Genomic DNA, 72,089 nt, shown 5'->3' with positions numbered 1-72,089 from the left:
AAGCACCTGGATCTGCACACGAAGTGCAGGGTGTAGTATGAGTACAACTAACTCAGCAGGTAACAATAATAAATAAGGAATTGAAGATAGTGACGAGCTACACAGTTATACTTCATTTTCAGTAATTCCAACAAAGAATAGACATGCTTTCAAATCCAGCAGTTTAAGTCAAATCAATTTATACAGTTCAAGTTAATGTAATCCGGATATAAAATCTTTCAGAGAATTTCACAACAATGACAAATAGCAACTAAGTGCAACAACAATTGAAAAGCAAGTACAGCCTCTCAGGGCAACAATCACTCCACTCGTCACAACAACTCAACCACTCGGCTCTCAGCCCTCAGCACTCACACTCAATGGGTACCCGCACTCACTAGGGGTGTACAGACTCCAGAGGGGCTCCTACAGTCCAAGCGCTATAATCTGCACGGACAACTCACGTGCTATAGTATAATATCTGGATCTGCACGGAAAACTCCCGTGTTGCACGGACAACTCACGTGTTGTACGGACAACTCACGTGCCATAATAATATCTCACAATCAGGCCCTTGGCCTCACTCAGTTATAAATCATTCCAGTCTCTCGGGCACTCAGAAATCATGAAATCAACCAAAACAACAATGATATGATGCATCAATAATGAACGATAGAGACTGAGAGAAAATAAACAAGTAAACTGTGACTGAGTACAAAACAACAATTAAGCAGATAGTTCAGCATGTACACGATCTCTGTGGGTTCCTATAGTGCCAACATATAATCTAAACATGGTTTCTAATATGACTTATAGTCAAATTTTCACAACACATAGAGAGCACATAGTTATCAACAAGTTATTCAACTTTACAGTTTCCACGGGACGGACCAAGTCACAATCCCCTCGGTGCACGCCCACACGCCCGTCACCTAGCATTTGTGTCACCTCCAAAATAATCACATGACACAAAATCTGGGGTTTCATACCCTCAGGACCAGATTTATAACTGTTACTTACCTCAAGCCGTGAAATTCTTTATTCTGCTAGGTCTTTGCCTCGTGAATTGGCCTCCAAACGCCTCGAATCTAGCCACAAATAATTCGATTCAGTCAATAAAATTTATTGGAATTAATTCCATAAGAAAATACTAATTTCCCATAAAAATTCGAAATTTAGCTCAAAATTCGTCTGTGGGGGCCACGTCTCGGAACTCGACAAAAGTTATAAAATTCGAAAGCCAATTCAACCACGAGTCTAACCATACCAATTTTACCAAAATCCGACCTCAACTCGACCTCCAAATCTTCAAATCTTATTTTGAAATCCCTAAGTTCAAACCCCCGATTTACACCTCAAAAACATGTAATCTAGTCGGATTATTCGATGCTAATTCAATATTATGGAGTAAAAATGATCACAAGGGACTTACCTCAAGTTTTCCCGTGAAAACGTTGCTCAAAAATCGCCCAACCCGAGCTTGAAATACCCAAAAATGGCAAAAGCTCGAAACCCCTCTGTTTTTGTACTGCCCAGGGGTTTTCGCACCCGCGGTGATTTCTTCGCACCTGCGGTCTTCGCACCTGTGGCAAAACTCTCGCGCCTGCGATGTCCGCACCCGCGATGATTTCTTCGCACCTGCGGTCTTCGCACGCGCAGAAAAACTCTTGCGCCTGTGATGTCTGCACCCGCGGTGATTTCTTCGTGCCTGCGGTCTTCGCACCCACGGCAAAATGTTTTGCACCCACGGTGCCTGGCCAGCCCATGCATTTCCACTTCTGCGACTAATGCCTCGCATCCGTGAGCTCGCACCTGAGGCCCTTTTTCGCACAGGTGTGATCACACCAGATGCCCAGCTACTTCAACTCCTCCTCCAAATCCAAATTCGATTCGTTAAACATCTGAAACTCAGTCGAGGCCTCCCTGGACCTCAACCAAATATACAAACAAGTCCTAAAATATTATACGAACTTAATCGAGCCTTAAAATCACATCCAACAACACTAAAACCATGAATCATACCCTAATTCAAGCCTAATGAGCTTTGAAATTTCAAGTTTCTACAAACGACTCCGGAACCTATCAAATCACGTCCGATTGTCCTCAAATTTTGCACACAAGTCACAATTGACATAACGGAGGTATTCTAATTTTCAAAATTGGATTCCGACCCCGATATCAAAAAGGCAACCCCCCGGTCAAACTTCCCGAAAATTCGACTTTCGCCATTTCAAGCCTAATTCCACTACAGACCTCCAAAATATTTTCCGGACACGCTTCTAAGTCCAAAATCACCATACGGAGCTATTGAAATTATCAAAATTCGAATCCGAGGTCATTTACACATAAGTCCACATTCGGTCAACTTTTCCAACTTAAGTTCTCAATTATGAGACTAAGTGTCTCATTTCACTCCGAAATCCTTCCGGACCCGAACCAACTAACCCGATAAGTCATAAATCAACTGTAAGGCATAAATGGAGCAGTAACTTAGGGAACGGGGTTATAATACTCAAAACGACTGGCCCGGTCATTACATTTTCCCCCACATAAATATACGTTCGTCCTCGAACGTGCCAGGAGTTATTTCCAAATCACCACATCACTATTCCATCTGACCACTCATGTACCTGGGGTGATCCCACGTCACCCTATTCTACATAGGCCTGACAACACAATACAACTGGAAATCCTTAATTTAGCCTTAGCCCAAAAACTTAGAGCCCAATTTCTAACACCCATAATTCTTTCCAAGATCTAAATCTCACATCTACACTGTATAAGTCTGAACAAGCTGTATCAAGACATAGCGCCAGATATAATCACATTACATACTACACAACTCACATGCTCGCAGTACCATTCCCGATCACAATCACAATAATTACTCCAAACCAACCAAGTACAAGTATTAAACCTCATATCAAGTCAAACCTCGTTCCAAAACCTTCGTACACTGCTGATAATAAAAGAAACATGCAGAAATCTCATGACCCCTTATCAGATCCACCAGTTGTGGAGCTCCCTCTACTTCGACAAGAACCATAGCAAATTTCTAAGCCAATTTTTAATATTATCCTTCCGAATATACTGTAATCAAACATGATAGTACCCATTCTAGGTCCGATGAACTTATATTATTAAACACAACTATCCCACAGACACGCCACATCAATATAACTCCAGCCACCACTGCGAAATTTGTGTACCCAAATATCGGAGATGTCTCAAGGAAGAAAACCATATTGCAAGTTCAACAAGCACCACCACAACCACAATATTACAACCAACTCCTCAAATTTCGTAAAGAGGATAAACATAGGCGCATGTGCACAATTGTAGAGGAAGGAAATTAATAAATCAGATAAATTATTATAGAAATAGAATTCCCACACACGGCACGGACAACTCGCGTGCCAATAATATGAATCGCCCGACATGGTCATAGGACTCCAGTCCCAGCATATCATACATGAGCAATTAAACAAGTACACATGTATATGATAATGAAATAAGATTTTCAGGCTCCTCGACTGGTATAAATAACACGCCATAGCGTAAGTATGTGCAAAGTCTTCTATCACACTTCAAATCGGCAAGTTAATGCAGAAATAGTAACTACCCCGTTTATTCAGGGGAATTAGCCTCTTTGTAACCTCAAATGTAGCCCAGATAGTTCTCAACAAAGGTACGAACACGAGAAATATTATAACTTTACGCTTAACGGTCAACTCTAGGCATATAATAGCCTAGGCATTCTTTTGAGCATGAATACTTGCCCTGATGCCCGCACATTGGCTCAAACCTCACATATATGCACACTTATAGCGCGTATCTATCACAAATAATTAACGTAACTAGTGCCTCCACTGAGTTAAAATAAAATACTCACCTCAAACATGCCGCAACCCGAAACAATATACTTCCGAGAACTCCCAATCTCCAAATTCATCAAACACATGAATCACCGTAACTGATCCCAACTCCAGCACTAGAATGACTAACACATCTTCTATTCACGATCTTCCCATAACGAATACTTTCATAATTCTTCCGTGACACATAACAATAATTTGAGTATCAGCAGTCTATCAACCAGGTGAGTACTACAATACCAATGAGCATCCGCAAGTCAAAACACAAAGCATCTTCTGAAATGTGCACCCTTCTCAGGAATTACCGAACAGTTGTAACATTCATCTACTTATCTGAAATTGACCATTCTATCCAAAATTCGTGATCTTCCTTTCAAGAATGAACTGCCACCTTGTACATGTAAATCTTAATACCGCTCCACACACCACATCTATCATGTCATCATGTGACAAGCACGAGAATCTCATTATCAACTTTGGGTAACCAGCAAATTACATACCCGGTCATTCAGTAACCTTTATCTTGCTTCCTTCCAGGAGGAATTCATAATACACAACACGTTCCCTACACCGGTAAAATATATCTAGTTCAACCCAGGGTAAAAACCATTAAGAACACTTTGAAATCTATTTGCACATAACCAAGCTATCATAACTGAATCCCTCTAACTCAGCCAAGCCACGCAAGTTACCAAACCCAAGAATATTGCCACCAAAATTGCTGTAAAGTCTCACAACATCATAATTACCCCATAAATACCACAACCGTAACACTCACTCTGAAAATACCTTATGTGAATTTAAAATTGTTCTTCTTTCCTTTCTTATACTGAAATATAGAATCCATAGTCATACAAAATTACCGCAAGTCCCGACACTTTCAAATGCAAATCTCATATTTTATCCATACACAAGTCCGGGAACATTCTCAATTGCTATACAAAATTCTCAAACCCACTAGAATTTTCTCGGGAGTCACCCACTTTGCTCAAATCTAAATTGCACCACCCAAACGGACCGAAAGGCACAAGCCCCATTAGCACAACAACACCCAAAGAAGTAACCATGCCTTAACACCACCAATCAAATCCATACTTCGTGCGCACTACGTTCTACAAAATAATAATTTAATCATTCCATGATTTCCGTATTTCTATAAAGTGCCATATAACCCGTATTCAGGAACTTCCTTACTCGAGTCATCCTCGATCTCCATCTCTGCAAGTCATAACTGATCCACAAGTATGTTTTCGACTAACTAAAATTTTAACACATAACCATGAAATCAAATTGTCAATAGTAGGCTCCCCCATTTAGCTTTAAGCTACAATTATATAAACTTAGAACCCGCAAGGATTTCTCCTTCTCAATTACCATGATCTCTCACCGTTAACCCGCCAAACTTCTCGAAGTCTTTTGTTAAGCTTTTCATGAATATTCTGAATTACCAGCTACAGTCACACACCTGACCTCTTACCGGGTAGCAAGTAATAATCCTCACAGAAGATTCATCAACATCATACCACCGCTAACTGCTCACAGGAAATAACCCACCTGTGGAATTCCTTACCGACATCTTCCAAAGACGCTGCACTGGGTGCAACGTCCACGTAATCAGTAAATTCTCCCGAGTTCATGCTCGCCCACCATTTGTATAAGTCTGCAGTTTCCCTTTTGACATCAATTGAAAGTTCAACAATACCTTCCGAACTCAAGTCATATTGCGCCTGAAACGATAATCAGATCTTCACATCCCTCTTCATTTCAAACAAACTTCTTTCCGCCATATTCAATCTTTCTTTGTACAGTAACCATCACTCCAAATACAGTCCGTAGGCCAAATCACATTCTATCACGATTCCAAACCGTTCAACACTTTCTCAAGGCGCGTGACTAATATAGATACAAGTTAAAAGAAACCGGTCTATAATAGTTTAAGACCAAATACAGTAAACAAGGAGATAGGGAAGGAGAGACAAGGTCTGCGAAATATGGAAGCTACCTCTAAATCTCCGGATAATCAACTGTGCGAGAAAAATCAACACCTGCTATGTCCAAAAGCACCTGGATCTGCACACGAAGTGCATGGTATAGTATGAGTACAACCAACTCAGCAAGTAACAATAATAAATAAGGAATTGAAGATAGTAACAAGCTACACAGTTATAGTTCATTTTCAGTAATTCCAACAGAGAATAGACATGCTTTAAAATCCAGTAGTTTAAGTCAAATCAATTTATACAGTTCAAGTTCATGTAATCCGGATATAAAATCTGTCATAGAATTTCACAACAATGACAAATAGAAACTAAGTACAACAACAATTGAAAAGCAAGTACAGCCTCTTAGGGCAACAATCACTCCACTCATCACAACAACTCAACCACTCAGCTCTCAGCCCTCAGCACTCACACTCAATGGGTACCCGCGCTCACTGGGGGTGTACAAACTCCGGAGGGGCTCCTACAGCCCAAGCGCTATAATCTGTACGGACAAATCACGTGCTGTACACACAACTCACGTGCTATAGTATCAATATCTGGATCCACACGGACAACTCACGTGTTGCACGGACAACTCACGTGCTATAGTATAATATCTGGATCCGCATAGACAACTCACGTGTTGCACGGACAATTCACGTGCCATAATAATATCTCACAATCAGTCCCTCGGCCTCACTCAGTTATAAATCTCTCCAGTCTCTCGGGCACTCAGAAATCATGAAATCAGTCCAAACAACAATGATATGAGATATCAATAATGAACGATAGAGACTGAGAGAAAATAAACAAGTAAACTGTGACTGAGTACAAAACAACAATTAAGCAGATAGTTCAGCATGTACACGATCTCTGTGGGTTCCTATAGTGCCAACATATAATCTAAATATGGTTTCTAATATGACTTATAGTCAAATTTTCACAACACATAGAGAGCACATAGTTATCAATAAGTTATTCAACTTTACAGTTTCCACGGGACAGACCAAGTCACAATCCCCTCGGTGCACGCCCACACGCCTGTCACCTAGCATTTGTGTCACCTCCAAAATAATCACATGACACAAAATCTGGGGTTTCATACCCTCAGGACCAGATTTATAACTGTTACTTACCTCAAGTCGTGAAATTCTTTATTCTGCTAGTTCTTTGCCTCGTGAATTGGCCTCCAAATGCCTCGAATCTAGCCATACATAATTCGATTCAGTCAATAAAATTTATTGGAATTAATTCCATAAGAAAATACTAATTTCCCATAAAAATCCGAAATTTAGCTCAAAATTCGTCCGTGGGGGCCACGTCTCGGAACCCGACAAAAGTTATAAAATTCGAAAGCCAATTCAACCACGAGTCTAACCATACCAATTTTACCAAAATCCGACCTCAACTCGACCTCCAAATCTTCAAATCTTATTTTGAAATCCCTAAGTTCAAACCCCCGATTTACACCTCAAAAATATGTAATCTAGTCGGATTATTCGATGCTAATTCAATATTATGGAGTAAAAATGATCACAAGGGACTTACCTCAAGTTTTCCCATAAAAACGTTGCTCAAAAATCGCCCAACCCGAGCTTGAAATACCCAAAAATGGCAAAAGCTTAGAACCCCTCTGTTTTTGTACTACCCAGGGGTTTTCGCACCCGCGGTGATTTATTCGCACCTGCGGTCTTCGCACCCGCGGCAAAACTCTCGCGCCTGCGATATCCGCACCCACGGTGATTTCTTCGCACCTGCGGTCTTCGCACCCGCGGAAAAACTCTGCACCCGCGGTGATTTCTTCGCGCATGCTGTCTTCGCACCCGCGGTGTCTGGCCAGCCCATGCATTTCCGCTTCTGCGACTAATCCCTCGCACCTGCGGCCCTTTTTCGCGCATGTGCGATCACACCAGATGCCCAGCTGCTTCAGCTCCTCCTCCAAATCCAAATTCGATCCGTTAAGTATCTGAAACTCACCCAAGACCCCCCGAGACCTCAACCAAATATACCAACAAGTCCTAAAATATTATATGAACTTAATCGAGCCTTAAAATCACATCCAATAACATTAAAACCATGAATCATACCCCAATTCAAGCCTAATGAGCTTTGATATTTCAAGTTTCTACAAACGACTCCGGAACCTATCAAATCACGTCCGATTGATCTCAAATTTTGCACACAAGTTACAATTGACATAACGGTGGTATTCTAATTTTCATAATCGGATTCCGACCCCGATATCAAAAGGGCAACCCCCGGTCAAACTTTCTGAAAATTCGACTTTCGCCATTTCAAGCCTAATTCCACTACGGACCTCCTAAACATTTTCCGTACACGCTCCCAAGTACAAAATTACCATACGGAGCTATTGAAATTATCAAAATTCGAATCCGAGGTCGTTTACACATAAGTCCACATTCGGTCAACTTTTCCAACTTAAGTTTTCAATTATGAGACTAAGTGTCTCATTTCACTCCGAAATCCTTCCGGACCCGAACCAACTAACTCGATAAATCATAAATCAATTATAAGGTATAAATGGAGCAGTAAACTGGGAAACGGGGCTATAATACTCAAAACGACCGGCCGGGTCGTTACAATGAAATCGTTTTCTTAACCTAACCAGCCCATCTGCTGCACTTCTACACTAGAACCCTCACATATCTCTTATGATTTTATCCATATACTTTCATTCATAGTCTCCTCATTATCACTAATCTCTTCACTTAATACAATCATTGCTCCAGCTTCTTCAGTCAAACCAACAAGAGTGGGTGAAGGAGATCTAGCCACTCTTTCTTCTTCCTTTTCCCTCACATCTACTTCAACACCCTCACTCTCTTCAAAACCTATTTTCAAGATTCTCAGCAATTTTAGAAGCAACATCAGAAATTTCTAACCCAGAAGTTACCTGTTCAGTTTCACATGAAACTTATTTTTCCCCCTCAGTCACAGACGAGATAATCAGAATTTTGTGGTTCTTTTGCTTGACTTTCTTATAGCTTCTCATTCAATTTCTTGCTTGCTACTGTTTTTCGTGAAATTATTTTGATATGCCTTTTCTTGGGGGTTTGGGTGGTTGAAAGTGTGGGTGAAGATTCTTTGGGAAGTGAGAAAGGGTTTTCAGAATTTTTGGGATTCTCATGGGTGTTGCCATTTGATCACTTCAGAAACTTGAGATAAATGGAGAGCGTTTTGACATTTTGGAGATTTTGATCTTTCAAAAATAAAATTGAGATGAGAGGGTAAGGTTAGATCAATTTAAAGATGAAAAGGTTGAGTGTGTAACAACAACATTTTGGAGGTTAGAAGTCTTTTCATCTTGGGAGTTTCAGTTTGAAGAGGCGTCGGACTCTTCCCCATAAATTTTGGTAATTATGGCATGTAAGGCTCTTGGTGAAACTGGTTCGTTTGTAATTGATTGGTTCAAAAGTAGTTTGGGATAAAGTGGGATCTTTTCAGTTCATGATCCATAATGCAGTTATTTCAAATTATGCGGAGTGTAGAATACATACCTTATAAGCTCGATGAACCAGGTTCTTCACTGAAAGTTCTCTCATGTAAGACTGATTTTTTTCAAGAAAATAAGGATAATATCATTAGACATCAGTGAGACATTTTAGCACATGGCACAAGAGTATACTCATAAAAGCATGAGACTGAGCAATATCTAATCTAATTATTCACAAAATTCACAAATTATCTAACCAATAATTGAGTTAGAATCGGTTATTTTTAGGTGATATCATCCCTAATTCTAACATGTTCCTTTTAAAGTGATCCATACTCAAAGCTTTTATGACGATGTCAGCAATTTCCTTATCAGTAGCACAAAATTCCACTGTGATCAATACCTCTCAAAAGTATCCCTTTGAAAACGATGCCCAACATCTATGTGCTTAGTTCTTTTGTGATGGATTGGGTTCTGGTCATACTAATTACACTGGTGTTATCATAAAATATGGGGATACAACCTTTGAATACCATAGACAGAGGTCAGTGGTGCCTTTTAGGTATCTCAAGATCCTTTGACAGCAGTCAAGTGCGACTCCTTTGGATTTGCGTGAAATCTAGCACAAAGTCCTACACTGAAAATACTGTCAGGTCTGCTAGCAGTAAGATATAACAAGGAGCCAACCATTCCCCTATACAACTTCTAATAAACAGATGAACCAGGTTCATCCACATCCAATTTTGTGGTTGTTACTATAGGAGTGTCAATTTCTTTGGAATCTTCTATTTTAAACTTTTTAAAGAAACTCTTTTACATATTTCTGTTGATGGATCATAGTTACATTTGAATTTTATTTAATTTGTAAGCCAAAAAATAAATTAAGCTCACCCATCATACTCATTTCAAATTCACTCCCCATTAGTTTAGCAAATTCCTTACTTAACTTATCAGTAGTTGCTCCAAAGATTATATCATCATTATATATCTGAACTACCAAGAGATCTTTACCTTTTTCTTTTAAGAACAAAGTATTGTCAATTTTACCTCTCTTGTAGCCATGCTCAAGCAAGAATTTTAATAATGTTTCATACCATGCTCTTGGAGCCTTTTTGAGACCATAAAGTGCTTTGTCAAGTTTGTACACATGATCAAGATATTCTTTGCTTTCAAAGCCACGAGATTGCTTGACCAACACTTCTTCCTTTAGATTGCCATCGAGGAAGGCACTCTTGACATTCATCTGATAGAGAGTGAATTCCATGTAAGCAGTAAAGGCTATAAGAAGTCTAATTGCTTCTAATCTTGTAATTGGGGCAAAAATCTCATCATAGTTTATGCCTTCCCCTTGACTATATCTTTGAACCACCAATCTTGCCTTGTTCCTTATAATTGTTCGATCTTCGTCAAGTTTATTTCTGAACACTCATTTTGTGCCAATTATTGATCCATCCTTGGGTCTTGGTACTAGATGCCAAACTTGGTTGAGTTCATCTTGCATTGTATTCACCTAGCCTGCATCCTGCAAAGTCTCGGCAACATTTTTAGGTTTAATAAGAGATAAAAAAGCATCAAAGGCACAAAGATTCTTCAAAGAAGATCTGCTTTTGATTCCAGATGTTGGATCAGTAATTATATTCTCAATAGGATGAGAACTTTGATACTTGTAAGGTTTCACAACCAGCTGGCTTCCCCTAGATGTTCCTTCAATGTGTTTTTGTTGAGAAACATGTTCATGGACAGGTTCCCTAGAGGTTTGAGAATCAAATCCTCTTAGTTCAGTTCCCCCAGTCAAGTTGCCCTGGGTGGAAGGACTTATTCCTTCCTCTGGTGTAGCTTCAGTCTGGGTTGTGGTTTCATTTGAGTTTCTTACCAACCCAATTGCTTCATTATCATGTTCCTGCCTCTCAGAAAGAATGTTAGTTTTATCAAAACCAAATATACACTTTTTTCTATACACATAGTTCTTTTATATATATATAAATATTATAAGCTTTACTATATGAAGAATGTCCCAAGAATACTCCCTCATCACTTCTGGGATCAAACTTACCTAGGGAGTCTTTACCATTATTGTGCACAAATCACTTGCATCCAAATGCCCTAAGATGGGATATATTTGGCTTTCTCCCTTTAAGTAACTCATAGAGAGACTTCTCAACAAGTGGTCTAGTCATGCACCTATTTATGATGTAACATGCAGTGTTCAAAGCTTCTGCCCAGAAACTATGGGGCAATTTACTAGAAAGAAGCATAGTCCTAGCCATTTCTTCCAATGTCCTATTCTTTCTTTCAACTACTCCATTTTGTTGTGGAGTCCTAGGAGCAGAAAAATTATGATTTATGCCATGCTCATCACAAAATTCAGCAAATTTAGCATTCTCAAATTTAGTACCATGATCAGACCTAATTGATGCAAGTTGATTACCTAGTTGTTTCTGAGTTTTTCTAACAAAAGAAGTAAACATGTCAAATGCTTCATCCTTAGATGTTAAAAATAATGTCCAAGTAAACCTAGAGTAATCATCAATAAGCACCATCACATATCTCTTATCATATCTGCTCAATGTTCTCATTGGTCCACAAAAATCCATATGGACCAGTTCCATCGTCCTGATGGTACTTACCACTTTCTTGCTTTTAAAAGAGGATCTTACCTGCTTCCCCCTTGCACAAGCCTCACAAACTTTATCTTCCTTGAACTTAATGTTAGGCAGTCCTATCACCAAATCCTTGGAGACTAGTTTGTTTAGTTGACTTAGACTGCCATGTCCAAGTCTCTTGTGCCAAAGGAGGGGATCATTATCCAACACAGTTAAGCAAGTGAGTTCATTTTCTGAAAGTGTGGACAGATCTACAACATATATGTTGTTCACTCTTTTTTCCTGCAAAATTATCTTGTCAGTGATAAGATTAATCACAAAGCATTTGGTAGATGTGAATGATACTATGTTACCTGTATCATATAATTGTGATACACATATTAGACTGTACTTCAGTCCATCTATCAAGTCAGTCTTACCTACCTTTCCAACCCCAATGATCTCACCTTTTTTCCCATTTCCAAAGGAGATATTACCTCCTTTAAGGTCCTCAAGTAAAAGTAACTAGTTCTTGCTTCCTGTCATATGCTTTGAACAGCCACTATCCATGTATCATATTTGGCTGCTCCCCTTCACTTGGACCTGCAAAAGGAAATCAGGAGTTAGTCTTAGGAACTCAAACTAGTTTGGGTCCCTTTCTATAGGCAAAACCATGAATCAAATTCCTTTTAGCCCAACTTGGCAGCCTAGTTTTCCCTAGAATAATTTTTTTGTTCTTTTGATCTGCCTTTTCTTTCGCAGTACAATCACTCTTGTAGTGACCAGTGTTTTCACAGTGTGTGCAAATTTTATTCTTAGGGAGTGTTAGGTACTTATTTTTAGGATCCCATTTAGGGGGCAGAGTTCCCAAAGCTAAGTCCCTTTCTGTTGCTACTATGGTGTTCTTGTAGCTATGAAAGTGCATTGGAGGACCTGTTCCATTTACATATTCTATCAAACTCATGTTTAACCTTTGTTAAGTCCTCTTTCAAAACTCTTACATTTTCTTCCTTTTTGTATAGCTCATCTTTAACCTTCCTTAAGTCATCCTCTAGGTTGAGTTGTGTATCACTTGCTATCTCTTTTCCTGTCCCTAACTTTAACTTTATATTATCAGATCTAAGTTCTAAGACAGCTGTATCAAGTGCATGAACCTGGTTCTTCAAAGCAGTATTTTCCTTTTCAGTTTTACAAACGTTCATTTCCAGATTTTTGCATTATACTTTTAAAAAGTTACACTCTTTTGACAACTGTTTTTTTTTCCGAACTTATATTCTTAGATTCATCAATTAAAGTTAGCAACAATTCTTATAGTCTATCTTTAAAAAGGAGTTTAATTTTATCCTTAAGGTCCAGAAAACTTATCTCAGTTTCTTCATCAGGTTCATCTTCAGATTCTCGAATTGCTATGAGAGCTTGTTCAACATTATCATCAGTGTCTTCGTCTAAACTATCTTTGCAAGTAGTAACCATTGCTTTGGATGACCTTTTGTTGTAGTTCTTCTTGTCATGAACCTATTCCTTCTTTCTGTTCCTTCTTTCAGATTTCTCCTTTTTCCACTCGACTTCCTACATAGGACAGTTCTTGATCATGTGGTTCTTTTTACCATATTTGAAGCGCCCATCAGTCATCTGCAAGTGATCTCTTCTCCTCTCCTTCCACAAAGAATATCAGTGATCATTGAATAGTGGAGGCCTAGTGGTGGATTGCTCTTTACAGTTTTCAGGTAGTGCACTCATTTTGATCTTTTCTTAAGGTGTTAGCCTCTTCAAGGATAACCCGCTCTAATACCAATTGATATTTTATATGTCAATGCCACACGAGGGGGTGATTTGTGTGGTGTCCAATTTTCGCGTGCATTGATTATAGTACGTGTTTCTTATACTAGAGTTGCGGAATAATAAATACAGAAAGAAAAGAACACAAGTATTTTTACGTGGAAAACACCCGGCTTAAAAGGTGAAAAAACCACGACCTATTACCCAGTAGGATTTTCTCCAAATACTTCACTACAACTCTGAGCCAACAATAAAGTTTACAAACTCTTGCAAACCTAAGGATTAACCCTAACATTTATAGCAACCAGCCACATGCTATTGCGGCTACTTCAAGTTAACTCTAACTTGAACAATACAACTCGAGTTTACAACCTCTTGCAAACCTAAGGATTAACTCTAAACCTTATAGCAACACGCCACAGGCTGTTGCGACTACTTCAAGTTAACTCTAACTTGAATGATACAACTCAGGTACCTAGTACAATTTGCTTCTAAGAAAGCTGAAAGATACAACTCAAAACGCCTACTATACTTTAAATTAGAAATAAAGAAAGATACATAAAACTCTTTATAGAGCTGGTTGTTCAATCTGGTTTGTGCAGTTTCAGGATCACACTCTTAAATAAAGAAAGACACGTCTCTGGTTTGCTCTCAATTCGTGCTTAACTTCAGTATGTGTGCATCGCCTGTAAAAGAGAATACAACTTCTAACTCTTTCCTTATCTTGGATAGAGTTCTCTTCAAGTAAGGAGTCATGCTTCTTATCAAATATGCAACCTTTTCGTTTAGGGATTATCAGAAATAACCACTTATACTTATCCGTTTCACGTGCATGCCTTTTGCTTGATTCTGCCTGTCATCTGTGTACACTGTCCATGAACCTGGTTCATACATCTGTTACTTTGTCAATCATCAAAACCAAAACCGCTCAGGTCAACACCACTAAACAATATTAATTTTTGAAAATTACTCATTTTGAAACCATGGACAACTCGAACACACGTAACAAAAGATAAAAATTTGGTTTTAGTCGCTTGCCAATTCTTGGTTTTGGATTTGACTTTAGGTATCTACGTTTTTTATGTTTCCCAAAGTCAAAGACGTGTTATATGTACCAACTTTTATTTTATTGTTGTTTATATAACTCTATAGTTTAATGGCCGTGTCTACTTGATTAAATATCTTATTTAATTGTAATTAGTCAATCACTTTTTTTTTTTAAAATGAAACTAAAAATGCCCAAACTAGCTTTGCACATTAACTTTGGTTGCACAGACTTTTTCAAATTTAAGGACGTGTGTGTATATATAGTTACTGTTGACATTATATCAGTAAAGTTATTGTACGAGAATATCAGAAGAGCAAGTAAAAAGACGAGACATAGATATATCAAACGTAAAAGTAACCAAAACTTTTGTATAAATTGTTATAAATCTGTATTGCTGTAATAAACAATTAAATCATTAAATTTTTTAAAATATATAAACAAAACAGAAAGTTAGTAATATTTGTTACTGAATACACAGTGTGTCCTTAAGGAAATTATTCCCCTCAAGTACTCGAGGTACTGGAATATATCCTCCCAGGATAGAACGATTTAACTCACCGGAGTGTTGGTACCAAAAAACGCCGGTAAACAGCGAGCCACTTGAAAGCTGTAAAACACACTGGAATTTTTGTGCAAAAGAAGAAGAAGACGGGCCTGACCCCAAATTCGAATTCGAAGCCAAAGCCGAGGCCGAGCGAGCGACGACCACTACGGCGCGAGGCTTGCCTTTTTCTTAACTCTTTAAAAGCTAAAAGAAGAGCAATTATATATATACACATCAAAAGTCTTTTCTTCCTCCAATATGGGATAATGTCCCTTTACCAAGGAGGAAAACTCAAATATTTTATTTTTTCTCCATTTCTCATTCACCCTCTATAAACTACACAAGCTTAAAATCCCAACATAAATTTAGATACTATCACCACATCTCCACATAGTGTTTATCCTTTAAATGAGTAGATATCATCTTACCTGAAAAGTTGAACAACTAAACTTAATTAGATAGGTATGATGTGTAATGAACTAATTTTTGCGTTATTAGGAAATCTTCTGCGGTGAAACCTCTCTATAATAGCCGGATTTATTCCGATATTTTTTTAATACTATAGTGAATGCTGTTATAGAGGATATACATATTAGAATATAACATAAAAGATCAGTTCTGAGAAAAACTTGACTTTTATAATGAATGACTGTTAAATAGGGATATTGTAATAGTGAAGTCTGAAACCAGAAATTTTGCAGCAATCCTTTTTTTTTTCCCTACAATCTTTACGACTTTCTTAATAAATTTCTAATAGCTATCCTTATAATAAAGTCCGAATTTTTAAAAAAAATAATAGTAATCCAAATGGAATTCATGTACAAATTCCGGAATTAAAAAAAGTAAAGATTATTTATTTAGCTTTTTGCACTCAGAATTCGTACGTGAATTCCACTCATCTTGTTTTACTAAATCAACAATGCAATACAGTAATAATTGTACTCGTTTAGGAATACATTATTATTTTCTATAGTTCCAAAATTGAAAGTGTCTAGTACGCATATATATGTTCAGAATATAACATAAACCACAAAAAGGAGACTTTTCAAAATTAATTAAATAAAATAGCAGAAGATTTCGAGTGCATAAGTAGATCCAATATAAAAATCAAAAAGCAACAAACAACTTTCCAAGAGTAAATTCAAAAATTAAAAAGCAACAACAAAAATATCAAGAGTAAATTTGCGACAAAACATAAATACAGTGAAGAGTGAGTTGAGCTGATTTCAGTCACAACTCATCCTCCATTAATTGAAGCCCAAACGAGTAAGTTGAGTTTGAGAGAAGAAGATGAACATTAGAGAGAGAATAGTTAGTGAGGAACTTTCTAGTATATTGAAAATGTAATTACAAAATCTGATATACATAACATATTTACACGATCACCCTACTAACTTAATCCCCAATTAACCAATGCCAACTACTTTAACTAACTAGTGACAACTGGCTAACTGTTCACTGACATACTTGCCCACTAACTTGTCCACTAACTTGTCCAGCTGTCATACTCTCTCATATTCTCACCCCCAAGCTGGAGGGTGTAGAATGTTAAGCACTCCAAGCTTGCTCAACAAATATTCATGTTGTATTCTTCCAAGTTCTTTAGTCAATAGATTTGCCTGCTGCTCCTTTGTCCCTATGTGATGAGTCTTAATCTTGCCATCTTTGATCTTATATCTCACAAAGTGACAATCAATCTCTATATGCTTGGTCTTTTTGTAACGATCAGACCGGTCATTTTGAGAATTTAAATCCCGTCCGGCGGCATAAGGCCCTGAGCAGCGTCATATTATGTGTATTGACTTGCATGCGTGGTTGAATTCGATTACCGGATGTTTCAGAGTGATTTGGGACACTTAGTCCCTAAAACGGAAGTTTAAGTCTTAGGATTCCGACCGTAGTCGGAACTATGTGAAGACGACTCCAGAATGGAGTTCCGTCGGCTCCATTAGCTCTGTTGGATGATTTTGAACTTAGGAGCGTGTCCGGACTGTAAATCCGAGGTCTATAGCTGATTTAGATTTGAATTGGCGAAAGTCGAATTTTTGGAGATTTGGACCAGAAGTGGACTTTTTGATATCGAGGTCGGAATGCGATTTCGAGAGTTGGAACAGCTCTGTTATGTTATTTGGGACTTGCCTGCAAAATTTGACGTCATTCCGGGTTGATTTGATAGGTTTCGGCACGGGTTTTAGAAGTTGAAAGATTTAAAAATTTATAAGTTCGATTCATGATGCGATTCGTAGTTTCAACGTTGTTTGATGTGATTTGAGACCTCGAGTGGGTCCGTGTTAGGTTATAGAACTTGTTGGTATATTTGGACGGGGTCCCGAGGGCCTCGGGTATTTTTCGGACGAGTTGCGGATGATTTTCATGGTTTTGGGGAGGTCTGAGTTCTGGTGTAATCGCACTTGCGGACGTTGGGCGCAGGTGCAATGGTCGCAGGTGCGAAGATGAAGGCGCAAGTGTGAGAAGAGCTGGACTTGGCAGTCTCCGCAGGTACGGAGAATTTGTGCGCATCAGCGGACTCGCACGTGCTGAGATGGAAGCACAAATGCAAGAATTGAGAGTTGGCCTGGGGTAGCAGGTGCGAGGAAGTTCTGTATCTGCGATGCCCGCGGATGCGCAGAAGGCTTGCAGGTATGGAGGCTGTGGGAGTTAGTGACTTCTGCAAGTGCGACTGGTTAGACCGCAGGTACAGTAGGCGCAGGTGCGAGGATCGCTGGGCAGAAAGGGGTTGGAATCGAGGGTTAGTTCATTTTTCACTCCATTTTTTTATTTTTAGCTCGGGAGAAGGCGATTCTTTGAGGGATTTTCAGAGGAATCTTGTGGGTAACGATTTCTTACTCGAATTTGGTTTTATTGCATTAATCTATAGTTGTTTCTCCATTTAATTTCGGATTTTTGGGGTTGAAATGGGAAAAAATTGGAAGAACTTCTTCAATAAAGATTTTGGATTTTGAAGAGGGATTTGTGGTCGGATTTGAGTAATTCTTATATGGTTGGACTCGTGAGTGAATGGGTGTTCGTATTTTATGATTTTTACCCAATTCCGAGATGTGGGCCCGGATCGACTTTTTAGGGCGAATTTCAAAATTTTTGTTAAAATATTAATTTCATTGATTAGAGGAGTCTATTATTGTTGTATTCATGTTATGCAGTTGTGTTTGGCTAGATTTGGGCCATTCAGAGTCGGATATTCGTGAAAAAGGCATTGTGGCCGATTGTTTGAGCTTGGTTTGAGGTAAGTATCTTGCCTAACCTTGTGTGGGAGACTTCCCCTTAGGATTTGAGTCTTCTATGTTGATTGTAATCCGCGTACACGAGGTGACGAGTGCGTGCACAGACTTATTTGTGGGAAGTTGGCCTTTTAGGGTTCTTAGGTCCTTGTATTTATTGAATATGCAGTTGTTCTTGTTATGATTATATATCTTAATTACTAGATTCACATCTACCTGCTTAATTAGAATCAATTGCTTCATGATCCACTGTTATTGTTACTTGATTTATACGTGCCTTAACTGAAACTGTTAACTCTTCTATAGCCATGCTATCTTTTCATAACTGTTTATCTTTATTTGGAATTTATATTATTTTATCCTATAATTGTTCAGTCTTAATTGAGGTTATGATTATTTTTTCGCTGCTTATCCTTAATTGAATTGTTGAATATCCTTCGTAATTTTCTCAACCTTAAAAGAAGTTTAGATATCCTATATCTTAGTCGACTTATTTTATTTGGCATTATTTGATTCGTGTTAGCTTCCCTGTTGTTGAAGTGTATATTGTGGGATCGTTGCTACACATTAGTTTTCCCTCTGTTGAGCTGTTCTCTTTTCGCCTAGCATTCTTTACTGTCGTTATTCCTTATGAATTGATTCTACCGTTTCTTTGTGAATTAAAGTTCTTGAATTGATTTACTTGTCGTACTTTGTATTATTGTCATTATTGCTGTTGTACTTGTTATTGTTGTGATGCACGAGGTTTCTGCCATGCGGTTGTTATTATGGGATTGCACGAGGTTTCTGCCGTGCTATTGTTACCATTGATATTTGTAGATGTGGCATGACAAGGCGGGATATATATATATATATATATATATATATATATATATATATATATATATATATATATATATATATATATATATATATGTGTGTGTGTGTGTGTGTGTGTGTGTGTGTGTGTGTGTGTGTGTGTGTGTGTGTGTGTGTGTGTGTGTTGGAGGGGGGGTTGCGCATGTGGCGAGACAAGGTGGGAATATTATTATGCACGTGTGACGAGACAAGGCGGGCATTTATGTTACTATTGCACACGTGGCGAGACAAGGTGGGTTGTGTGAGGGATTGATTTGTGATGATTTGTGGCCTGGGGGCATTCTTGTTGTTGATATTTGTGATGTGGTATACATACCTGTGTGAGCTTTATCTTGTGAAAGCTGTGAGAAAATATTCTACGTGATGTCCGTTCTTTTTTTCTTATGCTTATTTGCTGATATGGACTAGGTAGGACACTTGCACAAGCATACACGTAGTTAAGCACTCTTATCGGATAAGAGGTGTTCTTGATATTGTTGAGCATAGATGCTCACCCTTGTTTACTTGCCTTCTATGTGAGAATGGCTCTATTGGCACGTGAGTCGTCAGTGCGGTTATGAGGTGTTATGAGGGCACATGATGCCAAGTGTTAGGGTTCAGGTATTGAGACCCGTGACTTGTAAATTGTCTGAGGTTCGGTACCTCGTGAAGTTGTTGGCTAAAACCTGATGTAAAAGCGGTTGTAGTTGCTGCGTTATTACTTGTCCTTGGTGTATTTGTGATTCTGGATTTAGGTTGAGTTCCATTCATTTTTCTATGTCATTTTCATGATATTTCGCTGACAGTGGTTGTTTTCTTCCTTATTACCATTACTGTACTGTGAGCCATATTGCATAGTCTTTATGTAGACATCATACTTCTGCTGCTCATATACTTGTACCTGTTTAGTTTATTAGACCAGTGAGTGTCTTAACTGTTCCTCGTCACTATCCCACCGAGGTTAGTCTTGATACTTACTGGGCACCGCTGTGGTATGCTCATGCTACTCTTCTGCACATTTTATTTTGTGCAGATCCAGGTAATTGTTCGTTAGCTAGCTGCGTGGACTGTTGCTGCGGAGACTTAAGGTAAACCTGCCGCTGCGTTCGCAGGCTTCGGAGTCACCTTCAACTTTTCGTTTTGCACTGTTTATTCTTATTTCTAGACAGTTATATTTAAAAGTTTTCTAGCAAACACTCTGTAGAACTTATGACTTGTACTACCGGTTTTGGAAATTTTAAGAGATTCTATTTAATAATGTTGTTTTAATTATTGTTAGGCTTACCTAGTCCCTAAGACTAGGTGCCATCACGATACCTAAATGGAGGAAAAATTGGGTCGTGACACCTTTCATGAAATATAGGATTGGCTGCAATCTGTAGGGCTGCCTTACTGTTACAAAATACACTCACAAGTTGTTCAATTGAAATGCCAAGCTCTGTAAACAACCCAAGTAGCCAAACTACTTCAGCAGTAGCCGTTGCAAGACTTCTATATTCTGCTTATGCTGAGCTTTTAGACACTATCTGATGCTTCTTAGATTTCCATGACACCAATGATTCCCCAAACTTCACAAGGAAATCAGTTACTGACCTTCTGGTATTAGGACATGCAGCCCAGTCTGCATCACAAAAGCAAGTCAGACTGTTTGCACTTTTACTGCTCAGTAGAATGCCCATTACTGGATTCAATTTGATATATCTTACAACTCTTATTGTTGCTTCCCTGTGAGATTGCTTGGGTGAATGCATAAATTGACTAAGTGTTTGCACATCAAATATTATATATGGCCTTGTGATAGTCAGATATATTAATCTTCCAATCAATCTTTGATAAATTGCAGCATCCTTTATCAATTCTTCTCCAGATACCCCAACATATGCATCAAATTCTGCTGAAGTGAACTTTTGATTCATATCTATTGGAGTGGCCACATGTTTAGTAGCTCCTAAGCCCATATCAAAAATCAATTGCAAGGCATACTTCCTTTGGTTTAGTAAGATCCCTTTGTTGGATCTCATAACTTCAATTCCCAAGAAATACTTCAGTTCTCCCAAATCCTTTACTTTGAATTTGTGATTTAAAACATCTTTAGTTTCCTGAATGAACTGCTCATTGTTTCCTGTGATGAGCAGATCATCCACATACATAAGAATAGCCACAAAATCTGCTCCTTTCTTCTTGGTAAACAGTGAATAGTCATATAGACTTTGCTTATACCCTGTTTCAAGAAGTGCCTTTCTAAGTTTGATGTTCCATTGTCTTGAAGCTTGCTTTAGTCCATATAAGTACTTCACTAGCTTGCATACCTTGGTCTCCCCATGTCTTCTAAAACCTTGAGGCATTTCCATATATACTTCTTTGTATAAGTCTCCCTGCAAAAATGCATTATACACATCCATTTGATACATAGTCCACCCTTTTGATGTTGCTACTGTAATGACTGACCTCACAGTTACCATTTTGGCAACTGGTGAAAAGGTCTCATGGTAGTCTAACCGCTCTTTTTGGTTGTATACTTTTGCTACTAGCCTGGACTTGAATCTTTCAACATCTCCATTAGCTTTATACTTTATTTTATACACCCATTTTGATCCAATTGTGTTCTTTTCCTTGGGCAAGTCTACTATTTCCCATGTCCTGTTGTCCTCCAATGCCTTGATTTCCTTCTTCATTGCCTCAGCCCATCTCTTGTCTCTTGATGCTTCTGTGGTTCTGTGAATGCTGAGACCTTTGCCACAAAGCTTTTGCAGGCCTGTGAAAGCTGATCATAACACAGATAGTCTGAAATAGGATATAGTGCCACATTATGTGCTTTGTTCTTGGTAACATAATCTTGTAACCATATAGGTTCTTTGGTGCTTTTGCCAGAACTTCTTCGTTCTTGACCTCTGATTTCTGAGGGTACATATTCAGGTACAACATCTATGCATTCAACATCTAGAGATTGGCCTGGTGCAGGATCATTTTCTGTATGCTCATCATGTGTAGCTTGTTGAGGTTCAGATGTTTGTTCAGATACTACAGCATCAACAACATTGCCTTCTTCAACATGAGAAATGGGGGCATTTTCACAAACTGCATCAACCTCATCATCTTCATGAGCTTCATGGACTGCATCATAGTCATCAGCTGTATCAGCTTCACCTTCAGATGCATGATCTGCAGCAGGTGTCTGCAATGGTTCAAGTGTATGATCTGCAGCATGTCCCTGTAATGGTTCATGCTCAAATGATACACTCCCCCTAACATGAACATTAACAAGATGTAATGAGGAAGACTTAGCAAATGGGAATAGATGTTCTTTGAATACAACATCCCTGATGTCACGACCCGAAATTCCCACCTTCGGGACCGTGATGGCGCCTAACATTTCACTTGCTAGGCAAGCCAACGTTAGAATAATATTAGCCATTTTAAAATAATTTAAGTTAATTAATAACAAAAAAATAAATGCGGAAGTAAGGTCTGAAATGTAGTGAATAATCAATATTAATAGCAATGTCTAAATACCATCCCAGAACTGGAGTCACAAGTGCACGAGCTTCTAGAATAATAAAAATAAAGGTCTGAATAAATTTCAAGCTGTTTGAAATATAATACACAGCTGAGACAATATAGAAAGGGACTTCAGAACTGCGAACGTTGTGCAGTTATACCTCAAGTCTCTGCTGGTAGCTGTAACCGGGCAAATCTACAGTACGCCGCTGGGACCAACTCCGAAATCTGCACAAGAAGTGCAAAGTGCAGTATCAGTACAACCGATCCCATGTACCGGTAAGTATCGAGCCTAACCTCGACGAAGTAGTGACGAGGCTATGACAAGATACGTACATAAACAACATGTACAAATATATACAAATACGAAGTAATAATAATACAATAAATAATAATTTATAAATTGGGCGGGAACATGCGAAGGGGAAGGATATAATAATTTCAGCAGGAGAAGTGTCACTTAGCAGCCAATTAATGTATCAACAATAAAATGAGCAATTGATAATATAAAAATGGCATGGCACTACCCTTCGTGCTTTTACACTCACAATTAGCACGGCAACACCCTTCGTGCTTTTACACTCATAAATGGCACGGCAACACTCTTCATGCTTTTACACTCACAATTGGCACGGAAACACCCTTCGTGCTTTTACACTCTTCCTTACCATGAAAATATAATATAAATTCGGAAGAGTATTTAAGTGCGGGGATATATACTTATCAATCAATTCAATACCAAAATACCGACTTCACCTTCCAAAATATTCATCAATAATTAAATGAATAATAATTTCACGAATAATGATCAAATGAGCATGTGACAATTATTGCAGGAATTCAAGAATTAATATTTGATAAGGGATATGAGTGAAACAATTAATACAATAATTAATTTATGTTTTAAAATGATTTATGATTTTTTAAGTAATTATGCAAATAATTAATTTGACGACGTATAGATACTCAAAACCTTGCCTATACGTCATACACATGCATTTCACATAACAAATAATTTAAGGGTTCTATTCCCTCAAGTCAAGGTTAACCACGACACTTACCTCGCTTGCAGCCAAATTCAAGAATCCAATAAACCTTTGCCTCGCGAATTCGTATTCGAAATCCTCAAATCTAGTCATAAACAATTCAATATACTCAATACAAATCGTAGGAATTAATTTCATATGAATTTGCTAATTTTTCGGATAAAAATCCGAAATTCATCTCAAAAATCAACAGTCGGGCCCATGTCTCGAATCTTAGAAATACTTATGAAATCCGAACACCCGTTCCGAGACGAGTCCAACCATACAAAAATTACCAAATTCTGACATCGGATTGGCTTTCAAATCTTCATTTTATATTTTTGGAAGATTTTATAAAAATCTGATTTTTCTTCCATAAATTCACGGATTCATGATGTAAATGAGTATGGAATCATGAAATATAATCAATATAGGATAAGGAACACTTACCCAAATTTTTTTCCCATGAAAATTGCCCAAACATTTGCCTTACCCGAGCTCAAAAAGACCAAAATGAGAAAAAATCTCGAAAGCCTTCGTTTTAACACTGCCCAGGCATTTTCGCACCTGCGGTGCCTGGGCTCGCACCTGCGAGCTCGCATCTGCGAAATGGCTTGCCCAGCGTGTGTCCGCATCTACGGAGCTTGAGCCACATTTGCGGCTGCACAGATGCGCATGAAGGAGCCGCAGAAGCGGTGCTTTCCGCATTTGCGATGGCTGAGCCACAGAAGCGACCTCGCACCTGCGTCCAAAATTGCGCAGGTGCGACACACCAGAACCAGACCTACAATTTTTACAAAAATGGTCTGAAACTCATCTGAAACTCACCTGAGCCCCTCGGGACCTCGTCCATTTATACCAATCAGTCCCGTAACATAACACGGACTTACTCGGGGTCTCAAATAACATCAAAATTATAATTTATACCTCGATTCAAACTTTTGAGTTTCAAACTTTTCAATTTACAAAACTTGTGCCGAAATATGTTAAATGAATCCGAATGACTTCAAATTTGGCACACAAGTCATAAATAATATAATGGGGCTATTTCAATTTTCGAAATCGGATTCCGACCCTGATATCAAAAAGTCAAATTCGTGGTCAAACTTTTGGAAATCTTTAGCCTTTAAATTACTAGTTTCCGTTAAATAGTCATAACTTGAGCTAGGCACCTCCAAATTATATTTCGGGCATACGTCCAAGTCCCAAATTATGATCCGGACCTACCAAAACTGTCAAAATATTGATCTGGGTCCGTTTGCTCAAAATATTGACCAAAATCAACTCAGTTGAGTTTTAAGGCTCTATTTCACATTTTAATCTATTTTTTACATAAAAAATTTTCAAAAATTGTACGGACTGCGCACACAAGTCTGGAGTGATAAATAGTACTTTTTGAGGTCTTAGAATATAGAATTAATTATTAAATTTAAAGATGACCTTTTGGGTCATCACACCTGCACACAAAAAAATGATTAGATGGAAGGTCCAAGAGCTTGTAGCCCTTTTGTGTGTCTGAATAGCCCAGGTGCATAGCAGGTTTGGCTCTTGCTGAGAACTTGTTGCCATGTATCATAGTGGTGGCATAGCACAAGCAACCAAAAACTCTTAAGTGCTCAAGAGAAGGCTTCTGATGATGTAGGAGTTCATATGGTGATTTGCCTTGCAGAATGATAGAACGCAGCCTGTTTATAATGTAAACAGCAGTAGTAATACATTCTCCCCAGTACTTAGTTGGTACATTTGCCTGCAATTTAGGGCCATTGTTGTATCTAATATATGTCTATATTTTCTCTCAACTACCCCATTTTGTTGGGGAATATGCACAGCTACTTTGATGTATAATACCATAGTGTTCAAGTAATTCAATGCACTGTTTACTAAAAAACTCTCCTACATTATCAGTTCTAACAGTCTTAATTGCTACACCAAATTGTGTTCTTAGCATAGAGAGAAACTTTTGTAACACAACAATTACATCACTTTTCAACGATAGTAAATGTACCCAAGTATACCTAGAATGATCATCCACAACTGTTAGAAAGTAATGTTTTCTATCATGTGTGGGAAACTTGTATGGTCCCCAAATATCCATGTGTAAAAGCATTAAAGGATTACTACTTCTTGTAACACTACTAGAAAAACTAGTCTACTTTGCTTATTTAAGGGACAGACAGAAAATTTTTTATTCACATCAAGATCTTTAAGTTGTAAGGAGTCTATATTTTTCATTGTACTAACAGAGGTGTGACCTAATCTTTTATGCCAAAGAATGCCATCTACTTCTAGTTTCTGGACTGCTGCAACCGATGCTTGCCTCAAACTTCTAGCAATGTGCTCATCCTTCACCACATACAGGCTTCCACTTTCCTTACCAATTCCCCTCACCCTGCCACTCCAAAGGTCCTAAAATACACAGAAGTCAGGATAGAGGTGAACATAGCAACTGGTTCTTTTGAACTTTGACACAAATAAAAAATTGAATTTGAAGTCAGGAACATATAAAATATTCTTAATCTCCATGTCCTTAAGAAATATTGCACTACCAATGTGAGATATATTTGTCTTCTCACCAGTAGGTAAATGAACTTGATCTCTACCAGTTTTCAACTCAGTCTTAGAGTGTAGTATATCTAGGGAAGCAGCTATGTGATGAGTCGCACCAGAATTAACTATCCATTCTTTACTAGGTTTATCAGTCATTAGTGCATTAGTAATACCTGCCATATTGACTTGTGGAACTGTGATATCTTTATTCAGCATATCCAGGATTTGTCTATATTGATTCTCAGTGAAGAAGTGCCCTCCTGCAGGACCATCATTATGTGCTCTTCCTCCAGCCATGTGTGCATGTTCCTCATGCCCAGCATTACCAGTTGCACAATTGGCCACAACCTTCCTTTTAGCATTAAAATCTATAGGGTAGCCTATCAACTTGTAGCAATTTTCTTTCAAGTGTCCATTCATCTTACAGTAGTCACATTTCATGAATGGCTTCTTCTCTTTGTAGCCTTGTCCTCGTCTAACTTGCATAGCAATAGGATCTTTTCTAGCTCCTAAGGCTGGATATGGACTTGATCTTTGGTTTCATCCTTAATTATCAACGCATAAGCTTGGTTCAAGGTTGGTTAAAAGGTTTTCATCAGAATCTGCCTCCTTGCCTGCTCATAGGTCTCATTCAGACCACTGAGAAATTGAAGCAGCCTTTGACGATGAAGGTGTTCAATGTAGTCCTTTGATTTAGCATAATCACAACCTGGCGTGGGAACTAAAGCATCATACGCCAACCGCATTTCCTTCAGTCTCATGAAATATGAATCAACATAATCAGTTCCTTGAGAAATCGTTGCGATTTCCCTATGCAATTGAAAAATTCGAACTCGATTGCCCTTATCAAATCTCTCCTTCAAGTCTTCCCAAACTAGGTGCACATCTGATGCATAAGCTATTCCACTGACGAGGTTTGTTGATACAGTGTTCAGGATCCATGAGAGCACAATCACATTGCATGTCTCTCATTCCTCATGTAATTCCTTCTTAAAGGTCTCCTTCTTGCATGTACCAGTTACAAACCCTAGCTTTCGCTTAACTTGAAGAGCAATTCGTATCGTCCTACGCCATAATCCATAGTTTTCAGACCCAGTGAGTTGAATTGGAATCAAAACTGAGCTTGGTGTATCAGAAGGGTGCAGAAACAGAGGATGAGTATGGTCAATTTTCTCGTCTACCATTACTGAACTTGAGCGAGAATTTGTATCACACAAACACAAATTTACTCAGCTAAGAAACAACCAGTATCGATCGCTCTGATACCAAGTGAGTTGAGCTGATTTCAGTCACAGCTCATCCTCCATTAATGGAGGCCCAAACGAGTAAGTTGAGTTTGAGAGAAGAAGATGAACACCAAAGAGAGAATAGTTAGTGAGGAACTTTCTAGTATATTGAAAATGTAATTATAAAATCTGATATACATCACATATATGTTGTGACACTCTACTAACTTAATCCCCAATTAACTAATGCCAACTACTTTAACTACTCTAACTAACTGGTGACAGCTAGCTAACTGCCCACTGTCATACTTGCCCACTAACTTGTCCAGCTGTCGTACTCCCTCATATTCTCACAGAAAGAAGCGTCACAACTTTAATCAATCAGTAGTTAAACTTACCTGTTTTATTAAAATAACTTATTGGATCTATATCTACTCTTACAAGGAGTACAAAAGTAGGCAACGGTACCGGTCATCAAAACTATGACTCTGTCAAATTAGCGATGCATCGAGTATCTATCTATCTATACTATATTAAAAATACAAAGTCCATTAATGAAATACCCTTTTTTACCTTTTAAAAATAAGGTTCATATTGGACAAAATCGTAATTCAATTCTCCTAATATTTAGTAATTTAAACACAACTAAAATTTTGATTATAAAATCTTTCCTTATTTGTATAATTTAGGAAGTCCTAATATTTAGGACAAGGAGTAAACTAAGATCTTACCTTCGGAATGGAAATTACAATTAATTTTTAATAATTTTGTTATTATAGTAAAAGAAAAAAGAAAAAAATCGTTATTAATTTTTGATAATTTCGTTGTCCACATCTTATACGGAAACTTTGAGATTACATCAAAGTTTAGACGTGTGACATGCATCCAAAGGTATGGCCATCGACTTGAAAGGGAACTTGTGCGTACTGCTTCTCTCAATGTATCATCATCTACATTCGAGCTCAATATTTTCGATCCGAAACATATATAAATATATACATATGTAAAAATCCATTAGAATTTGAATGATTATTAGGTCTATATTTATTTTTAAAAGTACAAATGAATTTAACGCTAAAGAATTTTAGAGGTCGAATTCATCAAATTTAAATCCTAGATACATCACTGAGTGTTACGACAGGTACACTTGAATTATTGTTCTACCTCCTTCCTTCTGCAGCTTTCTCAATCAAGAGGAAAGAGTATCAGTTACCTTGCCTCTGCTTATATTATTTATTCTGCTTTACCTGGAATAATTAATGCGAAACTAGTTGAAGGTAATTTAACATTAATTAAGGTTAATAAAATATACTAGCTGGAGAAAGGTGGTGAGTTTACCAGCACTACTAAGGACAGATGTGGAGCTAGGATTGTTCTGAGTTTTAGGACATGAATTTAATTATTGGTAATTGTGTTTTAAATTTAATTTTTATACATATTTAATGATTTAGATTTTTTAATATAAATACATGGTTTGGCCTAAACTGCTATATTTTGCAAACATTCGAGAACTAAGCGACGCAAGTGCAATCTGAGTAAGCATAACAGGATGAATTTAGAAGTAGAGAAAGAAAGACATAGTGCACCAACGTACAAGTGAGTGGAATGTGAAATATTAAAAGACATAGTCCTTTCATCAAAAAGTAAAATAAATTTTCCATTAAATCAGTTAATTAGCTCTTAACTGGAAAAAAAAAATAAGGATGATAAAATACCGAGATATTAGTAGGATTGTGCGTAAATATCGAATTACCATAATGAAACCTAAAATATTTGGTATTTGATATAATTCAGTATTTTAGTATTTGGTATGGATTTTGTTTAAGTTTTAAAAGATATTAGTATTAGGTATTTAAAAATAAAATATTAAAATATCGATATCGTACCAAAATATATACTAAATTAGACAATACACATAGTATTGATTATAATATAAATATAAAAATTCTAAAATTCTACTTTCCCTATTCTTAGGATTTTTTTAACCTTTCCCGCCTTTTTTTAAAAATACTATACTTACATTTCCCCCCTTGTTTGGTTACCCACTTATCGACCTTTCCCCCTTTTAGGTTTAACAATTTTTTTTTTTCAATTTTTTTTCACTGTACTATAACATTTTTATTTTTTGAGTTTTTGAGTACCTTACTTAAGAATATTACAATCTATGATTCTATGCATTAGTTAGTACTAAAGCCAAACAAAGTGAAGTTAATTACCAGACTGACTAAAAAGAAATCGAAGGGAGAAAAATCGAGTCATAGCGAATTTAATTAGGTATGTTATTGATATGTTATTTTAAGAAATCAAATATCGAAAATACCGGACCGAAATATTTAAATAACCTACCGTACCAACCGACGAAGATCAACCTTTCCCCCTCTTAGGTTTAGCATTTTTTTGTTGCAATTTATTTTTTCACTGTATTATAACATTTTCTTTTTTTGAATTTGTGAGTATCTTACTTAAAAATATTACAGTCTATGGCTTTATGCACTAGTTAGTACTAGAGCCAAACAAACTGAAATTAATTATGAGACCGACTAAAAAGAAACCGATAGGAGAAAAATCGAACCATACCGAATTTAATTAGGTATAGTATTGATATGTCATTTTAAGAAATCAAATACCAAACCGAATATGTAAATAACCTACCGTACCGACCCACGAACCCGTAGATACTAAAAACTAAAATAGCAAACTAACTTTAATAAACGAAAATTAAATTAGGAAAGCAATCATGAGTCGGTTTATGGTTTTAGGGGGTTTCCCACTTCATTAAGGATTCTAATTCCCAATTAAGAGGCTTTTATCTCTCTATATATACGCCTAATTCTTCTCCTAAATTCTCACATCAAAACACATACTTCCTCCTCCTTCTCCTTCATCAATGGCAATTCTCTCAGATTACACAGAAGAAAATCAAGAACAGCCTATGAAGCCTATAGAGAAAAAACAAGAAAATTCTTCTCCTTCAACCCCAAAAGAAGAAGAAAATTCTTTTTCAACCCCAAAAGAAGAAGAAAACAAGAAGTTAAAGCCAAACAAGTCCAATGGCCTAGACATGGAGAATTATTCATGGGGTCAATCTCTTCAAGAAGTTACGATCAACGTCCCAATTCCTTTTGGCACAAAATCAAGATTCATAATTGTTGAAATCAAGAACACTACCCTCAAAGTTGGACTAAAAGGTCAACCATTAATAATAAATGGTGAATTTTTTAAAGCAGTGAAAGTTGATGAATGTTATTGGAGTTTAGAAGATCAGAAAGAAATTTCCATTCTTTTAACTAAGCAAAATAAATCTGATTGGTGGAAGTGTTTGTTAAAAGGTGGACTAGAAATTGACACACAAAAAGTTGAGCCAGAGCCAAGTAAATTGTCAGATTTGGACACTGAAACAAGGGCAGCAGTTGAAAAAATGATGTTTGATCAAAGACAAAAACAGATGGGACTTCCAACAAGTGAGGAGATTACAAATCAAGATATGCTTAAGAAATTTATGGAACAAAATCCTGATATGGCTAAGAACTTTGCTAATGCTAAGATGATGCCTAACTCTAAGATGATGGGAATGGGCTAATTGCATTGAAGTTTTATTTTGCTGATCTTTTTTTAATCTATAGTAGATTTAGTTTTTTTTTTTCATGCTAGTATGAGAGATTGGAATTATTGTTGGATTTTTTTTGATTTCGTGGGGCTTTATTGTTTGGTTAATGCATAATCAATTAATCTTAATTTTTTCTATTGGAAAAAAGTTTGTTTAGCCGAATATTTACGTCATTTTTGCCCTTTTAATGTAGAGTTTAACTTATATACACGAATAGTGTAAGGCCAAACAAAAAATATCAAGTAACTCACCATAAAAAGTAGAATCCATAATATTGAAAATGCGGTAAAATACCAACTACCACATGTAAAGGTGACCAGACGGTATAAATTCTTTTTACACTGTCAGTGATATTAATTAAACTCTTAATGAATTCGTTCCTATACTATTCAGTTCTTGTTTATTTTATATCGTGTACAACTTCATAAAATAGAAAACCTTAGCTTTATACATAAATAGCACTTACATGTACAACTTAGGAGCAAGTCTTGATACAATATTGAAGTATAAAAGTAAAGTTCAAAAAACGATTTTTGTTATAAAAAAAAAAAATTAAGGATCAAACACGTACTTGAACACTATCTCGATCCTATTTTATGTGGTAGACAGGTAGCCCCAAAATTACTAACATGAACACTATCTCGAATTATCGATCCTTCCAAAATGCATTAAATTAATCAAAATTTAGTATTAAAAATGAGTGAGAAAAAATAATAATTTTCTGTCCATACATATGTAGTACAACATGAGAGGTACGTAATTAAAATTTAAAGAGCATTATTATGCATGGAATTCAGTTAACAAATTTTCTTCTCTTACCTCCTCATAATTCCGTCCATTTCTCTCTTCCACCCCAAATCAACTACCCTTTCCCTAATCTCCCATATACTCCATATTCACCAAACAAACAGAAAAAAATAAAAAATAAAAAAAGAAGTTCTAATCAGATTTCTGGGGTTTTACTTCCATTTTAGCCTCTAGAGATCTGATCTATTATAACATATCATTCTCGTCTTTTTTTTTATCATCAAAAAACCAAACAATAAAAATGGTTCGGTGCAGCAATTGTTTTATGACAATGCTTAATTTTTTCACGTTGGTAGCTTCATTAATTCTCATATTAATTGCCATATCAGTTAATATGAACTCAAATGCTACCGTTTGCCAAAAAACTCTTCAAAAACCTCTGTTGATATTAGGGTTATTCCTTTTGGTACTTTCTTTAATGGGAATTATAGGGGCATCTTGTCATGTCTCGTTTTTGTTGTGGATATATTTGTTTTTGTTGTTTTTGCTCCTCGTAGGGATGATTATTTACCAGCTTTTCTGCATCGTTATCGCGTTGAAACATTTAGATAGTAATCCAGAACCTAAAGGTGAATGGGAAGATCAATTTCAAGAATACTCCCATTGGTTTAAGAAGCAGTTGCCTGATGATCGAGACTGGGAAAAGATTAAGAGTTGTTTGATTGATGTCAAATACTGTAATTACCTTTCCAAGGACAGAACTGCTGAATTTTATAAAGAGAAGTTGTCCTCGACTCAGGTTCTTCACCTTTTCTCTTAATTTAACACTATTGTTTTAAGAAAGAAATCAAGACTTTTAAATTATATTTATATGTAGAAATGTAACATTCTTTAATTTTTGAGACCGACTAAAAATGAGAGTATGCCAAATGGTATGAGGTATCTCTGTAATATGTGTATATATTTGCATACCAAGTATAACATCACGGTTGGTTCTGAGAAGATAGTCAAAATAAAAAGGTCGAGATGAAGTCATGTAATCAATGTCTAATGATTTCATTCGCAATTTAAGTAAATTTTGCATTGAAATGTTATCCCGTTTGATTAAAACAGAAATGAGTCAAAATTAGCAATATTTGTCACCCTACTATTGTATTTTTATTTTCTTTTAGAAGGAAAAACTGTTAAATCTCAATATTACCATAAATGAGAGTGCATGCATGGGACACACCAATCAATATCGCCGGAGGCGGAGCCGGGATTTGAAAGTTATGAATTCATGAGTGTAATTCTTTTAACTTATTGGTTTCTAAATAAATAATTCATACATGTTCAATGAACTTTTTAAAATAGATACATTGTTTGAATCAACGTTACTGAATTCGGCAGAACCCGTAATCAATACTCTGGCTCTGCCCCTGAATACCGCTATTGCAATGTGGTTTAATTTACTATCTTGCTTGTTGAATTAGAGACAAAGGTTTCAATCGGGAAATAGTTCAATCTTGTTAATCTCAATATTATCATAAAGAATTTATTACATACTAGGAAACTTCAATTTATGTTTCAATCTTGAGAGAAAATTGGGTTGGAATAAGCTGTTAAACCCTTTGTCTGCCAGTGGTTCGTGAAGAAGGAAGTCCTAGCTATTTGAGTTTTATATGAAGTTATATATATGCACTAGCACTACAAATATATATACAATTAGGTCACATGTAACGTAATTACATGCAAACTAATTTTGTGATAAGTCCGGTGCACTAAGCTCTCGCTATGCGTGGGATCTGGGGAAGGGTCGGACCACAAGAGTCTATTCTGCGCAGTCTTACCCTGCATTTCTGCAAGAGGCTGTTTCCACGGCTTGAACTCGTGACCTCCTAGTCACATGGTATCAACTTTACCGGTTACGTCAAAGCCCCTTCAATTCTATGATAAGCATTAAATATAATCAGATAAATAATAATAGTACTAACTAACATACTTGAAACTTTATCATGAACATAGTAATTATTTCCTTTTGATACAGTCGGGTTGCTGCAAACCACCCACATACTGCAACTTTGAGTTCCAAAATGCAACAACATGGATCGTGCCTAAAACAGGTGCAAAAGTGCCAGACGACGCAGACTGTAAAGCTTGGAACAATGAACAGAAACAGATGTGTTACAACTGCAATTCATGCAAAAAAGCTGTTCTTGACAATATCAAGAAATATTACAAGCATTCCTCTCTCATAAGCTTTTGCATCTTCGTTATTATATCTATTGTTTACTCTATTGGTTGCTGTGCTCTTACTAATAACAGTTACAGACATAGGGCTCATGTCTACCATGGCTACAGACCCTACGGTCCTGGCCCTTATGGTTACCCGTGATAAGAACTAGCCACAATTGTTTTTGATTAATACCAGGCTTTTGTCTGTGGTAGAGTTCGTGCTGCATTATTGGTCTAGTACTATATATGGACTCACCGTTTTGAATAACTTCTTATTGTAATATATGTGTATGACTTTACTAGATTGAAACATATACACACTTTTTTGAGTCATGATCAGCTGTTGGGCTAGCTGCTTGATTCTCTTGCTATGTCAAATTTTTGATATTTTTGTATAGTTTGTAATATTAAAGGTGGAAATAATGATACTTCAAGTGTAGTACTCTCACATTGGAAGTGTGATTATTGTAAATGTAACTTTTGACGTTTAATTTTCTTGAGAGACTTCATCTCTAGAGTCCCACATTGAAAATGAAATTGGAAAAATAACTCTCTAGATGCTCATTCATCCTTTTCCTATCCATTTTATATGATGTTTATTGGAATGATACTCCCATATGGTATTAGAAAGTACTTGTTCGTTATATATATACTTCCTCCATCCCAATTTATGTGAATCTATTTGACTGGATATGAAGTTTAAGAAGAAAAAAAAGACTTTTGAACTTGTGGCAAAAAAAAATTGTATGGCTATAAATCATTGCATAAAGGTAAATTGTTTTCAAATATGGAAAATGATCATCTTTTTGGCATGGACTAAAAAGGAAATAGGTTCACGTAGATTTAAACGGGAGAGAATTGACTTTGACTTGGATTGGGACTTGCAAAATAAATAATAGGTTGATCATACACAGTGTCATACCTAACAATTAAATCTCTCTGTAAACATGGTTCAGTACTAATCACATTTTTAATTTTTAATTTTTTTTGGTTTATCATGTCATCTAAAACTTGTCATTACCATGAAGTTTATATCTCATAAATTCCCGTTCATCAAATATGAAAAGGGGTACGTTAACCTTGGACCTTGGTTTAACCTTATAGTCAAAATCCTAAAATCTACTAATTGAATTTTTATTAAGTGCTTACAAAGTTAATTTCAAAAGCAATTTCTCTTATCTTTCGCATCATTGTATCCAGACTCCAATTTTCTCACCCAATGATCGAACATTACAATAACTTCGAGCTGTCCATGTTTGATGCAATGAAGAAACATGCGTAAAATAGGCAATTCTACTTTTTATAACTCTTTTGTTTTTTCAATTCACTAAACACATTTTCCTTTGTGTCTGTCCCGATTAATAATTTCATTTTCCTGCATAGAAAAAATATTGTTAGTATTTTGTATTCAAAACTAGAAAATCTGAAGATGTTAGTTTAAGAAAACAAAAAAATAGAAAATTTCGAGCCCACAAGTTTCTTGTGTGTCCTTAAGAAATTTAATCCTCTCACAGTTGCTCAAGGTTTCGGATTAATTCCTTTCAGGTAGAACGGAACAACTATTCTGTGATAGCGGCGGTTCAAATCACAAAACTTCGGCGAACTCAAATGGTGGAGTAAATCACACAAAATGCTTACGTTTTTCTTTGAAAATTAATGTAGAATGCAGAAGAGAACGAGGGGAGAAATTTTCAGATTCGGTGGTGAAAAATAAGGCTGAGACTCTCTATTTATAGCAAATAAAGTTGAGTCACAACAGGTGCAAATGTGTTTGTTCGTCTGATAAGGTATCTATTCAGCAAAAAATTTGAATTTTTGTTAACCGGAATATTTGGTCGCGAATTTGATCGTTGGAAAATAATGCTGCGAATTTCCAAGTTAATTTTTTTCCACCCAAAAATATTAGAAAAAAAATATTAAATGACAGAAAAGGAAAATAAATTTGGACCAAACAATTATCAATTAATTGACCAAATCAAAATCAAAATCAAAATCTGAAGCCGAAGCCGGTTTTCAAGTTAATTTTTCATCCTTCCCGAACGCAACATACAACTCTCTGTTGTACTGCGCTCTCCAAGTGTGCTTGCTCCCCCCTTCTTCCTTACCCTGGCAAGTCTTTGTGAAATAACTCTGATGAGAAGGAAAAAGAAGGTGTTAAGAGACCCTCCTGGCCCAACCCTAGACACTCTAAGATCCTTTTTCAAACATGCTCCCATTTCGAGTCAAGAAAAAAATGGCTCGAATGGTACGATCCCTCTGTCACCCCAGAATGAAAGGGGTGATCTCGTAGTTCTTGGTCTGTGAAGATGCGTTGTTAGGTGCTCTATTTTATTTTCCCATTGAGGCCAAACCTAAACCTGTGCTCGAGAGATAGTTGTCCATACACTGATAAGGGATGTATGGATTCTCGAAAAGAGAGGAGCCTTTATTTTACCTTATTTTTCAGCAGGTCGCCTACTATGCACTCTCTATATCTTTGGATAAAGAACAATCCATCCCACCAAAGAGGGTAATTTTCGAACAAAAATATTAGAAAAAAAAATATTAAATGACGAAAAAGGAAAATAAATTTGGTCCAAAATATTATCAATCAATTGATCGAATCCGCATACGAATCCAAAGCCGAAGCCGAGCCGAGCGACGACGACGACGATTGCGCGAGGTTGGCTTTCTTCTCGACTCTTTAAGGGCTAGAAGAAGTGCTTCATCCTCTTCCTATCCAACGAGGGACAAAGTTCTTTTGTAAAAGAGACTAATTCAAAATTTTATTTTCCTCCATTTCTTTTCCCACTATTTTCTATTCATATCTCTTTTGTTTTAATTAATAAATCCCAACAATCCCCCACATGAATGGGGAATGGCTATCCGAAAAAATATGCATGAAAAAATTGTGTGATTCGCAAGAAAGGATTAATCGCATCTAGATAAGTAGGCTTCCCTTTGAACTTTCTGTAGTGAACATATGTCGAATATACTCGATCAATCGGTAGATTAGATATCTGTGAATCGTCGAACTTTGGTGTATACCTACTCAACCATAAGTCACACAATCAACCCTTAACCGTCTTTGGTTCTTATTGTTGTGTTCGTTTCATCCATGAATACCGCCTGGTTTCATAAGTACCTAGAGAACTGGCCTTGCAAAATTCTCCTTGAAGTGCCTATCACTTCACACTTACATAGATGATTCCTAAACGTGTTATCCCGTAGATACACTCTTTGATATACCCCGTATCAAATTTAGAAACTATTAAAAAGCCTTAACGCTTTATCCTTGTTATTGAACATTGTCTTCATCGTGAGAATGGACCAAAATTTTATTTGACAATGTTGAACTGTCACTAATAACTTTTTTTGATCTCCTTGAACCTAGATCTTGGGATTTCTAGTCTTCTAGGTAGAGTTACCTCCACAGTGACTTGTCCTCAGCCATAGTCTCATTCCCTTTGATGACTTCTCAACCGCCTCTCTAGTTAGGCCTTTTGTGAGCAGATCCGATACATTATCTTTTGACTTTACATAATAAATAGTAATAATTCCACTATAGAGTAGTTGTCTAACGGTATTGTGTCTTCGTCGTATGTGACGAGATTTTTCGTTATACATAATGCTCCCAGCCCTTCCTATTGCCTCTTGATTGTCGCAATGTATGCATATAGGTGCCAAAGATTTGGGTCAAAATGGAATATCTTCCAAGAAATTTCGGAACCATTCAACTTCTTCATCGGCCTTGTCTAAAGCTATAAACTCAGACTCCATTGTAGAGCGGGAGATACATGTCTGTGTGAACGAATTCTAAGACGCTGCTCCTCCACCAATGGTAAAAACGTATCCACTTGTGAATTTTTATTCTGTTGATCGGTGATCTAATTTGCATCACTATATCCCTCAATAATTGCGGGATAATTATTGTAATGCAATGCATAGTCTTGGGTATATTTCAAATAACTCAAAACTCATTTCGTTGCTATCTAATGAGCTTGGTCGGGATTACTGGTATATCGACTAAGCTTACTTATAGCACAAGCTATATCAGGTCGTGTACTCGGAGCATATTCTAATTGAGACTTGCTTTGACCTTTATTCTTTACAAAAGTATGGTTTAAATCAATTGACGTTTTTGCAACTTTAAAGTCAAAATATTTGACCTTTTCAAGTACCATTTTAATATAATGAGAATGAGACGAGGCTACACCTTGAGGAGTCTTAAGGATCTTAATTCTCAAAAGTAAATCGGCAACTCTAAGTCCTTCATATCAAACTTACTAGTAAGCATGCGCTTAGTAGCATTTATGTTAGCAATGTCGTTACTCATTATCAACATATCATCCACATAATTGACAATTTGATTTGGAGTATTCTTAATGTAAACACATTTGTCACACTCATTGATCTTGAAACCATTTGACAATATTTTTTGGTCAAATTTCGCATGCCATTATTTTCGTACTTGTTTTAGTCCGTAAAGTAGCTTAACAAGCCGACACACCTTTTTTTCTTTTACGGGAACTACAAACCCTTCAGGTTGTTCCATATAAATTTCTTCTTCCAAATCTTTATTTAAGAAGGTTGTCTTCATATCCATCTGATGGATTTAAAGGCCATACACGGCAGCTAACGTTATTAACACCTGGATAGATATAATCGTCGTTACCGGCGAGTATGTGTCAAAGTAGTCAAGGCTTTCTCGTTGTCTAAACCCTTTAACAATTAATCTTGCCTTATATTTGTCAATAATACCATCAGCTTTCATTTTCCTTTTGAAAATTCACTTAGAACCCAAAGGTTTATTTCCCGGAGGAAGATCAATCAATTTCCAAGTATGATTACTTAATATGGATTTTATCTCACTATTGACTGCCTTTTTCCAATATTGTGCTTCCGAGGAAGACATTGCTTCTTTGAACGTTTGAGACTCATTTTCCAACAAGAATGTCGGAAAATCTGGTCCAAAGGAAGTAGTTGTCCTATGATGTTTACTACGTTTGGGATTTTCTTCAGTAAAGGTACTTTCATTTGCTTCTTCTCGAGGTCGCTTAAATTTTTCACTAGACGACTCACATTCCTTTTTATATGAATAAATATTCTCAAAGAATTTAGCATTATCTGATTCGATTACCGTATTAATATGAATGTCGGGATTTTCTAATTTATGAACCAGATAGCGATATACCTTGTTATTTGTTGCATATCCTATGAAAACGCAATCAATTATTTTTTGTCTAATCTTTACCCTTTTGGGTTTAGGGACTTGCACTTTAGCCAAACACCCCCATACTTCAAAATATTTTAAGTTGGGTTTCCTTCCTTTTCATTTTTCGTATGGAATGGATTGAGTTTTGCTATGGGGAACTCGATTGAGTATTCGGTTAGCTGTAAGAATAGCTTCCCCCCACAAGTTATGAAGTAAACCAGAACTTATTAATAAGGCATTCATCATCTCCTTTAACGTTTTATTCTTTCTTTCTGCAATTCAATTTGATTGCGGTGAGTAAGGGGCAGTCGTTTGGTGAATAATGTCATATTCCAAACATATTTCTTCAAAAGTAGATTCATATTCGCCACCCATATCACTTCTTATCAGTTTGATCTTTTTGTTTAGTTGCGTTTCAACTTCACTTTTGTATTGCTTGAATGCATCAATTGCTTCATCTTTACTATTAAGTAAGTAAATATAGCAATATCTAGTACTATCGTCAATAAAAGTTATAAAATACTTTTTCCCACCACGAGATAGTATTGACTTCATGTTGCAAATATCTGTGTGAATTAAGACTAAAGTATTTGAATTCCTTTTAACTAAGGATGTTTAACATACTTTGACTCCGCACATATTTGATATTTCGAGTTATTGCATTCAAACTTAGGAAATACTTCCAAATTAATTATTTTTCGCAAAGTTTTAAAGTTGACGTTTCCATAAATTATTTAACTCAAGCAAGTAAAAAGAAGCTGAAATTTTATTCATATCAATGGCAATTACATTGAGTTTGAAAAGGCCCTCAGTAAGGTAATATTTTTTCTACATACATTTCATTCTTACTAACTACAACCTTGTCAGAAATAAAAACTCACTTAAAGTCGTTATTGACTAGAAGTGATGTCAAGACTAAATTCTTCCGCATTTCAGGAACATGAAGGACATTGTTTGGAGTCACAATCTTGCGACAAGTCGTCTTCAAAGTTATCTTGCTTGTTCCTTCAATTTTTGCAGTAGCGAAATTTGCCATAAAAATTGTCTCGTCGGGTCAAGAGGGAGCATACGAAGTAAATAATTCCTTATTAGCACAAACATGACGAGTTGCCCCAGAATCAATCCACCATTCTCTAGGATTTCCGACTAGGTTGCATCCAGAAAGCATGGTACACAAATCGTCTATTTCATCATTCTTTCCAATCATGTTTGCTTGGCTTTTCTTTTTGTCCTTCTTTGGTGCACGGCAGTCAGCAACCGTGTGTCCAATCTTTCCACAATTGTGGCAATTACCTTTGAACTTCTTTTTACTTGGGTAATTCTTTGGTCCGGAAGGTTCTTTCTCTTTTTGCTCGTTGAATCTTCCTCTACAATATTTGCTCCCATTATTATTGAGTTTTCACGAGACTTATTTTCTGCAGCCTTGTTTCCCTCTTCAACCCTTAGGCGAACAATAAGGTCTTCCAACGTCATCTCCTTGCGCTTATATTTCAAGTAGTTTTTAAAGTCCTTTCGCATTGGAGGCAACTTTTCAATAAATGTCGTAACTTGAAACGCTCATTTATGACCATATCTACAATCAGAAATTTAGAATCAATAATATAATTAATATCTTTAATAAATATATTGATTCGATTTATACCTTCGGCAAGGAGGTCATGAACGATGACTTGCACTTCTTGAACTTGAGTTATGATAGACTTATTGTCAACCATTTTAAAATTCAAGAACTTTGCGGCAACAAACTTCTTAAGTCGATCATCTTCCGTCGTGTACTTCTTTTCAAGAGCGTTCCACAACTCTTTCAAAGTTTCCATGATACTGTAAACGTTGTACAAGTCATGCTCCAAACAACTCAAGATATAATTTTTGCACAAGAAGTCAGAATGCTTCCATGCCTCCGTGACCACAAACTGCTCACTATCCGGAGTTTCTTCTCCCAAAACTAGAACGTCCTTACTGATAAAGCGCTGCAAACTGAGTGTGGTCAGGTAGAAAAATATTTTCTACTGCCAGCGCTTGAAGCCCACGCCGAAAAATTTTTCGGGCTTTTCTGCCGGTGCCATCACCGGTGTAGGCACCGTGCGACTTGAAGACGCGGTAGCCATAGCAGCAGTAGTAGTCCCAACAGAACCATTTGTTGTTCCGTACTTGTGTCATTTTTCTGTAAAAGAAATTAACACAACCAGAGTTAGTAAGTCGGTCAAGTTTTTATATCTTCAAACCGAATACAAATAACCGAGTAGAAAATCACAAGGATTTTAATCTCGGATTGAGTATAAAGACACAAAGACTTTAATCTCAAACTGGAGTAGAAAATTCGAAGATTTTAATCTCCAAAACGGGAGTAGAAAATCGCTAGGATTTTAGTCTCCCAAACCAGAATGTAAGATGAACACAGAAATATATAATAAATTCCTTAAGCTTATTAGTATTCTGTATTCAAAACCAGAAAATCAAAATACGTTAGTTTAAGAAAACAAAAAAAACATTAAATTTCGAGCCCACAAATTTCTTGTTTGTCCTTAAGGAATTTAATCCCCTCACAATTGCCCAAGGTTTCAGATTAATTCCTCCCTGGATAGAACGGAATAACAATTCTGTGATAGCGGCACTTCAAATCACAGAATTTCGGTGAACTCAAATGGCGAAGCAAATCACACAAAATGCTTACGTTTTGCTTTGAAAATCAATGCAGAATGCAGAAGAGAGGGAATAGATTTTCAGATTCGGTGGTGAAAAATAAGGCTGAACCTCTCTATTTATAGGCAATAAAGTTGAGTCCCAACAGGTGCAAAGGTGCTTGTTCATTTGATAAGGTTTTTATTCAGCAAAAAATTTGAATTTCTAATATTTGGTCGCGAATTGGACCGTTGGATGCCGCGAAGCCAAAGCCGAGTGAGCGACAACGACGGCGCGAGGCATGCTTTCTTCTCAACTCTTTAAAAGTTTGAAGAAGTGCTTCCATATACAAGCACAAGAAATTTCCTCATACGCAAGTTTTATAGTGTTAGCAAACTTGTATAAGTTGGCAGAATAGATTGAATTTGACCAAAATCCAAGTAAAGCTAAATCAACTAATAGCAACTTGTTTGTGAGTACAATTTCTTTATATGTTATTATGTATATTCAAATTAAAAACGATATTGGACATAAACAAGTCTTTATAGTGTTACTGTGGATAAGGAATTAGAAGAATTAATCCGTCAAAACTGCAAAATAAGTTGATATTACAATTTAGAAGACAATATAGCTCATTATCTGAAACAAGTTGCTAATAATAGTGAAATTTGCACCAGTTTAAACTGAATTTAATCACCGTTATAATTGAGACACACACTTAAAAAAGGATCCCTCTTCACTGTATATAAAATATCAGAATAATAGTAATAACTAATGCATAACGGGATACATCCAAATATTTCATCACCAAAGCTGCATCACTGCTCAACCATAACATAAATGTCTTTCATATTCCTGTCAATATCCAGCAACATAATTGTTTTCCTGCCCAGCAATGCTCGGGGTAGCTGTAGAATCAATATAGAGGTACTAAAGTACGCAACAGCCTAACCAACAAATTGCAATTGAACAACTATAGAACTATATCGAAGAGGTCATTGTAGATCTTTGAAAGGTAGAGCTGCTATTGAACAACAATTAGGAGGTAACTTCAAGTGGAAAAATTATTTGAGGTTTTAATGCTGCACCCAATCTTTAAGTATTTTAGTTAATCTATGAAACTTCAATAAGACTGGTTTATATAGAGCTTTTTAGCTCAAACATCAAGCAAAAGACATGGAAAGAGTATCAGAAAGATCATGTCGATTGATAATCTAAGCCAGGATATATATCATAAGCAGCTCTTGTTCACAACTTTACGTCTTAGAATACTTTTGTAAAGCTTGTATATCAACCTCAGGTCCTCTCTGCCAAGAAGATTAAATGAAAGAAAGCTAATGCATAAATAATAGAGGTTTTAACTGAGAAATATATCACAAGTACACCAGTGTATGCTAAACACATTCCATTAACACTATCCACAACAATTCATCCTACCTATATATGGAGTAGATTGTTGAGACAGCTCATCCAACCATGGTACGCTTTCTACCTCTTTGTCGCACTAAAAGTTGTAATTTAAAAAGACAAGAAGTCAGTATAGCATAAATGTAAACATCAAACTATTGCCAACTCTAGAAGATCCAAGGGAACTTAACTACCAAATTGTAGAGTACACACCTTGGGCAAGCTTATTCAATGTTGAGCACCACTGTTTGGAGGATTTCCTGTATGCAGCAAGTATCTTATCCATCTACAAAATGCAGATCATTACAAGATTACATCCACCTGCATAAGACACTGATTATGGGTGGAAAACTATTTCGATATTTCTTGTGTGTGCATGTGGGGCGGGGCGGGTTCGGGAGTAGGGAGGGTCATGTTTATCAGCCATGAGAAAGAAAAAGGAAAGCAAAACAAACACTCTTTTTTTTGATGACCGAGAAATCCGTCTGGGGTCGATCCTTTGGACCAACCGCAGCCTTCGAAACTCGGTGGATAATAGGCCCGCCCCTCTACCCTTCTCCACTTAAATATCAGGCTTTGCTTTGCATGGTGTGAGGGCTTGAACCTGTGACCTAAGACACAAATCCACCACCCTTTGCCACTTGAGCTAGGCCCTGGGGGCAAAGCAAAACGAACACTTAATGCCTCGGTTCGGTGAAAAAGTAAGAACTACTGACTGTACTTACCACATTTCCGCATGAAGAGTGCATAGAAAGCAACGCTCGTTCAAGTACATATAAATCTACTGCTTTATCTTCTGGAAGGGTTGATGTAAAGCTCAGACCAAAATCAATCAATACCTGTTGAAACACAGTGCTACTGATTACCACTGGTTTAGCAATATACAGGTTAAGAACCAACCAATCAATGAATAATCAATATGTGAACTAAGTCTCAATTCCAAACTGTTTAGAGCACGCTATATGAATACTTCTTATCTATTCTACTCTGTATTCAGACACATGTGATTCCAAGAAATATAGGGGGGAAAAAAAAATGAAAGGGAAACAAACTGTAACAGAGCTTCCCATGTAGTATACACTACCCAATAGACCCACAAAGACTCAGATTCGACCTTTAAAAACACCTACCAATCGATTGGTATCCCTGCGGATTAACATGTTTGATGTGGTCAAATCGCCATGAACAAGGCCACCATCATGGAGCTTGCCAATTGCACGACCAATCTGAATCGCAATGTCATTCATTCTTTCTTCAACTATACCATGTAATCCAAAATCGAGAAGTACGTCCTTGACCGAAGGGCCTTCCACATATTCAAATGTCAGAGAATGCGATATAGCATCAACAGCATAAAGAACTGGAGTTAAAACCCCTAGCTTCCTAGCTTTAGTCATGCATCGGGCCTCCTGCTCCAGCATTAACACATCTTAAAGTCATCCAACTATACTGGTCAAAATTCATGAAATAAGGAATTGACAATTTCTGGCTCAACTAACCGCATTTAATCGTTTGAGAGTGAGCTTTGTGTCCAAAATTGGATGCCTATATTTTTTTGAGAACCGTTCCTTAACTATACACCTCTTTCCCACAAAAGATGTCTCAAAGACTCTCTGAAGAAAAAGAGCGAAAAGCAGAAAAGATGCATAAGATATTTAGAAGATTCACATAGTAAACAACAAAAATAAACAGCTCAAATCGGTGCCTCCAGACTACTATATTCTATTATTGATGCGCCTCATGACAATCGCTAAGTGGTGAAAGCACAACCCATGATGTGTAGGTTAGGCACACTTCACTTCAACGGTTCGAACTCTTGTGGCAGACAAAAGCTTGGTATTTAAGTGGGGAAGGTAAAGGGGCAGGTATGGTATCCACTCAGTTCCGAACCGTGCGCCGCTATCTTAGGGGATTTCTCAGTCGTAAAAATAATTCTGCTCTTGATGCTACTCAAAATCCAATAACCAAAATAACTATTGTTTCAGCAATTAAATGATAAATTAGCTCGTAGGAAACCAAATAGAACAGCAACAGGTAACTTACAGCCTCGGCACCTTGCTTAATCAAAATTAAGGAGCTTTCTTTTACTTCTGAATTGATTTCCATCATAATTTCCTCTAACAAGATAAGCTTCCTAACAGAATTATCTGCATTACCAACACTAAAACCACTTTAGGAAATCTCAAGCAAGAAATTTAGACACTCAAATTGCTAAATTAATTGCAACTACAAAACTACACCCACACACTAATATCAGAACAATAATATGAGAAATTACATATCAGCACATAATAAGCTAAAAGTGGTGAACTTTTTTACAATTATCTAAAGAAAATTCAAAACTTGGAAATGAAATTATACAATTACGTAGAAGTTTTAGGGTTTCGTACTGACAACTTCAGAGAATACTGTGAGAGGGAAAGCAGAGGGACAGTTCTTTACCAGTTCAAAACTAACAACTGTAAGTCTGATTTGGGCGCTTCCGTTGCTAATTAGGGCTACACCTGTAGTTGTTGTAGGGAAACAATTTATATATATATACAGGAAAAGAAAAGAAAATATTTCTATGCCCCAAAGTGGTATTTTAGATATTGATTCCTGAATTCATTGCTTGATTTTAAATATTTTAAAAACTATGTAGAAGAGTACTTATATCACAATTTTTATTATGAAAGAATACGTAAAAATGTTCGAAGATAACGTCACTAATCTTGATTTATGGATAGTACTTAATTAGTAATCTAGTCGCCCCGAGTTATACAACACTTTTACTTTTTGAGATTCAAACTTATTAATTTTGATTGTGTATTGGCAGATAGAATATTTTAATTTTTTAAAATAAAACTTGCATATTTAAAAACCAGTATTATAATTAAGTCATAATTATTAATAATTCAAAATATTTAAAATACATATAAAAAAGTTACGATTTAAAAACAATTATTTGATTCTTGAAGTTTGAACACCATCGCGGGATGGAGGGTTAGTAAGTAATAGGAAAAATGACATTATATAGTCACTTTCAAGATAATAGCCGAAAAAATATATATTATAAGCTTAAACTATAGTGAAGCTGAAAACCTTTATAGGAAAAAGTCCCTTAAAAATATGTGTATATATTAGGAAATGAATTTATCAGTTGGAGTTGGTTGGGTTGTTTTCTTAACGATAATACTTTATAGGGAAAAGGGCCAAAAATGACCTTGTGATATTCGAAATGGATCAATTATAACATTCGTTTAAACTTGAGTCCAAAAATGACCTTGTCGTTATAGAATGGGTCTAATAATGCCCTTGTGTTATTCGAAATGGATCAATTATAACCTCGTTTAAATTTGAGCCCACCAATGACCATGTCATTAAAGAATGGGTCTAATACTGCTATTTCTCTCAGCTAGTAATGATTAGGGGGTATAAAATGGATATTTAAAAACCAACAGAACCGTGTCGAACCAATTTTTAGGTTTCTTTTAATAAACCGTAGGTTTTTATATAAATCTATAACCGTACCGATAATTAGGGTAGGTTTTTTATTTTATAAAAATAAACCGAAAAAATATCGAAGCGTACCGAATAAATTTACATTTGAAACATATATTTATATATTAAGTTTAAAAATAATAATGTATTAAAATGTGTACATTATTTATATTAATACATTATTATTTACAAATATAAATATTAGACTCATTCTTTAACGGCATGATCATTAATGGGATCAAATTTAAACGAGGGTTATAATTGATCCATTTCGAATAACACAAGAACATTATTAGACACACTTAATATATAAATATCGAACCGTACCGAATAAATTTACATGTAAAACATATATTTATACTTGGTCTAATAACAGGTCTGATATATTTACATGTGAAACATATATTCACATGTAAATTTATTCGGTACGGTTCGAATATATTTACATGTGAATCATATATTCACATGTAAATTTATTCGGTACGGTTCAATATTTTTTCGGTTTATTTTTATAAAATCTTTAATGGCAAGGTCATTGGTGAGCTCAAATTTAAACGAGGGTTATAATTGATCCATTCCGAATAACACAAGGGCATTATTAGACCTATTCTATAACGACAAAGTCATTTTTGGACTCAAGTTTAAACGGAGGTTATAATTGATCCATTTTGAATACCAGAAAGGTTATTTTTGGGCCTTTTCCCTACTTTATATATACATGGAAGGGTGATAAATTATTGTAAGAATTTTAGGGCATGTCCTAAAATATTGTTTGAAGTCAGTTGGCATGTATAGAAAAGTGAGATTTGTTGGGTTTTGTTAATTAACCCAAAAGAGGTGTGAATGAAGAATGGTGAAAAAAGAAATGGAGGGAAATGAAATTTTAAATTAGTCTCTTTTACAAAATAACTTTGTCCCTCATTGTAGTTTGGTGTAGGGATGCTTATCGGGCGGATTGGGCGGATAATTACGATTAACGGTTTGGCTTATCGATTATCGGATTATAAATATAGTAATCTGCTAGCCATCCAATAAGACAATGGGCGGATTTGTATCAGATTAACGATTATCGGTCGGTTTATCGGTTAAACCAAATAAATTTTTTTTAAACAATCAATATCAAACGGCCAAATGCATAGTTCAAAATGTCTCTGTTAATATTTGAACAATCAATACCATTAGCATTGTTATCCACAAAACAATTAGAAAACCCCCATTTACTGACAAACATCAAACTATAATTGTAAGTGAAGTAATGAGAAGCCACGACTTAAGTAAAATGGCCCGGAGAGGAATTCAATTCATGTCCACTCATAATTTATGAGAAGCCACAACTGTCATTAGCTACAAACAATTCTATCATTCTATGTACAACTACTTATGCAACAATGTAGTAACAAGTTTATATACATAAAGTAAAAGTGTAAATATAAAAATTCTTAACGGTTTACCCGATAAGAAAATTGAGTAATCAGCCCCCAAACCGTTAAGCCGTTAATTATAAAATCTCAATCCATTCACCATCCATTACCCCGATAATCCGATAGTACAACACGTATTTCACTCCCCCTGATGAAAACCTTGTTCCAAATATTTGAGTCTCCGCATTCCAATCTTGTATACCATATTCTCAAAAGTTGAAGTTGGCAAAACAAATCTGCTGGATTGTCACTTGAACGGATTTGTTGCACATCGATGTCACCATTTTTCTGAAGATCATGTGTGTAGAATAATTTTGGTGAAATGTACTTCGTTCTGTCTCCTTTTATAAATCATCTCTTTAATTGGGCTATGCATGTAGCATTGTCTTCGTATAATATTGTGGTTTTTTTTTATCACATTCCATCCCATATTTTTCTTGAATAAAATGAATCACAGATCTCAACCATACGCATTCCCTACTTGCTTCATGAATAACTATTATCTCAGCATGATTTGAAGAAGTAGCGGGAATAGATTGCTTTATGAAGCGTCATGATATGACAGTACCTCCACATGTAAACACATACCCTATTTGAGAACAAACTTTATGGGGATCAGATAAATAACTTGCATCTGCACAACCAATATGATCTGCACCACCTTTGTTAGCATTAGCAAGATACATAAGTGCACCAATTGTACTGAGATAGAGTATTTCAGGACCAAGGAGTTCCTCATCCTCTTCTAGAGGTCGGAACAGATCTTTATTGACTTCATGTGATCGATCACCCATTTGGTGTACTTAATGGGTGTGCTTTGTCCATGTAAAAGCGTTTTAAGACCTTTTATTTATAGACAGATTGATGGATTAAGATCCCGTCTGCTAAATATTCAATTTGCAGACTTAGACAAAGTTTTTCCCTTTGGAGCTCTTCTGGAGTTCCTATGAGATTTATGCCATTAACATAAACAACAAGTATAACAAACTATGATGTTGTTTTCTTTGTAAAAATGTATGGACGAATGCCATCATTTACATAACATTCATTCATCAATTCAGTGAGGCGATTATATCACATGCGCCCAGATTGATTTAAACCGTACAAAGATCTTTGTAATCTGATTGAATACATTTCACGATGCTTTGAACTATATGCTTCAGGCATTTTAAATCCTTCAGGGATCTTCATATAGACTTAATCAAATGAGTCAAATAGGTTATGACTTGCATTTAGATGGCATGACATCTTCAGGTGTTTAGACTACAGATCTGATCCTCACAATCTTTTACAATATTGTGAACTATATTGTATCAAATATATCGTCGATGATCATTTTGTATCGGTTCCTAAGCGACATAACTTGTTGAGATCTCATCGCTTTCCTTATTTTCAGGTACCTGAACTTCTTCTGGAGTTTCATGAAATGTTATGTCATGGGCTCTTCTAGAGCTCATTTCCTCCTCATTATGATCATTTGCTCCTATCATATTTCAAGGATTATTACCTTTGGAACCGATCGGTTTACTACGCTTCATGCGTGCAGTAAACTTTATCCTTCAAGGATTTTAATTTTAATATGAGTATTTGCAGCTGAAATATGATATTTAATTTTGGATCAGCAAATGCTTCTGGAATTTGACTTGAATTATCTTCTAAGTGAGGATCATATTAATGATAATTCGATTCATATAGCATATTTTCTAGCTGTTTATTTTATCCCCAAATGTTAGAAAAACTAACACATATCCCCAATTTTCTTTGGAAAACCTATCTTTTGTGCATTGTGGTAGAGAAATTAATCATACACCACACATCAAAAGTTATTAGATAGTAAAAATATTTGGTTTATGATCCTAAACCAATTGTGAGGGGAGAACTTATCATATTTTGTTGGTCTGATGCATACAAGTGCTGATGTATGCAATTTAGAAAACTCTTAGACCTACATATGAGGCTTTGTTCTCATAAGTAATAATTTAGCTATTAATAGGAGGTATTCAATGCTAAACTAGCTTGGATATAAACCAACATCATCAAGATGAACTATCTTAATTTCATAATCTGAAAATTATGCTCTTAATTGAGAAAAGCAATTTCAAATGGCAAACTGCAAGTTGACAATAAACACACATGTAACCATCTCATATATGCATCTAATCAGTGGTTCACATGATAGGTGAATGGGCTCATATTCACCTTTTATATATTCTAGAATTCAGGGGTCTTAGTCCCAACTTTAGTTGGTATAATCAATTTATTATGAGAACAAGCAACACAAGAGAATTCTTGAAGAATCTTCTAGTTCTTTAGCATATGCTGCTTATCTGAATTCTCAAATAGCTCATTTAAAAATGACAAATAAAAACTTCAAGTTTATCATGACATGTGCTATCTCTAAGTAAACTTCTGGTTTACTATGGCATAAACTTTTGCATCAGTAAACTTCTGATTTACTATGGCTACTTTTGTATCAGTAAATTTCTGGTTTACTGCGACTACTTATCCGACACTACTCGTGTCATGTGTCTTCTAGACAAACAGTTAGATCTTCAGGAGCTTTTGATAAATTTTGTACTACCAAATATTATTCAGACACTTATGATAAATTTTGTACTACCAAATAAATGATGAAAATTAAGAATTTTAATATTTTTTTTTACCACTACATAATATTTTCCTTATTTACTACTTCAGGACAAATTTGAAATTTGAAATATTGAGATTATATTCTCTCAATCGTATTACCTCTTCTAGAGGTGAATCATAATATATTTACATCAAGAGCGCATTCATATTTAATATTGTCACATTCACTTCAGGAAATGGGTTAATATTATCAAAAGTTCTCTTCCTTCAGGAGATAGAACATAATTCTCTGAACGTGCATAATCACATCAAATTGTGATGCTTCAGACCTCTTTTAAGATATTTTCTACTTCATAAACAAATCGAGGTATGAATATAATATAGAGAATTTTCTCTAACTTATCTTCATTGTAACCATAGCAAGCATAAATTATCATTTCTGACACTTTTGGTGGTTAACAAAATTTAGTTACAATGAGATATATGAAACATAGCCGCTTCTGGTGGACGTACTCTGCTGGAGTTCAAGTGAACCATGAAGTTAAGTCATAACGAGACTTAGGAAATATTACCATTGTTGGTAATTATATATTTCTCATAAACTCTTCTAGAGTTTAGATAGATGTGATGACCCAAAAGGTCATCTTATGTTTTAAAACTTGAATCTGCGCTTTTAAGCCTTAAAAATCTCATTTTTACCCTCATCGATTTGTATGTGCAGTTCGGGCTGGTTTCAGGAAAGTTTTTATGTTGAAAACTAATGAAAATAAGAATTTTTGCCTTAAAAATTGATTTTAGTTGACTTCGGTCAATATTTTTGGTAAACGGGCCCGGATCTGTATTTTGACGATCCCGATAGGTCCGTATCAAATTATGAGACCTGGGCGTATGTCCGGAATCGAATTCGGAGGTCCCTAGCTCAAGTTATGAATTTTTGATGAAAATTAAAAGTCTAAAAATTAATTGTTTATAAGAATTGATTGATGTTTGGCATTGTTAGTACCGGGTTCGTATTTTGATTTTGGATCTCGGTGCAGGTTCATTATGACATTTAAGACTTGTATGTGAAATTTGGTGAGAAACGGAGTTGATTTGACGTGTTTCGGACGTCCAGTTGAGAAAATAGAAATTTTAAAGTGTTCTTGAGAATTTCATTTGATTTGGTACTAAATTCGTAGTTCTATGTGTTATTTTGGCGATTTGATCGTGCGATCAAGTTCGTATGATATTTTTAGACTTGCGTGCATGTTTGGTTTGGAGCCCTGATGGCTCAGATGAGTTTTGGATAGGCTACATAGTGATTTGGACTTAGAAAAATATATGGTATGCTTCAGTTGTGTTGCAGACCTTAGACCTCGCAAATGCGAGGTCAGGGTTGGCATTTGCAATCACTGTTGAGGTCGCATTTGCGAACTTCTCATCGCAAATGCGAAGAGAAGCTGGGCCAACTTGTGTTAGCAATTGCGAACTTTTCTTCGCATTTGCGAAGGGAGTCTAGGAGGGGTATAGATCGCAAATGCGATATTTTGTCCGCATTTGCGAGGTCAGTGATCGCAATTGCGATACTTTCCTCGCATTTGTGAAGGGCAGCATGATTGTGAAGGCTTCGCAATTGCGAGTTTCGCATTTGCAAAGCTCAGGTCGCAAATGTGATGCCTGCAGCTGGACAAAATGGCTTTTGGACGGGAATTTTCATTCATTTCCCAAATTTTCAAGACCTAAAACACAAGAAGCGATTTTTCAACGACCATCTCTTCCCCAAATCATAGGTAAGTGATTCTAAACTGATTTCTTTCAATCTTTCACTACATTTTACAAGATTTCAACCTAAAATCTAAGGTTTTCATGGTAGAATGAGGGGTTTTGGGTAGAAACTAGGGATTTCGGAAATTTGGGGATTTAAACCTCAATTTGAGGTCGGATTCCAAAATCAATTATATATTCGAGCTCGGGGGTGAATGGGTAAATGGATTTTGGTCAGAATCTCGAGTTTTGATCAAGTGGGCCCGATGTCGATTTTCGACTTTTTGGAGGAAAATTTAGAAAATCTAAATTTATGCAATATAATTGATTCCTTTAGCAATATTTGATATTATTGAGTCATTTTTGAATAGATACGAGTGGTTTGGAGGTGAATTCCAAAGAAAAAACTGTGATTGAGAATTAAGTGGCCTTCGAAGCAAGGTAAGTATTGTGTCTAATTTTGACTTGAAGGAATTAGGAACCTTAGATTACTTGCTAAGTGAAATTCATGTGAGCGGCGTATATGTGAGGTGACGAGTACTTATGCGCCGCCAATTTACCTATTTTTTTATGTTTCTCAGTGTTTCTTATATTGTCTCATTCCTATGCTTAATTGCGATGTGTTATACTAGTGTTGTTCAATTTATCGTTCTTATCATGTTTACGGATTTTCTGGTGATAATTGAGTTTTTATTTCAAAGTTGAGATTGATGTTATGGAACCAAATATTGAAGTAAGGTTTGTACTTGTTATTCTATCTCCCTGTTGATATTTATGCATTGTGTTATGGTAAGGGAGAGTGTTAATGCACGAAGGGTGATGTCGTGCCATATTGTGAGTGTTAATGCACGAAGCGTGATGTCGTGCCATATTGTGAGTGTTAATGCACGAAGGGTGATGCCGTGCCATATTGTGAGTGTTAATGCATGAAAGGTGATACTGTGCCATATTGTGAGTGTTAATGCATGAAGGGTGATGTCGTGCCATGATATGAGAATTAATGCACGAAGGGCGATGCCGTGCCGTTCCTGTGTATGTGTCCACACCAGTGGTTGATTTTGATGTCATACTGGGTATGGATTGATTGTCACCTTATCATGCTATATTAGATTGTCACGCCATGACGGTGACCTTAGCCTTGCAGGGGTTGCCTCGATTAGAGTGGAGAGGTGGTTAGATGTTTCTGAGCCCAGCCATGTTCTAGCTTGTACAGTTGCTCGGTCTTCTTTGTTTGAGTGCATCAGAGATCGGCAGGATGACGATCCTCATTTACTCGTCCTTAGAGACATAGTGCGGCACGGTGGTGCCAAGCAGGTTACTGTTGGAGATGACGGAGTTTTGAGAATGTAGGGTCGTATTTGTGTGACTAATGTGGATGGACTTCGTGAGTTGATCCTTGAGGAGCCCCACAGTTCCCGGTATTCTATTCATCCGGGCGCCGCCAAGATGTATCAGGACTTGAGACAACATTATTGGTGGAGGCGAATGAAGAAGTACATAGTTGCCTATGTAGCTCGGTGCCTAAATTGCCAGCAGGTAAAGTGTGAGCATCATAGACATGGTGGTTTACTTCAGAGGTTAGAGATTCCTGAGTGGTAATGGGAGCGTATCACTATGGATTTTGCTGTTGGATTCCCACGGACTCAGAGGAAGTTCGATGCAGTTTGGGTCATTGTGGACAGGCTGACTAAGTCAACGCATTTCATTCCTGTGGCAGTTACCTATTCCTCGGAACGATTGACAGAGATTTACATCCGTGAGATCGTTCGTCTTCACGGTGTGCCCATGTCTATCATTTCTGACCGAGGTACACAGTTTACCTCGCACTTCTGGAGGGCAGTAAAATGTAAGTTGGGTACACAGATTGAGTTGAGCACAATATTTCATCCTCAGACGGATGGGCAGTCCGAGCGTACCATTCAGATCTTAGAAGATATGCTCCGTGCTTGTGTTATAGATTTTGGAGGATCGCAGTTTACCTCGCACTTCTAGAGAGCAGTACAAGGTGAGTTGGGTACATGGGTTGAGTTGAGCACAACATTTCATCCTCAGACGGATGGGCAGTCCGAGCGTACCATTCATATCTTAGAAGATATGCTTTGCACTTGTGTTATAGATTTCGGAGGATCGTGGGATCAGTTCTTGCCCCTTGCAGAGTTCGCCTGCAACAACAGCTACCAGTCGAGCATTCAGATGGCTCCCTATGAGGCATTATAAGGTAGGCGGTGTCGGTCATCGGTTGGGTGGTTCGAGCCGGGAGAGGCTCGGTTGTTGGGCATAGACTTAGTACAAGATGCCATGGATAAGGTCAAGATTATTCAGGATCGACTTCGCACAGCTCAGTCCAGAAAGAAGAGTTATGCCGACCGTAGAGTTTGTGATGTTGCATTCATGGTCGGAGAGAGAGTGTTACTACGGGTATCACCCATGAAGGGTGTAATGAGGTTCGGAAAGAAGGGCAAGTTGAGCCCTAGGTATATCGGACCTTTTGAGATTCTGAAGAGAGTGGGAGAGGTGGCTTACAGGCTTGCGTTGCCACCTAGTTTTGCAGTTGTTCATCCGGTATTCCATGTGTCCATGCTTCGAAAGTATCACGGGGATCCGTCCTATGTGTTAGATTTCAGCTCTGTCCAGTTGGGCAAGGATTTGACTTACGAAGAGGAGTCGGTGACAATTCTAGCCCGGCAAGTTCGCCAGTTGAGATCAAAGAGTTACCCTTCAGTTCGAGCGCAGTAGAGAGGTCATACCATTGAGGCAGCTACTTGGGAATCCGAATCCGATATGCGGAGTAGATATCCCCACTTTTTCACCAGCCCAGGTACTTTTCTATGTCCGTTCGAGGACGAACAGTTATTTAGAGGTGGAGAATGTGATGACCCAAAAGGTCATCTTACGTGTTAGAACTCGAATATGCACTCTTAAGCCTTAAAAATCTCATTTTTACCCTTCTCAATTTGCATACACAGTCCGGGCAGATTTTCAGAAAGTTTTTATGTTAAAAACTAATAAAAATAAGAATTTTTACCTTAAAAGTTGATTTTAGTTGACTTCAGTCAACATTTTTGGTAAACAGGCCCGGATCCGTATTTTTACGATCTCGGTAGGTCCGTATCGAATTATGGGTCCTGGGCGTATGCCCGGAATCAAATTCGGAGGTCCCTAACTCAAGTTATAAATTTTTGATGAAAATTAAAAGTTTGAAATTTAATTATTTTTAAGAATTGATTGATGTTTGGCATTGTTAGTACCGGATCCGTATTTTGGTTTCGGAGCCCGGTACAGGTTCATTATGATATTTAAGACTTGTCTGTGAAATTTGGTGAGAAACGGAGTTGATTTGACGTGTTTCGGACGTCCAGTTGAGAAAATAGAAATTTTAAAATGTTCTTGAGAATCTCATTTGATTTGGTACTAAATTCGTAGTTCTATGTGTTATTTTGGCGATTTGATCACGCGAGCAAGTTTGTATGATATTTTTAGACTTGCATACATATTTGGTTTGGAGCCCCGAGGGCTCGAGTGAGTTTTGGATAGACTACAGAGTGATTTGGACTTAGAAAAATAGCTTGTGTGCTTCAGCTGTGTTGCAGGCCTCAGACCTCGCAAATGCGAGATCAGGGTTGGCATTTGCAATCACTGTTGAGGTCGCATTTGCGAACTTCTCATCGCAAATGCGAAGAGAAGCTGGGCCAGCCTGGGAGGGGTATAGATCGCAAATGTGATATTTTGTCCACATTTTCAAGGTCAGCGACCGCAATTGCGACACTTTCCTCGCATTTGCGAAGGACAGCAGGATTGTGAAGGCTTCGCAATTGCGAGCTTCGCATTTACGAAGCTCAGGTCGCAAATGCGATGCCTGCAGCTAAACAAAATGGCTTTTGGACGGGAATTTTCATTCATTTCCCAAATTTTCAAGACCTAAAACACAAGAGGCGATTTTCCAATGACCATCTCTTCCCCAAATCATAGGTAAGTGATTCTAAACTGATTCCTTTCAATCTTTCACTACATTTTACAAGATTTCAACCTAAAATCTAAGGTTTTCATAGTAGAATTAGAGGTTTTGGGTAGAAACTAGGGATTTAGGAAATTTGGGGATTTAGACCTCAATTTGAGGTCGAATTCCAAAATCAATTATATATTCAGGCTCGGGGGTGAATGGGTAAATGGATTTTGGTCCGAACCTCGGGTTTTGACCAAGCGGGTCCGAGGTCGATTTTTGATTTTTTGGAGGAAAATTTAGGAAATCTAAATTTATGCAATGTAATTGATTCCTTTAGCAATATTTGATATTATTGAGTCATTTTTGAATAGTTACGAGTGGTTTGGAGATGAATTCCAAAGGAAAAGCTGTGATTGAGAATTAAGTGGCCTTCGGAGCAAGGTAAGTGTTGTGTCTAACCCTGACTTGAGGGAATTAGGAACCTTAGATTACTTGCTAAGTAAAATTCATGTGAGCGGCGTATATATGAGGTGACGAGTACTTATGCACCGCCAATTTACCTATTTTTCCATGTTTCTCAATTTTTCTTATATTGTCTCATTCCTATGCCTAATTGCGATGTGTTATATAAGTGTTGTTCAATTGATCGTCATTATCATGTTTACGGATTGTTTTGGTGATAATTGAGTTTTTATTTCAAAGTTGAGATTGATGCTATGGAACCAAATGTTGAAGTAAGGTTTGTACTTGTTATTCTATCTTCCTGTTGATATTTATGCATTGCATTATGGTAAGGGAGAGTGTTAATGCACGAAGGGTGATGTCGTGCCATATTGTGAGTGTTAATGCACGAAGGGTGATGTCGTGCCATATTGTGAGTGTTAATGCACGAAGGGTGATGTCGTGCCATATTGTGAGTGTTAATGCACGAATGGTGATGTCGTGCCATATTGTGAGTGTTAATGCACGAAGGGCGATGCCGTACCATATTGTGAGTGTTAATGCACGAAGGGTGATGTCGTGCCATATTGTGAGTGTTAATACACAAAGGGTGATGCCGTGCCATGATATGAGAATTAATGCACGAAGGGCGATGCCATGTCGTTTCTATTTATTGTTTTGGTGAGATTGAGAGTAAAAGCACGAAAGGTGATGTCGTGCATTTTTCTTATTGTATTCACTATTCCTGTTGATTCATGGTATATTGACTGCCCCGGTGATCATTTTGTTGTAGTTCTTTATCTTGTATTCCCCTCAGTATGTTTCCCTCCCGATATTTCCTGTTTAGTTCTTCATTTCTGTTATTTGTATATACACTGTTAAATTATACAGGTTGATTTGTAGGTGCATTGCCTTAGCCTCGTCATTACTTCATCAAGGTTAGGCTCGACACTTACCAGTACATGGGGTCGGTTGTACTGATGCTGCACTCTGCACTTTCTATGCAGATTTTGATACCGGCTCAGGTTGATCGAGATTTTTGCTATTGGTCCGATGTCCGGAGACTCAAAGTAGATATGTCGGCGTTCACACACCTTGAAGTCCCCGTCTATCTTTTCTATTCTACTTTTTCTTTCATTCAGATAATTATATTTCTTCAGACTATTACTTGTAGTAAATTCTAGAATGCTTGTGGATTGTGACTCCAGATCCGGGTGGTAGTAATGAATACCATTTTTATGATATTCTGCACCTCTTACATTTCATCTTAGTTAATTATTGTTATTTACTGAATGAAAATAAGGAATTGGTTTAACGATTTTCTAACGTTGGCTTGCCTAGCAAGTGAAATGTTAGGCGCCATCACGATCCCGTCGGTGGGAAATTTCGGGTCGTGACAGTTGGTATTGACATTATTATTCACTTTGTAATCTTTTATGGAGATGACAACATGATGAAAACAAGTATATATTAAAAAAATAGTTGTTATATGCTAATACGTATACAGAGCACGTAACATAGCAAGTTGATTCAATATCCATTGTCTTCTTAGCCTTCGAATTTGTATTTCAAATCACAATATACCTGCAAGTCCTGCATCACTAGTTGCTTAGAATTAGCACGTGATGGACAAATTAAAATTATAAATTAATAATCCTTATCTTTGAGAAATGACATCAGAAGGATTTCATCTCTTCATAGAGTTGGAAATTAACAAAACCAACGTGTTGTTCACCACTCCAAGGATGTAATTTTCCTCAAAATGTTCTGAATGAACTCGGTTTGACCACGCACAAGGGCAGTATGTTGCCTCATAGTCAGGCAGTGATGATGAAATTAGAGACTCGTGTTGATAACGTGTTATAAAATAAAGACTGTAAAGTAAATAAATCGAAGACAAGTATAGAGAAAAATTGATATTTTTATTCAACTTCAAACTGATGTACATAATGAACTGAATTCTCCTCTATTTATAGAAGAAAGGAAGCTGTTGTGTAAGGTGCTTGTAAGCTGCTACTATACCAGATATAGATAATCTTCTACCAGGGGTAATATTTATTTATAACGGAGTACCGAAAGGATAAGCTTCTTCAGGAGACTTATTTCCAATAGAGTATTAAATAGATAAATATATTTACGGTTGAGTCTCATATGGATAAGCTTCTCAGGAAGCTTATTTACAACGGAGTACTAAATGAACATTCATAATATAATATATTTATAGCAAGTACCACATTTTAGTTGATATATAGAGAAATCTTAGGTCGTGTAACTTACAACAACAACAATAACAATAACAACCCAGTATAATCTCACTAGTGGAGTTTGAGGAAGGTAGTTTGTACGCAGACCTTACCCCCAGACTGGAGTAGAGAGGCTGTTTCCGATAGACCTTCGGCTCCCTCCCTCCAAGAACTCCCCACCTTGCTCTTGGGGTGACTCGAACTCACAACCTCTTGGTTGGAAGTGGAGGGTGCTCACCACTAGAGCAACCCACTCTTGTCTTAGGTCGTGTAACTTATCTTCTTAAAAGAATATTTTAGTGTTTACTACATTAGCTAGATACAAAATATATTGGAAATTCACTTGCTCCTATATGATGGAACTACTGATCTGATAATTTTTAATAATTGGCTATTTTCAGAATTACATGCCATAATCATTCACTTCAATTCAAGTAGCGCGTATAACAGTTCAACCCAATTTGAGAAACTGCAGAAACATATTTGATTAGATCTTCTCCTTTTAAATAAAACACAATAATTTTAAGATTCAAACACGTAATTGGGAACCTAAAATGACTATTTTCTGAAATTTTATTGCTCTTGAAACAATTAGTTCATAATTATTTGCTTCTTGACTTGTCCCTTTTCACATTGCATTTTTCGATGGGGCAAACATTTGATCCTTCAACCGAGTCTCAAAACTGACCTAGAGTATATTCCCATATCTAGTAATTCCTAAACGAAGTTCTAAGTTTTACGTGCTTTAATGGCGCTGGAATTCGATGGATCAATACCTGCAATCTCTACAATTTATTACTATACAATTCACATGTAAAATAAATATTACTATACAACAAATTTATGGATCAACTACTTGGATTGCTGCTTGTAAATTATGGTACTCCATTTGCTATGTGATTAAGAAAATTTGAACCATACTACTATGTTGTACTATAACATGAAGTGCCTTCATTGGGGATGGTATAGGTTACAGTTTGGAACCTTGATCTGCTTGAGAAAACTGCTGCCTCAATACCCTTCTCATAACTTTATTTGTTGCTGTTCTTGGAAGTGAAGGGAGAGGAACAATACTGGAAACCTGCACATTTTGTGTTTAGGTTAGATAATTTTACCTAACAAAATTTACATTCTTTCAAAGCTTATGCTGTACCTTGAACAGAGGATTCAACTTTCTCTGCAAAGCTGTATTGAAAGAAATCATCAAAGTGTCCAAATTGTGTTCCAAGTTATCCGAATCCTTGAATACGACAGCAATTACTAACTTCTCAGGACCACCTCCAGCAGGTGGTACTCCAACTGCTGCTGTTTCTAGTATATTTTCATCTGCTGCATTGCATATGCGCTCAATCTCAAGTGAACTCACCTGACAAAACAGAACAACAGAACTTTTAGGAAAGGAAACAATTCAGTCCAGAAAATTGCTCGGCAACTCAAATATCTATTCATAGGCACAGTTTACTGGATCTTAATACTAAAAGTACTTTCGGATTCAATTTCGAGGCTAAATACATACCTTTATACCCCCTAAGTTCATTGTATCATCTGCACGACCATGTGCATGGTAATATCCTTTAGAAGTACGTTCAAACACATCCCCATGCCTTCTTAGAACCTGTGATATAATAGTGTCAAACAAGATTTTGTTAGTAAAACTGAAATAACTAGTCTATTGGATAATAATTTGCATTACCTTTCCATTCAAAACAGGCATTCCTTTGAAGTAGATCTCATTGTGGTCCGCATTCAGTAATGTGCTTGAAGCTCCAAACATTAGAGGACCAAGGGCCAATTCACCAATCCCAGGAACATCTGATGGCTACACAAAGGTAAAAGTACTAGTGTTAAAGTGTCCCACAGTAGTAGAAGGAATGGACTATCGTCATCCTTATATGGTCTTGTGGAATACTCACCTCATGAGCTAACTTATGGGATTGAGTCAAGCTCAAACTCCATTTTCTTAACATGGTATCAAAATCAGGCCCATTCCTATTCTTGGTTTACCCCAAATTTTAGGCCCTATGTATTGTCTACGCATGAGATGTCTAGTCTGAGCATAGGGGGAGGGGAGGATGTTAAGGTTCCCACATTGGTTGAGGGAGGGGGCTGTTATCTCCTTATATGGTCTTCGGCAATCCTCACATTATGAGCTAGCTTTTTGGGTTGAGTTAGGTCCAAGTTCCATCTTCTTAACATTTAGATTGAAATACCACAATAACAAGCAATAAGAGGTTGTGAATATTTTAAGATGTGGCCAAAAAGAAAGCAGGAATCTGAATGATTTCTTTATGAGGATCCCAAACAGAAGTAGCATGTCGCAGCTGCAGGCGAACTGATCACATTTGGTAAACACTCAACATTCACTAGCTTATAACGAACTTTCTATGCAAGCATAAAATGCACCGCATGATATTAATTCCAGTCCTGCTCTAGCAAATACTATTGAAGTTGCAGATATAAAGGTTGCGAAGTGCTTACTATAGGAAGACCATCGTCCCCAAGAATATGAAGACTACATCCCATGACTGCTGTGCTGAAAGCGGCTAAAGACTGAGGCTGCAACAATGACCCAGAAACAAAGGAGCCACCAATCTCTGTACCGCCGCAATACTCAATTATTGGTTTATATTCAGCTCTTCCCATCAGCCATAGATATTCATCCACGCTCGATGCCTCACCAGTGGAGCCAAAGCAACTACCATCATGTATGAACTTCATTAAGCCCAAGAAAGGGAAAGGAAAAATAGACTTGAGCAGAATTCATTTAATGTACATATGTACAGGGAACAAACATATTTGTCTTCAAGTTATATCAGTATTCTGAAACTTGAAGTTATGAACCAACCATATGCAAGCTTGGCCACCAATTTCAGTCAATTAAGAGACAACGAAAGAGAAGTAAAACAAGGAAGAAGATGCAAATAAAGCTCCTGGCGAAGCAAAAACATATGAGAGGGTCACTTAGAAACTACCGGATGGTCGACCAATCAAAGCCATCAGGAGAATTCTTCGCTTTCCAAGTCCTCACTATACTTGGGATCACCCCGAGCATAGTTACTTTAGCGTCCTGATTAGGTTGGAAGAGGATTTTTCATGAGCATCGATAACAAAAGATATTCAAAATTTAAACAACATAGATTATGAATCAACTAAATGATTTAAAATACCGTATCTATCAGATATTGCAATGCCGATTAGTTTACTGATACTGGGGCGGTGAGAACCCGCAGGATTAGCAATAATTTTATTAAATTTTAAGACTGTACATGCAACTTAAGTGTTTCCTCTTTCCACTCATGATTTTTTCCCCTCAGCAATTAAAGCTAGGAGCAGCACAACTTAGCTCGTTTCTTTTCTTGATAGTCCACTCAAAATCAATCACAAGGCTAATGCACATTGGAAGAGCGAAATCTCAAAGAAATAGATACTTTTTTTTTTTTTAAACCTTTCTTTACTTCAAGTAACAAAAATATATCAGGTTAAAAGAAAACAAAGTAACATGTTGTCAGCTAACACAAGAATTATCTTATTTGAATAGAATTGTGATACAAAGTGATTTTCATCGAGTCATTCAACAAGAAATAGGAGAAAAAATGTATAACAACGAAAGAAATTAACCTGTACAAACTTAGCAAAGCCAGAACCAAGGGGAGATCCATTATACAAGGCAATGGACGCCCCATTCAATAGTGAAGCATAAACAAGCCAAGGTCCCATCATCCACCCAAGATTAGTGGGCCAAGCAACCACATCACCTTTTTTGATATCCATATGGCACCATCCATCAGCAGCCGCCTTGAAAGGTGAGAGGAGACTCCATGGAATTGCCTTTGGCTCTCCTGGACCATTTAGAGTTTTAGTCGTGACCATTTATTCAATTGCTTTGCATTACCAATTCAATGAATTCTTTAGAATCAATTGATAAGCATAAAGGGGATTTTGTTCCCATTTCAGATTGACGGTTGACTTGACTACCCAGTTATTTATTATTGTTTAGAAAGAGGTATCTATATGTGAATGTAACAAAACAATTTATGTGTGTTCTTCAACCCTTAATTTATTATGAAAAAGAATCTTCTACAACCACTCACCTCCCAACTAACCTTCCCAAAACGGAAAAGGGAAGGGCCAATACCAAAATTTAACAAAAAAAAGATTGACAAGCTTTCCAGTGGAAACCCAAGAATTACACTAAACTGGTATCCAACATCATGTAAAACTTTTGTGTCCATTCCAATGTACAATAATTCCTATTTACTGTGTTGTTCACGTGACAGGCCCGAACTTAATGATGCTACAGTGGTTACACGTGACCCTTGAGTGAAGCCACTGTGATTACACGTGAACTTCCTTGCTTTCCTTCTTCAAAAATAATATTATGATCTTAACAACTACTTCTCAATCTCAACACCTTCTTCATTACTGTACCACCTAAAACCACAGCAGGCAAGGGCAAGTAACTTTCCTAACACTATGAGTTTAGTCACTATTGCCTCCCACAATCTTCCAGCTTGCTCTGGATTTATCCTTACCCAAGAATCTCAATCCTGTTCTCACATAGTAATATCCCCAGCTTTATGATTTTGGAGGGTGTCACTCAGTTCAAAACAAAATTAAAATGCATATTGGCATGAAATAATTGGACACAAGTTTAACTTTTACTATACCTGTTGTGCCAGATGAGAACAGAATGTTTGTAAATGCAGTAATAGGTTGTTCTACTGCAACAAACTCGAGACCCCTGCAATGCGGGAAATTAAACCATTATTCCCAGCATCGGAACATTTCAAACAATTAGCACTCAATGGGAAATGGAGGTCAAATTTTGTAAATGAAGATATAGTCAGAGATAAGAACAGTAGACTTATTCTTTTTCATAATTTACCAAAGAAGGTGTGGTGTGTGTGTGTGGAGGGGCGGGGGGGGAGGTAGGCTCTGAGCCCTACCCGTTTGTTGGAAGCAAGTAAAACCAAAGTTACAGAACAAGCAGGGAGACATTTTCCGATACCTCCATAATACAAGCTAAGGATGGATAAGCTCACCCAGTTATGTTTTGAGGTTATGTAAATTATGTAAACAAATTGTTAATTTCCTAAATAAGTCATGTGGGGGAAGATTCCCCTCCCTAACACAAGAAGACAAAATGCGGTTGCAACTCATCTTAGGCAGCCCATGTATAATGAACATCATACTTCTCATATAAGTGAGTATTCTTAGCCGGGACTCATCTACACTTCTTAATGTTTATGAGAAGAAGAAGTTGATACAACATACCAAGCTCTAAGCCAATTCATTAGTAACAATTAAGAATGACAGATATAAAAACACACATTTTACTGTCCGTTTCCTCGATTAAACATGTAAAAGAGAAAGAATTAAATGACAAGAATATCTGTGAAAGGAGTTCTTACCTGGAATCTTTCACTCTTTCTAAAAAGTCAGGCCAAGAGATGTCTCCATCACGTAATTGTATGCTTAAGCTGGAGGCTCTATTGGGAATGACAATTGCTGTCGGTGAACGAGCATCAACAACTCGACTGCAGTTTCAACAAGTGAGTCAAGAAAGAAATGAAATGAAAAAAGGGAAATGCTAAATTTACTAGTGGCACTAGCAATTAGGCTTGAACCTGGATGCCGCTCAGAAGGCCTATAAGGAACACAGAAGAAATGAAAAAATTAAAATGTACATCAGAAAGAGAAGAGAGAGATGACCTGTACAAGGGTATCTTTTTATCTCCACGGAAAATAAAATCCTGGATACATGGTTGATAGATAACAAAATTAAACAAGTGAAGTACTCAAAAAAAAAAAAAAACTGGAAGCTAATGAGCAAAATTGCATATGCAAAAAGGAGTAATAAGAATGAGATAATAATTATTTGAACCAAAATTCAACATTTATCGGAGTTTTGTCGAACGTTAGGAATAGAAAATCTAAAATAAGTTTAATTTCATCATAGAGGGGTCCATAAGAAGCAGTGATCCAATAAGAAAGCCAGAAAATAGTCTGTGTACTGGATACGTCTGTAGAATGTTAACCCAACTAGATTTGTGGAAGCCTATGTTTAAAATACTGGATCTCTCCGGAAATCTCCAAATGCCTTTAATAGAGACAAAAAGACAAAACGTTCATGAGTATGAAGAGTTTACTTCTCCATGTTCAAACTATTTTGTTTCATTTGAAGGATTCAAATGTGAAGCCATAACAAATCCGTTGGACGCTAATATTTGAAACATTCATACTTTTTTTATATTTGAAATTGATATACCAGCTTTCCGTCTCAATGTGGTCCAGCCATTCCTCGGGCCCGCATATAGCGAGAGCTTAATGTATCGGGCTGCCCTTATTTTGAGTCTCAAATAGAAGTTCTTTCATCATATTAATACACTGACTTTGGATGCTTAACAGGCTCTTCACCAAATTTCTCCAAGTTTTTTTTAGAAATAATAAAATATCATGAATATGTCTTGATCTTTCATTAGGTGACTACTTCATAAATCTTCTAGATCTCTTGGACATAAATTGATTATATCCAGTACTGACATATCTAAATATTTTAAGAAGATATCAAGTCGTAATCCACAACCAGTCTCCTGTCCCGCTAATTTGGTCTCACATACAATCTTCATACATTGCCTGATTGATGTAAAATAGAAACTCATAATATTTTTTTGAATTCACATGTATCTACTTTTTAATGCATATATAGTGATACTTTATTAATCAACTTTTCCTCAATTCGTTGCTGAATTTGGGTTATTATTGGACAAATTGTTGAATGATGAACTAGATAAGTAGGGCACCTGCGTAAAAATTGCTTTTGCTTTTGATAACATGAGCCTTGTCGAAATTTCTCTTGGAGCAAAACTATCAGCAATTGACACAACTACATAACCAGCAAGAACAATAGCCAAGTAGATCACCACAGAATTAACATCCATCGGCATATCTATAGCTATGGCAGATCCTTTCTCCAAACCCAGGGTTTCAAGAGCATATGCAACTGCCCTGTATGAAAGGTTACAACTGTGAGAAATTGATGTTTCTCAGATTTCAAAGTCAAGCAAACATGGAGAAAAGTAAACCACAAGATGCAACTTAGACTGCAAAAGCTGTAAGCTGTATGAAAATTCACATTATAGAGACTGCAAAGTCGGGTAAAGTTGGAGTAACATGGCCATCACAACATCATGCAACTTGGTGAGCATTTCTAGTGTCAACCATAAGGTATCCCCAGAAGCAGACGACAGGTCGTTAACAAGCTATATGTTACACAGTTGAGTAACATAATCATCAAACCACAATTTTTGGGCACCCTAAGCATGTTTCAAATTAAATACCAAAGAATTTCTAGACAAATGCACTTGCAGGAAAAGGGGGGGGAGGGGGAAGGAAACCCGGTGCGCAAGGCATCCCGCGTTTACGCAGGGTCCTGGGAAGGGCCACACCCAAGGGGTGTAATGTAAACAGCCTAACCTAATGCAAGCAATAGTGGCTGCTTCCACGGCTTGAACTCGTGACCTATAAGTCACACAAAGAGACATCTTTGACAAATGCACTTGTAGGCAAAAGCAAAATATATGCGAACAACTCGGTTCACATGCTAATTTACAGTTTACTTCATAGAATAGTAGCAAATTGCTAGACTTAATGCTACATGCACGATACAATTGAGAGTTTCATCCCACATTCACATGAAGAGCACGATGCAGAAAGTACTCCTACATGAAACCACCGGGAATAGAACAATAAAGAGATAAGAAACAGGTTAGATGGATTCAATTAGTAAATTAGTGATTCACTGCTACTTCATCCCCCCACCCTTCTTTTCGACCTAGTTACTACTTAGAGAATTGAACAAACAGGACCTCCATGAACTTAAAGTTAAATCATACTGCTTTCAAAATTTAAAAATTGCTGGCTAGTGGTATTCTCATGTAGTTCACTAGTTTCTTGATCTATAACTTATATTTGAAAAAGATGTTATCATTTCACAATATCAGATAAAACCTGATCGAGATAACTCTCGTGTAAACCGAACATTAGTTTGTAAAGAGAATAATTAACAACACCAATGTATCTTACCAAACTGATTCACATAACTCCTTCAAGGTCATTTTTTCAACAAGTGCTTCGTCATTTCCTTCACTTCGCCACACTATGGCTACATCACTTAAAGTACTCTTTCTAAAACTGAGGCAATTCTTCGCTGGGTTCACTCGTGCTCCAGGAAGCCACTGACCACCTGGATGAGATGGACTCTCACGTAAAATACATTCAGGAGGAACTGAAAATGAAACATTCATTTCCTCCAATATGGTTTTCCAATATACCTAGCAAATGAAGTGATTGAGCAGGAAATGAGAGAGTCAACAAAGGCATGATTCCTTATTAGCATCAAAAGCACAACACAGAAGATCAGGAATTCATCCTCAAAGTACTTTCAACCTACCTCTGGCTCGGAGACTGAAAATCTTTGAAAATCAGAGAAGCTAGAAATTGGGTCTTCATAATTTGATCCCAAGAACTCCTTTCCACGCCTCTCCAGAAGCTGACCAATATTCGTCAAACCTGCGTTTTTTCTGTGCCAGCAAATATGAAATAAAGTTGACAATAAGAAGAAAAATCTAACAAAATTCTAACAAATTTAAGTTCCGTGAATTCTATAACACACGTCATGTATTGTTTTCTTCATACAGTGCATGCAATAATGCAAAAATTTACTCGCAGGTGCAGTGGAAAAAGGATAACAGAAATTGAAGCATATGACTCATATAGCCGACCCCCACTATTTCGGAATTGAAACTTATAAGCGTACTCTACAGAAATTTAACGACCAATGTGAAAAACAGTCTAATTATGACCATTCATTTAACAATTAGATCAAAACGGAGGGATAGTTGATTGAGTGACTTGATAAACTAATAGAATCCATTTTTCCCGCCTTTAACCCAAAAAATCTAATCAAATAAAAGAAAGAGAAGAGGGACTAACTGGTCGGGTAACCAAGCAGGCGGGTCAGGCCCAAAATCCTTGTAACATCCATAGTACATCATCTGGTGTAAAGAGAAAGGGAGTTTCGGGCTGAGCAGTTCTTTGGAAATATGGTGCCATGTTTGGGGAGTGGTAGAACCGTAATTACGAACAATTCGGGTGAGCTTTTTGTGAATTTCTCCGGCGAGTTCAGATGGTATTCCTAGAGCTTCAACGTCGGCGACGGTGACGGAATCTATGCCTTTGTAATTCTCATATGCCATAATCCTACACAGTCCACACCCACTGCTGTAAATTTTTTGCTACACGAATGATTGATTACACAAAATTTAGAGAGAAATTAGCATATGGGTGAGTAGGCAATGATTATCAAAGTAGATGAAGATAAACTGTCACTATCTACCTGTCAAACTTTGATTAATTTGAATGATTTGGCAACGTGTTGGTGGCTGCCAAATGTGCGGTTTTTTTTACTTTTATTTTGTCCACTCGCACACCCGTACGAAACACGAGTCCAGAACCCATTTGTGATTTATTTTAAACGGAAATGTGTGTTTAAATTATTATTTTTTATATACAGCGCTCTTTATGTTTTAACGGAGTTTTGGCCGTTAAAATATAGCGCTTTTTAAAAGAGCGTTATATATATATATATATATATAACGTCACTGTAATAGCGTGGTATATAACCACGCTATATATGTATAGTGCAGTTATAACCACGCTATATATGCATAGTGCAGTTATATACCGCACTATACATAGATAAATAAACGGTCCCCCTCCTTCTTCCCCACACTCAAACCAGACGCCCCCCTCCCCAAATTCAAAATTCTTAACCGATCCCCCCCCCCCCCCAAAATTTCCTTCTAAAAAAATTATATTGGACCCCACCCGTCACACAAAAATATAAGATTGTAGGTCCCACATCCTAGCCAAGCCTTCTATTGTTGTGGTTTCCTCGTTTCGGGCTCAAATTTTCAATTCATCGACTTTCCGAAAAACATAAATCGAGGTATTCGGATTTAGTTTATGTCGAAACTCGTATAATAATGCATATTAGTTGTTTTGAATGTGTTTCCATGTTGTTTTGTGTTTTTTTTTTTTTTGCGATTAAACTAGTATGTTATTTTTATCCGAACTAAGATATTAGTGTTTTGTGTTTGTTTTGTGATTAAAATGTATTTGTTGTTTTTATCTAGTTTAGATTATTTATTTGCTTAAAGACTAGTACCCTTTTAGCGTAGTAAAATATAGAGCCTTTTAGCGTAGAATCCCTTTAGTTTAAGTATCTTTTATACTGATAGATCAAACACAAACTCTGTCCAATTAAATATGATAAAAATTAATTATTTAATTTACAAAACAAACATACAAAATTATGAAATATTTAAATTGACACACATAAGAATTCAGGATAGTTTGGTGCTACTGGGCCTCAAATATCGAGCCTGGAACCCATAGGTATATACTCTGTCCAATTAAATATGATAAAAATTAATTATTTAATTTATAAAACAAACATACAAAATTATAAAAATATTAAAATTGACACACACAAGAATTCAGGATAGCTTGGTGCTACTGGGCCTCAAATATCGAGCCTGGAACCCATAGATATATACTCTGTCCAATTAAATATGATAAAAATTAATTATTTAATTTATAAAATAAACATACAAAATTATGAAAATATTAAAATTGACACACACAAGAATTTAGGATAGCTTGATGCTACTGGGCCTCAAATATCGAGCATGGAACCCATAGGTACAAACTCTGTCCAATTAAATATGATAAAAATTAATTATTTAATTTACAAAACAAACATACAAAATTACGAAAATATTAAAATTGACACATAAAAGAACTCAGGATAGCTTGGTCCTACTGGGCATCAAATATCGACCCTGGAACCCATAGATATATACTCTGTCCAATTAAATATTGTATAATTATAAAAAATAATTATTTAATTTACAGATCAAACATACAATTAAATGTTGTTTAATTTACGGTAGATGACATGGACGTGCCGCCTATGCATCCCGGACCTGTCTCCGATGAGCTATTAGTGTTACAGGGCGATCATAGGTCCACCTACATATGAGAGGGAGAGTTACTGGCCCAGACTCTCCGCGCCAGGAGAGTGGACGACATGTGGGATTTTATGAAGGACAGAGATCTCCATCCCCGTGTAGTCCAGCGCCTGCGGGATACGGGCCTCTACAGGATTTTGGAGATCGGGCGGTTGCAGCTTGATTGGTCTTTGATCACGGCCCTGATAGAGCGGTGGCGACCGGAGACGCACACTTTCCACCTGTCCATTGGCGAGGCCACCATCACGCTGCAGGACGTGGAGGTTTTATATGGGATGCTTGTTGATGGATTGCCTGTTGCACTGCCTCAGGCCATGAGAGAGATGACGCGTGGGCAGTATTTGGACATGTTGCAGCAGCTCACTGGTTTCAGGCCACAGGATGAGACTGCACACTCAGGGGCCAGTCGCATGAGTTTGACAGCTATTCGACAGCATTTGGAGATATTGCACCCCGACATCACCGGGGAGACAGATGATCTGCATATTCACTGGTATACGAGGTTGCTGCTGCTCCTTCTGTTTGGGGGGGAAGGGGTCTTGTTCCCGAACACTTCGGGGAACCTAGTCAGCTTGCGATTTCTTCATCATCTTCAGCTGCTAGATGATTTACCCCAGTATAGCTAGGGTGTTGCTGTTCTCGCCTACCTATATAGGCATCAATGCCGGGGAGCATGGGCACCCAGCACGACGTATGTGGATTTTTTCCGCTTCTACAGGTGACAACATATTCAAATACTCTGTTCATTCCTTCCAATTCTATCTAGTCAAAAATTTTCTTAAACTTTACGTCAACTTTGTATGTTAGGTTTGGGACTGGGAGCGATTCATGCAGTTGCAGCCACCTCTACCACCATTATCTCTGTATGTACCACCTACGTTTCTCCCTCTAGCTAGGAGGTGGGTTCTCCGGCGTGGATATGTACGAGATTACGAGGCTCGGCATAATCTCCCTCTTTGCAGGGATGTGTTGGATATACCAGAGGGCGCACAGGTAAATGTGTACCTAAACTTACTTGGTATAGCTTCATATGTGTTGCGCATACTCACGTTTTCTGTTGTTATTTGATAGTTCATCTGGACGCCATACAACGACGACTTGATAGGTGGCCTGCCCGATTATTGCTCGGCCGACCGACTAATTTGGAGCACTTCCGTCTTGCTCATGTGCCTCGATATTGTGGAGCATCATGCCACGGAGCGGGTACTTCGCCAGTTTGGCCGTCCGCAGTATATACCGAGGGGGCCTACATGGGAGGCCACACATTATCAGCGGGATGATCATTCCAGGGCGGACGACGCATATGTAGCATGGCTAGAGGCTCAGGTCCATACTTGGGACGACCGAGCTGACCTAATTCTACCCCCCTACAGATCCAGACGGAGACTATTCAGCTCTATGCCATGGTACCGCCGCGTTACCCGACTTTTTGGCCGGAATCCCATTCATCAAGCTGGCGGTCGGTACATTCCATAAGCCGGGCGGCACGAGGCCCCGGTATGTTTTCTGTTATTATTAATTATATAACTGTAACTTAGTGTCCTGTAGTTTATATTTTATACGTTGTGCAGGATATTGTCCTACATATAGTCTACCAGATGGGACTACAGATGCAACAGCATACCGGCGAGGGAGCGGCCGCTTTGCACGATTATAGCCGGTAGGTTGCAGAGGTGGCTGCCGGGACACCGCAGCGAGCTCGAGAGGATCAGCGCTTAGGACACGACCCT

The 72,089-nt window shown here is 37.1% G+C and overlaps 5 protein-coding genes and 1 long non-coding RNA gene across 15 annotated transcripts; 2 read left to right on the top strand and 4 right to left on the bottom strand.

Moving 5' to 3' along the window:
• Nucleotides 1–21,990: 21,990 nt before the first annotated feature.
• Nucleotides 21,991–26,875, bottom strand: LOC142169850 (uncharacterized). Its single transcript, XM_075231776.1, has 4 exons — nt 26,342–26,875; nt 26,084–26,248; nt 25,300–25,589; nt 21,991–22,564 (listed from the first exon to the last, which is right to left on the bottom strand). Exons 1-4 carry the CDS (start codon nt 26,873–26,875, stop codon nt 21,991–21,993), a joined length of 1,563 nt encoding a protein of 520 aa, XP_075087877.1.
• Nucleotides 26,876–26,970: 95 nt separating this feature from the next.
• Nucleotides 26,971–27,573, bottom strand: LOC142169849 (uncharacterized). Its single transcript, XM_075231775.1, has 2 exons — nt 27,416–27,573; nt 26,971–27,295 (listed from the first exon to the last, which is right to left on the bottom strand). The coding sequence occupies exons 1-2, from the start codon at nt 27,571–27,573 to the stop codon at nt 26,971–26,973; spliced, it is 483 nt and encodes a 160-aa protein (XP_075087876.1).
• Nucleotides 27,574–30,478: 2,905 nt separating this feature from the next.
• Nucleotides 30,479–31,401, top strand: LOC107785569 (protein BOBBER 2-like). Its single transcript, XM_016606900.2, has one exon. The coding sequence runs from the start codon at nt 30,503–30,505 to the stop codon at nt 31,193–31,195; it is 693 nt and encodes a 230-aa protein (XP_016462386.1). The 5' UTR covers nt 30,479–30,502; the 3' UTR covers nt 31,196–31,401.
• A 665-nt stretch (nt 31,402–32,066) lies between these two features.
• LOC107785568 (uncharacterized) lies at nt 32,067–34,679 on the top strand. Its single transcript, XR_012699558.1, has 2 exons — nt 32,067–32,768; nt 33,996–34,679. It is a non-coding gene; the product is annotated as an uncharacterized LOC107785568 (long non-coding RNA).
• Nucleotides 34,680–42,575: 7,896 nt separating this feature from the next.
• LOC107785571 (uncharacterized) lies at nt 42,576–46,005 on the bottom strand. 9 transcript variants are annotated; one of them, XM_016606902.2, is made up of 8 exons: nt 45,849–46,005; nt 45,450–45,553; nt 44,906–45,019; nt 44,537–44,815; nt 44,132–44,245; nt 43,620–43,692; nt 43,437–43,503; nt 42,576–43,306 (listed from the first exon to the last, which is right to left on the bottom strand). In XM_016606902.2, the coding sequence occupies exons 2-7, from the start codon at nt 45,513–45,515 to the stop codon at nt 43,466–43,468; spliced, it is 684 nt and encodes a 227-aa protein (XP_016462388.1). In that variant the 5' UTR covers nt 45,516–45,553; nt 45,849–46,005; the 3' UTR covers nt 42,576–43,306; nt 43,437–43,465. The 9 variants fall into 9 exon arrangements, 7 of the variants coding, with proteins under 7 accessions (XP_016462388.1, XP_016462389.1, XP_075087339.1 ...); XM_016606903.2 differs by having other exon boundaries at nt 42,576–42,907; XM_075231238.1 differs by having other exon boundaries at nt 42,576–42,854.
• Nucleotides 46,006–60,039: 14,034 nt separating this feature from the next.
• On the bottom strand, nt 60,040–68,763 carry LOC107785570 (hexanoyl-CoA synthase). Of its 2 annotated transcripts, XM_075231241.1 has the most exons (15): nt 68,664–68,763; nt 68,261–68,562; nt 67,719–67,848; nt 67,352–67,599; nt 66,070–66,274; nt 64,979–65,019; nt 64,678–64,803; nt 63,934–64,007; nt 62,885–63,105; nt 62,239–62,333; nt 61,745–61,961; nt 60,960–61,085; nt 60,783–60,881; nt 60,420–60,632; nt 60,040–60,347 (listed from the first exon to the last, which is right to left on the bottom strand). In XM_075231241.1, exons 2-15 carry the CDS (start codon nt 68,521–68,523, stop codon nt 60,237–60,239), a joined length of 2,169 nt encoding a protein of 722 aa, XP_075087342.1. In that variant the 5' UTR covers nt 68,524–68,562; nt 68,664–68,763; the 3' UTR covers nt 60,040–60,236. The 2 variants fall into 2 exon arrangements, with proteins under 2 accessions (XP_075087342.1, XP_016462387.1); XM_016606901.2 differs by lacking the exon at nt 68,664–68,763 and having other exon boundaries at nt 68,261–68,648.
• Between the last annotated feature and the right edge of the window lie 3,326 nt (nt 68,764–72,089).

Source organism: Nicotiana tabacum, chromosome 15 (assembly GCF_000715075.1).
Source record: "Nicotiana tabacum cultivar K326 chromosome 15, ASM71507v2, whole genome shotgun sequence".
In the NCBI taxonomy this organism is placed as follows: Eukaryota; Viridiplantae; Streptophyta; class Magnoliopsida; order Solanales; family Solanaceae; genus Nicotiana; species Nicotiana tabacum.
This window is presented reverse-complemented; position numbering and strand designations above follow the sequence as displayed.

Coding starts and splice junctions, on each gene's coding strand:
- LOC142169850 (XM_075231776.1), bottom strand. CDS start 26,875: ATGCAAGTTAGACGAGGACAAGGCTACAAAGAGAAGAAGCCATTCATG. Junction 26,249..26,341: donor AGATTAAGAATATTTTATAT/GTTCCTGACTTC, acceptor TGTGTATTTTAG/GACCTTTGGAGTGGCAGGGT. Junction 25,590..26,083: donor AAAGATTAGGTCACACCTCT/GTTAGTACAATG, acceptor CCTAAATTGCAG/GCAAATGTACCAACTAAGTA.
- LOC107785570 (XM_075231241.1), bottom strand. CDS start 68,523: ATGGCATATGAGAATTACAAAGGCATAGATTCCGTCACCGTCGCCGAC. Junction 61,962..62,238: donor TTTGATTGGTCGACCATCCG/GTAGTTTCTAAG, acceptor ACATGATGGTAG/TTGCTTTGGCTCCACTGGTG. Junction 61,086..61,744: donor GGGACGATGGTCTTCCTATA/GTAAGCACTTCG, acceptor ACCTTTGTGTAG/CCATCAGATGTTCCTGGGAT.
- LOC107785569 (XM_016606900.2), top strand. CDS start 30,503: ATGGCAATTCTCTCAGATTACACAGAAGAAAATCAAGAACAGCCTATG.
- LOC142169849 (XM_075231775.1), bottom strand. CDS start 27,573: ATGGTAGACGAGAAAATTGACCATACTCATCCTCTGTTTCTGCACCCT. Junction 27,296..27,415: donor CAAGTTAAGCGAAAGCTAGG/GTTTGTAACTGG, acceptor AAACCTCGTCAG/TGGAATAGCTTATGCATCAG.
- LOC107785571 (XM_016606902.2), bottom strand. CDS start 45,515: ATGATGGAAATCAATTCAGAAGTAAAAGAAAGCTCCTTAATTTTGATT. Junction 43,693..44,131: donor ACTCTTCATGCGGAAATGTG/GTAAGTACAGTC, acceptor TGCATTTTGTAG/ATGGATAAGATACTTGCTGC. Junction 43,504..43,619: donor ATTGAATAAGCTTGCCCAAG/GTGTGTACTCTA, acceptor TACAACTTTTAG/TGCGACAAAGAGGTAGAAAG.